At 35.9% G+C, this 63,536-nt stretch overlaps 7 protein-coding genes and 1 long non-coding RNA gene across 9 annotated transcripts; 4 read left to right on the top strand and 4 right to left on the bottom strand.

The window, feature by feature from the left end:
• Positions 1 to 14,810: 14,810 nt before the first annotated feature.
• LOC114520836 lies at positions 14,811 to 22,473 on the bottom strand. The gene is made up of 5 exons (XM_028541173.1): positions 22,399 to 22,473; positions 18,057 to 18,455; positions 16,980 to 17,229; positions 16,163 to 16,828; positions 14,811 to 15,067 (listed from the first exon to the last, which is right to left on the bottom strand). Exons 2-5 carry the CDS (start codon positions 18,423 to 18,425, stop codon positions 14,811 to 14,813), a joined length of 1,542 nt encoding a protein of 513 aa, XP_028396974.1. The 5' UTR covers positions 18,426 to 18,455; positions 22,399 to 22,473.
• Positions 18,779 to 21,256, bottom strand: LOC114520842 (PRELI domain-containing protein 2-like). The gene is made up of 6 exons (XM_028541179.1): positions 21,091 to 21,256; positions 20,763 to 20,820; positions 20,234 to 20,307; positions 19,798 to 19,952; positions 19,344 to 19,449; positions 18,779 to 19,063 (listed from the first exon to the last, which is right to left on the bottom strand). The coding sequence occupies exons 1-6, from the start codon at positions 21,163 to 21,165 to the stop codon at positions 19,010 to 19,012; spliced, it is 522 nt and encodes a 173-aa protein (XP_028396980.1). The 5' UTR covers positions 21,166 to 21,256; the 3' UTR covers positions 18,779 to 19,009.
• On the top strand, positions 21,724 to 26,991 carry LOC114520838 (peptidyl-prolyl cis-trans isomerase FKBP62-like). 2 transcript variants are annotated; one of them, XM_028541175.1, is made up of 9 exons: positions 21,724 to 21,866; positions 23,349 to 23,423; positions 23,767 to 23,939; positions 24,101 to 24,184; positions 24,642 to 24,744; positions 24,936 to 25,024; positions 25,578 to 25,628; positions 26,162 to 26,212; positions 26,316 to 26,991. In XM_028541175.1, the coding sequence occupies exons 1-9, from the start codon at positions 21,779 to 21,781 to the stop codon at positions 26,433 to 26,435; spliced, it is 834 nt and encodes a 277-aa protein (XP_028396976.1). In that variant the 5' UTR covers positions 21,724 to 21,778; the 3' UTR covers positions 26,436 to 26,991. The 2 variants fall into 2 exon arrangements, with proteins under 2 accessions (XP_028396976.1, XP_028396977.1); XM_028541176.1 differs by having other exon boundaries at positions 21,784 to 21,866; positions 23,360 to 23,423.
• Positions 26,992 to 27,392: 401 nt separating this feature from the next.
• On the top strand, positions 27,393 to 30,110 carry LOC114520837. The gene is made up of 5 exons (XM_028541174.1): positions 27,393 to 27,595; positions 28,158 to 28,579; positions 28,912 to 29,101; positions 29,254 to 29,461; positions 29,888 to 30,110. The coding sequence occupies exons 1-5, from the start codon at positions 27,514 to 27,516 to the stop codon at positions 29,943 to 29,945; spliced, it is 960 nt and encodes a 319-aa protein (XP_028396975.1). The 5' UTR covers positions 27,393 to 27,513; the 3' UTR covers positions 29,946 to 30,110.
• A 1,023-nt stretch (positions 30,111 to 31,133) lies between these two features.
• On the top strand, positions 31,134 to 33,887 carry LOC114520840 (dickkopf-related protein 3-like). Its single transcript, XM_028541177.1, has 5 exons — positions 31,134 to 31,376; positions 32,181 to 32,298; positions 32,685 to 32,874; positions 33,106 to 33,264; positions 33,420 to 33,887. Exons 1-5 carry the CDS (start codon positions 31,245 to 31,247, stop codon positions 33,463 to 33,465), a joined length of 645 nt encoding a protein of 214 aa, XP_028396978.1. The 5' UTR covers positions 31,134 to 31,244; the 3' UTR covers positions 33,466 to 33,887.
• A 225-nt stretch (positions 33,888 to 34,112) lies between these two features.
• On the bottom strand, positions 34,113 to 37,417 carry LOC114520841 (dickkopf-related protein 3-like). Its single transcript, XM_028541178.1, has 4 exons — positions 37,149 to 37,417; positions 35,254 to 35,452; positions 34,669 to 34,882; positions 34,113 to 34,534 (listed from the first exon to the last, which is right to left on the bottom strand). The coding sequence occupies exons 1-4, from the start codon at positions 37,284 to 37,286 to the stop codon at positions 34,483 to 34,485; spliced, it is 603 nt and encodes a 200-aa protein (XP_028396979.1). The 5' UTR covers positions 37,287 to 37,417; the 3' UTR covers positions 34,113 to 34,482.
• A 2,432-nt stretch (positions 37,418 to 39,849) lies between these two features.
• Positions 39,850 to 63,081, bottom strand: LOC114521003. The gene is made up of 3 exons (XR_003686748.1): positions 62,963 to 63,081; positions 60,050 to 60,141; positions 39,850 to 40,463 (listed from the first exon to the last, which is right to left on the bottom strand). It is a non-coding gene; the product is annotated as an uncharacterized LOC114521003 (long non-coding RNA).
• Positions 46,316 to 49,343, top strand: LOC114521002 (uncharacterized protein DDB_G0272530-like). The gene is made up of 4 exons (XM_028541385.1): positions 46,316 to 46,539; positions 47,432 to 47,633; positions 48,159 to 48,378; positions 49,022 to 49,343. Exons 1-4 carry the CDS (start codon positions 46,429 to 46,431, stop codon positions 49,065 to 49,067), a joined length of 579 nt encoding a protein of 192 aa, XP_028397186.1. The 5' UTR covers positions 46,316 to 46,428; the 3' UTR covers positions 49,068 to 49,343.
• Positions 63,082 to 63,536: the final 455 nt, after the last annotated feature.

Here is a 63,536-nt window from a genome sequence, read left to right as displayed (position 1 = left end):
CAGCCATCAGGCTGAAATTTTGATTTGGTGAAAGTATGATTTTATGATGTTCAATGTATTTTTTCATGAAAGAATGCAATTGTACTTAGTTTGGCATCATTTCGATGTATTTTAACCCAATTTTTATATTCGCAAAAGTGACGAAAATGAGGATTTTTCCTTTGGTCCCCCGCAGCCGATTAGGCTGAAATTTTGATTTTGGTGAAAGTATGATTTATGTGTTCAAGTGTATTGTTTTCATGAAAGAATGCAATTGTACTTAGTTTGGCATCATTTCGATGTATTTTAACCCAATTTTTATATTCCGCAAAAGTGACGAAAATGAGGATTTTTCCTTTGGTCCCCCGCAGCCGATTAGGCTGAAATTTTGATTTTGGTGAAAGTATGATTTTATGTGTTCAAGTGTATTGTTTTCATGAAAGAATGCAATTGTACTTAGTTTGGCATCATTTCGATGTATTTTCAACCCAATTTTTATATTCCGCAAAAGTGACGAAAATGAGGATTTTTCCTTTGGTCCCCCGCAGCCGATTAGGCTGAAATTTTGATTTTGGTGAAAGTATGATTTTATGTGTTCAAGTGTATTGTTTTCATGAAAGAATGCAATTGTACTTAGTTTGGCATCATTTCGATGTATTTTCAACCCAATTTTTATATTCCGCAAAAGTGACGAAAATGAGGATTTTTCCTTTGGTCCCCCGCAGCCGATTAGGCTGAAATTTTGATTTTGGTGAAAGTATGATTTTATGTGTTCAAGTGTATTGTTTTCATGAAAGAATGCAATTGTACTTAGTTTGGCATCATTTCGATGTATTTTCAACCCAATTTTTATATTCCGCAAAAGTGACGAAAATGAGGATTTTTCCTTTGGTCCCCCGCAGCCGATTAGGCTGAAATTTTGATTTTGGTGAAAGTATGATTTTATGTGTTCAAGTGTATTGTTTTCATGAAAGAATGCAATTGTACTTAGTTTGGCATCATTTCGATGTATTTTAACCCAATTTTTATATTCGCAAAAGTGACGAAAATGAGGATTTTTCCTTTGGTCCCCCGCAGCCGATTAGGCTGAAATTTTGATTTTGGTGAAAGTATGATTTTATGTGTTCAAGTGTATTGTTTTCATGAAAGAATGCAATTGTACTTAGTTTGGCATCATTTCGATGTATTTTGAACCCAATTTTTATATTCCGCAAAAGTGACGAAAATGAGGATTTTTCCTTTGGTCCCCCGCAGCCGATAGGCTGAAATTTTGATTTTGATGAAAGTACGATTTTATGTGTTCAAATGTAATGTTTTCATGAAAGAATGCAATTCTACTTCGTTTGGCATCATTTCGATGTATTTTCAACCCAATTTTTATATTCCGCAAAAGTGACGAAAATGAGGATTTTTCCTTTGGTCCCCCGCAGCCGATTAGGCTGAAATTTTGATTTTGGTGAAAGTATGATTTTATGTGTTCAAGTGTATTGTTTTCATGAAAGAATGCAATTGTACTTAGTTTGGCATCATTTCGATGTATTTTAACCCAATTTTATATTCCGCAAAAGTGACGAAAATGAGGATTTTTCCTTTGGTCCCCCGCAGCCGATTAGGCTGAAATTTTGATTTTGGTGAAAGTATGATTTTATGTGTTCAAGTGTATTGTTTTCATGAAAGAATGCAATTGTACTTAGTTTGGCATCATTTCGATGTATTTTCAACCCAATTTTTATATTCCGCAAAAGTGACGAAAATGAGGATTTTTCCTTTGGTCCCCCGCAGCCGATTAGGCTGAAATTTTGATTTTGGTGAAAGTATGATTTTATGTGTTCAAGTGTATTGTTTTCATGAAAGAATGCAATTGTACTTAGTTTGGCATCATTTCGATGTATTTTCAACCCAATTTTTATATTCCGCAAAAGTGACGAAAATGAGGATTTTTCCTTTGGTCCCCCGCAGCCGATTAGGCTGAAATCTTGATTTTGGTGAAAGTATGATTTTTGTGTTCAAGTGTATTGTTTTCATGAAAGAATGCAATTGTACTTAGTTTGGCATCATTTCGATGTATTTTAACCCAATTTTTATATTCCGCAAAAGTGACGAAAATGAGGATTTTTCCTTTGGTCCCCCGCAGCCGATTAGGCTGAAATTTTGATTTTGGTGAAAGTATGATTTTATGTGTTCAAGTGTATTGTTTTCATGAAAGAATGCAATTGTACTTAGTTTGGCATCATTTCGATGTATTTTCAACCCAATTTTTTATTCCGCAAAAGTGACGAAAATGAGGATTTTTCCTTTGGTCCCCCGCAGCCGATTAGGCTGAAATTTTGATTTTGGTGAAAGTATGATTTTATGTGTTCAAGTGTATTGTTTTCATGAAAGAATGCAATTGTACTTAGTTTGGCATCATTTCGATGTATTTTCAACCCAATTTTTATATTCCGCAAAAGTGACGAAAATGAGGATTTTTCCTTTGGTCCCCCGCAGCCGATTAGGCTGAAATTTTGATTTTGGTGAAAGTATGATTTTTGTGTTCAAGTGTATTGTTTTCATGAAAGAATGCAATTGTACTTAGTTTGGCATCATTTCGATGTATTTTCAACCCAATTTTTATATTCCGCAAAAGTGACGAAAATGAGGATTTTTCCTTTGGTCCCCCGCAGCCGATTAGGCTGAAATTTTGATTTTGGTGAAAGTAGATTTTATGTGTTCAAGTGTATTGTTTTCATGAAAGAATGCAATTGTACTTAGTTTGGCATCATTTCGATGTATTTTCAACCCAATTTTTATATTCCAAAAGTGACGAAAATGAGGATTTTTCCTTTGGTCCCCCGCAGCCGATTAGGCTGAAATTTTGATTTTGGTGAAAGTATGATTTTATGTGTTCAAGTGTATTGTTTTCATGAAAGAATGCAATTGTACTTAGTTTGGCATCATTTCGATGTATTTTGAACCCAATTTTTATATTCCGCAAAAGTGACGAAAATGAGGATTTTTCCTTTGGTCCCCCGCAGCCGATTAGGCTGAAATTTTGATTTTGGTGAAAGTATGATTTTATGTGTTCAAGTGTATTGTTTTCATGAAAGAATGCAATTGTACTTAGTTTGGCATCATTTCGATGTATTTTCAACCCAATTTTTATATTCCAAAAGTGACGAAAATGAGGATTTTTCCTTTGGTCCCCCGCAGCCGATTAGGCTGAAATTTTGATTTGGTGAAAGTATGATTTTATGTGTTCAAGTGTATTGTTTTCATGAAAGAATGCAATTGTACTTAGTTTGGCATCATTTCGATGTATTTTCAACCCAATTTTTATATTCCGCAAAAGTGACGAAAATGAGGATTTTTCCTTTGGTCCCCCGCAGCCGATTAGGCTGAAATTTTGATTTGGTGAAAGTATGATTTTATGTGTTCAAGTGTATTGTTTTCATGAAAGAATGCAATTGTACTTAGTTTGGCATCATTTCGATGTATTTTCAACCCAATTTTATATTCCGCAAAAGTGACGAAAATGAGGATTTTTCCTTTGGTCCCCCGCAGCCGATTAGGCTGAAATTTTGATTTTGGTGAAAGTATGATTTTATGTGTTCAAGTGTATTGTTTTCATGAAAGAATGCAATTGTACTTAGTTTGGCATCATTTCGATGTATTTTCAACCCAATTTTTATATTCCGCAAAAGTGACGAAAATGAGGATTTTTCCTTTGGTCCCCCGCAGCCGATTAGGCTGAAATTTTGATTTGGTGAAAGTATGATTTTATGTGTTCAAGTGTATTGTTTTCATGAAAGAATGCAATTGTACTTAGTTTGGCATCATTTCGATGTATTTTCAACCCAATTTTTATATTCCGCAAAAGTGACGAAAATGAGGATTTTTCCTTTGGTCCCCCAGCCGATTAGGCTGAAATTTTGATTTTGGTGAAAGTATGATTTTATGTGTTCAAGTGTATTGTTTTCATGAAAGAATGCAATTGTACTTAGTTTGGCATCATTTCGATGTATTTTCAACCCAATTTTTATATTCCGCAAAAGTGACGAAAATGAGGATTTTTCCTTTGGTCCCCCGCAGCCGATTAGGCTGAAATTTTGATTTTGGTGAAAGTATGATTTTATGTGTTCAAGTGTATTGTTTTCATGAAAGAATGCAATTGTACTTAGTTTGGCATCATTTCGATGTATTTTCAACCCAATTTTTATATTCCGCAAAAGTGACGAAAATGAGGATTTTTCCTTTGGTCCCCCGCAGCCGATTAGGCTGAAATTTTGATTTTGGTGAAAGTATGATTTTATGTGTTCAAGTGTATTGTTTTCATGAAAGAATGCAATTGTACTTAGTTTGGCATCATTTCGATGTATTTTCAACCCAATTTTTATATTCCGCAAAAGTGACGAAAATGAGGATTTTTCCTTTGGTCCCCCGCAGCCGATTAGGCTGAAATTTTGATTTTGGTGAAAGTATGATTTTATGTGTTCAAGTGTATTGTTTTCATGAAAGAATGCAATTGTACTTAGTTTGGCATCATTTCGATGTATTTTAACCCAATTTTTATATTCCGCAAAAGGTGACGAAAATGAGGATTTTTCCTTTGGTCCCCCGCAGCCGATTAGGCTGAAATTTTGATTTTGGTGAAAGTATGATTTTATGTGTTCAAGTGTATTGTTTTCATGAAAGAATGCAATTGTACTTAGTTTGGCATCATTTCGATGTATTTTAACCCAATTTTTATATTCGCAAAAGTGACGAAAATGAGGATTTTTCCTTTGGTCCCCGCAGCCGATTAGGCTGAAATTTTGATTGTGATGAAGTATGATTTTATGTGTTCAAGTGTATTGTTTTCATGAAAGAATGCAATTGTACTTAGTTTGGCATCATTTCGATGTATTTTCAACCCAATTTTTATATTCCGCAAAAGTGACGAAAATGAGGATTTTTCCTTTGGTCCCCGCAGCCGATTAGGCTGAAATTTTGATTTTGGTGAAAGTATGATTTTATGTGTTCAATGTATTGTTTTCATAAAGAATGCAATTGTACTTAGTTTGGCATCATTTCGATGTATTTTCAACCCAATTTTTATATTCCGCAAAAGTGACGAAAATGAGGATTTTTCCTTTGGTCCCCGCAGCCGATTAGGCTGAAATTTGATTTGGTGAAAGTATGATTTTATGTGTTCAAGTGTATTGTTTTCATGAAAGAATGCAATTGTACTTAGTTTGGCATCATTTCGATGTATTTTCAACCCAATTTTTATATTCAAAAAGTGACAAAATGAGGATTTTTCCTTTGGTCCCCCGCAGCCGATTAGGCTGAAATTTTGATTTGATGAAAGTATGATTTTATGTGTTCAATGTATGTTTTCATGAAAGAATGCAATTGTACTTAGTTTGGCATCATTTCGATGTATTTTCAACCCAATTTTTATATTCCGCAAAAGTGACGAAAATGAGGATTTTTCCTTTGGTCCCCGCAGCCGATCAGGCTGAAATTTTGATTTTGGTGAAAGTATGATTTTATGTGTTCAAATGTATTGTTTTCATGAAAGAATGCAATTGTACTTAGTTTGGCATCATTTCGATGTATTTTAACCCAATTTTTATATTCCGCAAAAGTGACGAAAATGAGGATTTTTCCTTTGGTCCCCCGCAGCCGATTAGGCTGAAATTTTGACTTTGGTGAAATTATGATTTTATGTGTTCAAGTGTATTGTTTTCATGAAAGAATGCAATTGTACTTAGTTTGGCATCATTTCGATGTATTTTCAACCCAATTTTTATATTCCAAAAGTGACGAAAATGAGGATTTTTCCTTTGGTCCCCGCAGCCGATTAGGCTGAAATTTTGATTGTGTGAAAGTACGATTTTATGTGTTCAAGTGTATTGTTTTCATGAAAGAATGCAATTGTACTTAGTTTGGCATCATTTCGATGTATTTTCAACCCAATTTTTATATTCCGCAAAAGTGACGAAAATGAGGATTTTTCCTTTGGTCCCCGCAGCCGATTAGGCTGAAATTTTGATTTTGGTGAAAGTATGATTTTATGTGTTCAAGTGTATGTTTTCATGAAAGAATGCAATTGTACGTTTGGCATCATTTCGATGTATTTTGAACCCAATTTTTATATTCCGCAAAAGTGACGAAAATGAGGATTTTTCCTTTGGTCCCCGCAGCCGATTAGGCTGAAATTTTGATTTTGGTGAAAGTATGATTTTATGTGTTCAAGTGTATTGTTTTCATGAAAGAATGCAATTGTACTTAGTTTGGCATCATTTCGATGTATTTTCAACCCAATTTTTATATTCCAAAAGTGACGAAAATGAGGATTTTTCCTTTGGTCCCCGCAGCCGATTAGGCTGAAATTTTGATTTTGGTGAAAGTATGATTTTATGTGTTCAAGTGTATTGTTTTCATGAAAGAATGCAATTGTACTTAGTTTGGCATCATTTCGATGTATTTTCAACCCAATTTTTATATTCCGCAAAAGTGACGAAAATGAGGATTTTTCCTTTGGTCCCCCGCAGCCGATTAGGCTGAATTTTGATTTTGGTGAAAGTATGATTTTATGTGTTCAAGTGTATTGTTTTCATGAAAGAATGCAATTGTACTTAGTTTGGCATCATTTCGATGTATTTTGAACCCAATTTTTATATTCCAAAAGTAAGACAAAAATGAGGATTTTTCCTTTGGTCCCCCGCAGCCGATTAGGCTGAAATTTTGATTTTGATGAGAGTACGATTTTATGTGTTCAAATGTATTGTTTTCATGAAAGAATGCAATTGTACTTAGTTTGGCATCATTTCGATGTATTTTCAACCCAATTTTTATATTCCGCAAAAGTGACGAAAATGAGGATTTTTCCTTTGGTCCCCCGCAGCCGATTAGGCTGAAATTTTGATTTTGGTGAAAGTATGATTTTATGTGTTCAAGTGTATTGTTTTCATGAAAGAATGCAATTGTACTTAGTTTGGCATCATTTCGATGTATTTTAACCCAATTTTTATATTCCAAAAAAGTGACGAAAATGAGGATTTTTCCTTTGGTCCCCCGCAGCCGATTAGGCTGAAATTTTGATTTTGGTGAAAGTATGATTTTATGTGTTCAAGTGTATTGTTTTCATGAAAGAATGCAATTGTACTTAGTTTGGCATCATTTCGATGTATTTTCAACCCAATTTTTATATTCGCAAAAGTGACGAAAATGAGGATTTTTCCTTTGGTCCCCGCAGCCGATTAGGCTGAAATTTTGATTTTGGTGAAAGTATGATTTTATGTGTTCAAGTGTATTGTTTTCATGAAAGAATGCAATTGTACTTAGTTTGGCATCATTTCGATGTATTTTGAACCCAATTTTTATATTCCGCAAAAGTGACGAAAATGAGGATTTTTCCTTTGGTCCCCCGCAGCCGATTAGGCTGAAATTTTGATTTTGGTGAAAGTATGATTTTATGTGTTCAAGTGTATTGTTTTCATGAAAGAATGCAATTGTACTTAGTTTGGCATCATTTCGATGTATTTTCAACCCAATTTTTATATTCCAAAAGTGACGAAAATGAGGATTTTTCCTTTGGTCCCCCGCAGCCGATTAGGCTGAAATTTTGATTTTGTGAAAGTACGATTATGTGTTCAAGTGTATTGTTTTCATGAAAGAATGCAATTGTACTTAGTTTGGCATCATTTCGATGTATTTTCAACCCAATTTTTATATTCCGCAAAAGTGACGAAAATGAGGATTTTTCCTTTGGTCCCCCGCAGCCGATTAGGCTGAAATTTTGATTTTTGAAAGTACGATTTTATGTGTTCAATGTATTGTTTTCATGAAAAATGCAATTGTACTTAGTTTGGCATCATTTCGATGTATTTTCAACAATTTTTATATTCCGCAAAAGTGACGAAAATGAGGATTTTTCCTTTGGTCCCCCGCAGCCGATTAGGCTGAAATTTTGATTTTGGTGAAATATGTTTTATGTGTTCAAGTGTATTGTTTTCATGAAAGAATGCAATTGTACTTAGTTTGGCATCATTTCGATGTATTTTGAACCCAATTTTTATATTCCAAAAGTGACGAAAATGAGGATTTTTCCTTTGGTCCCCCGCAGCCGATTAGGCTGAAATTTTGATTTTGATAAAATGATTTTATGTGTTCAAGTGTATTGTTTTCATGAAAGAATGCAATTGTACTTAGTTTGGCATCATTTCGATGTATTTTGAACCCAATTTTTATATTCCAAAAAAAGACGAAAATGAGGATTTTTCCTTTGGTCCCCCGCAGCCGATTAGGCTGAAATTTTGATTTTGTGAAAGTACGTAATATGTGTTCAAGTGTATTGTTTTCATGAAAGAATGCAATTGTACTTAGTTTGGCATCATTTCGATGTATTTTCAACCCAATTTTTATATTCCGCAAAAGTGACGAAAATGAGGATTTTTCCTTTGGTCCCCAGCAGCCGATCAGGCTGAAATTTTGATTTTGTGAAAGTACGATTTTATGTGTTCAAGTGTATTGTTTTCATGAAAGAATGCAATTGTACTTAGTTTGGCATCATTTCGATGTATTTTCAACCCAATTTTTATACCAAAAGTGACGAAAATGAGGATTTTTCCTTTGGTCCCCCGCAGCCGATTAGGCTGAAATTTTGATTTTGATGAAAGTACGATTTTATGTGTTCAAGTGTATTGTTTTCATGAAAGAATGCAATTGTACTTAGTTTGGCATCATTTCGATGTATTTTGAACCCAATTTTTATATTCCGCAAAAGTGACGAAAATGAGGATTTTTCCTTTGGTCCCCCGCAGCCGATTAGGCTGAAATTTTGATTTTGGTGAAAGTATGATTTTATGTGTTCAAGTGTATTGTTTTCATGAAAGAATGCAATTGTACTTAGTTTGGCATCATTTCGATGTATTTTCAACCCAATTTTTATATTCCGCAAAAGTGACGAAAATGAGGATTTTTCCTTTGGTCCCCCGCAGCCGATTAGGCTGAATACTTGATTTTGGTGAAAGTATGATTTTATGTGTTCAAGTGTATTGTTTTCATGAAAGAATGCAATTGTACTTAGTTTGGCATCATTTCGATGTATTTTCAACCCAATTTTTATATTCCAAAAAAGTGACAAAAATGAGGATTTTTCCTTTGGTCCCCCGCAGCCGATTAGGCTGAAATTTTGATTTTGATGAAAGTACGATAATATGTGTTCAAGTGTATTGTTTTCATGAAAGAATGCAATTGTACTTAGTTTGGCATCATTTCGATGTATTTTCAACTCAATTTTTATATTCCGCAAAAGTGACGAAAATGAGGATTTTTCCTTTGGTCCCCCGCAGCCGATTAGGCTGAAATTTTGATTTTGGTGAAAGTATGATTTTATGTGTTCAAGTGTATTGTTTTCATGAAAGAATGCAATTGTACTTAGTTTGGCATCATTTCGATGTACTTTCAACCCAATTTTTATATTCCGCAAAAGTGACGAAAATAAGGATTTTTCCTTTGGTCCCCCGCAGCCGATTAAGCTGAAATTTTGATATTAATGAAAGTACGATTTTATGTGTTCAAATGTAATGTTTTCATGAAGTCATGCAATTGTACTTATTTTGGCATCATTTCGATGTATTTTCAAATCAATTTTTATATTCCGCAAAAGTGACGAAAATGAGGATTTTTCCTTTGGTCCCGCGCAGCAGATTAGGCTGAAATTTTGATTTTGGTGAAAGTATGTTTTTATGTGTTCAAGTGTATTGTTTTCATGAAAGAATGCAATTGTACTTAGTTTGGCATCATTTCGATGTATTTTGAACCCAATTTTTATATTCCAAAAAAGTGACGAAAATGAGGATTTTTCCTTTGGTCCCCCGCAACCGATTAGGCTGAAATTTTGATTTTGATGAAAGTACGATTTTATGTGTTCAAGTGTATTGTTTTCATGAAAGAATGCAATTGTACTTAGTTTGGCATCATTTCGATGTATTTTGAACCCAATTTTTATATTCCAAAAAAGTGACGAAAATGAGGATTTTTCCTTTGGTCCCCCGCAGCCGATTAGGCTGAAATTTTGATTTTGATGAAAGTACGATAATATGTGTTCAAGTGTATTGTTTTCATGAAAGAATGCAATTGTACTTAGTTTGCCATCATTTCGACGTATTTTCAACTCAATTTTTATATTCCGCGAAAGTGACGAAAATGAGGATTTTTCCTTTGGTCCCCCGCAGCCGATTAGGCTGAAATTTTGATTTTGGTGAAAGTATGATTTTATGTGTTCAAGTGTATTGTTTTCATGAAAGAATGCAATTGTACTTAGTTTGGCATCATTTCGATGTACTTTCAACCCAATTTTTATATTCCAAAAAAGTGACGAAAATGAGGATTTTTCCTTTGGTCCCCGGCAGCCGATTAGGCTGAAATTTTGATTTTGATAAAAGTACGATTTTATGTGTTCAAGTGTATTGTTTTCATAAAAGAATGCAATTGTACATAGTTTGGCATCATTTCGATGTATTTTGAACCCATATTTTATATTCCGCAAAAGTGACGAAAATGAGGATTTTTCCTTTGGTCCCCCGCAGCCGATTAGGCTGAAATTTTGATTTTGGTGAAAGTATGATTTTATGTGTTCAAGTGTATTGTTTTCATGAAAGAATGCAATTGTACTTAGTTTGGCATCATTTCGATGTATTTTCAACCCAATTTTTATATTCCGCAAAAGTGACGAAAATGAGGATTTTTCCTTTGGTCCCCCGTAGCCGATTTGGTAGAAATTTTAAAATTCATGAAAGTATGATTTTATGTGTTCAAATGTAATGTTTTCATGAAATAATGCAATTGTACTTAGTTTGGCATCATTTCGACTTATTTTCAACCCAATATTTATATTTCGCAAAAGTGACGAAAATGAGGATTTTTCCTTTGGTCCCCCGTAGCCGATTAGGCTGAAATTTTGATTTTGATGAAAGTACGATTTTATGTGTTCAAGTGTATTGTTTTCATGAAAGAATGCAATTCTACTTAGTTTGGCATCATTTCGATGTATTTTAAACCCAATTTTTATATTCCGCAAAAGTGACGAAAATGAGGATTTTTCCTTTGGTCCCCCGCAGCCGATTAGGCTGAAATTTTGATTTTGGTGAAAGTATGATTTTATGTGTTCAAGTGTATTGTTTTCATGAAAGAATGCAATTGTATTTAGTTTGGCATCATTTTGATGTATTTTGAACCCAATTTTTATATTCCGCAAAAGTGACGAAAATGAGGATTTTTCCTTTGGTCCCCCGCAGCCGATTAGGCTGAAATTTTGATTTTGGTGAAAGTATGATTTTATGTGTTCAAGTGTATTGTTTTCATGAAAGAATGCAATTGTACTTAGTTTGGCATCATTTCGATGTATTTTGAACCCAATTTTTATATTCCGCAAAAGTGACGAAAATGAGGATTTTTCCTTTGGTCCCCCGCAGCCGATTGGGCTGAAATTTTGATTTTGGTGAAAGTATGATTTTATGTGTTCAAGTGTATTGTTTTCATGAAAGAATGCAAATGTACTTAGTTTGGCATCATTTCGATGTATTTTCAACCCAATTTTTATATTCCGCAAAAGTGACGAAAATGAGGATTTTTCCTTTGGTCCCCCGCAGCCGATTAGGCTGAAATTTTGATTTTGATGAAAGTACGATTTTATGTGTTCAAGTGTATTGTTTTCATGAAAGAATGCAATTGTACTTAGTTTGGCATCATTTCGATGTATTTTCAACCCAATTTTTATATTCCGCAAAAGTGACGAAAATGAGGATTTTTCCTTTGGTCCCCCCGCAGCCGATTAGGCTGAAATTTTGATATTAATGAAAGTATGATATTATGTGTTCAAGTGTATTGTTTTCATGAAAGAATGCAATTGTACTTAGTTTGGCATCATTTCGATGTATTTTCAACCCAATTTTTAAATTCCGCAAAAGTGACGAAAATGAGGATTTTTCCTTTGGTCTTCCGTAGCCGATTTGGTAGAAATTTTGAAATTCATGAAAGTATGATTTTATGTGTTCAAATGTAATGTTTTCATGAAATAATGCAATTGTACTTAGTTTGGCATCATTTCGATGTATTTTCAACCCAATTTTTATATTCCGCAAAAGTGACGAAAATGAGGATTTTTCCTTTGGTCCCCCGCAGCCGATTAGGCTGAAATTTTGATTTTGATGAAAGTACGATTTTATGTGTTCAAGTGTATTGTTTTCATGAAAGAATGCAATTGTACTTAGTTTGGCATCATTTCGATGTATTTTCAACCCAATTTTTATATTCCGCAAAAGTGACGAAAATGAGGATTTTTCCTTTGGTCCCCCCCGCAGCCGATTAGGCTGAAATTTTGATATTAATGAAAGTATGATTTTATGTGTTCAAGTGTATTGTTTTCATGAAAAAATGCAATTGTACTTAGTTTGGCATCATTTCGATGTATTTTCAACCCAATTTTTATATTCCGCAAAAGTGACAAAAATGAGGATTTTTCCTTTGGTACCCCGTAGCCGATTTGGTAGAAATTTTGAAATTCATGAAAGTATGATTTTATGTGTTCAAATGTAATGTTTTCATGAAATAATGCAATTGTACTTAGTTTGGCATCATTTCGACGTATTTTCAACCCAATATTTATATTTCGCAAAAGTGACGAAAATGAGGATTTTTCCTTTGGTCCCCCGTAGCCGATTAGGCTGAAATTATGAAATTAATGAAAGTACGATTTTATGTGTTCAAATGTAATGTTTTCATGAAAGAATGCAATGGTACTTAGTTTGGCATCATTTCGATGTATTTTCAACCCAAATTTTATATTCCGCAAAAGTGACGAAAATGAGGATTTTTCCTTTGGTCCCCCGCAGCCGATTAGGCTGAAATTTTGATTTTGGTGAAAGTATGATTTTATGTGTTCAAGTGTATTGTTTTCATGAAAGAATGCAATTGTATTTAGTTTGGCATCATTTCGATGTATTTTGAACCCAATTTTTATATTCCGCAAAAGTGACGAAAATGAGGATTTTTCCTTTGGTCCCCCGCAGCCGATTAGGCTGAAATTTTGATTTTGGTGAAAGTATGATTTTATGTGTTCAAGTGTATTGTTTTCATGAAAGAATGCAATTGTACTTAGTTTGGCATCATTTCGATGTATTTTGAACCCATGCCAATTTTTATATTCCAAAAAAGTGACGAAAATGAGGATTTTTCCTTTGGTCCCCCGCAGCCGATTAGGCTGAAATTTTGATTTTGGTGAAAGTATGATTTTATGTGTTCAAGTGTATTGTTTTCATGAAAGAATGCAATTGTACTTAGTTTGGCATCATTTCGATGTATTTTCAACCCAATTTTTATATTCCGCAAAAGTGACGAAAATGAGGATTTTTTCTTTGGTCCCCCGCAGCCGATTAGGCTGAAATTTTGATTTTGATGAAAGTACGATTTTATGTGTTCAAGTGTATTGTTTTCATGAAAGAATGCAATTGTACTTAGTTTGGCATCATTTCGATGTATTTTGAACCCAATTTTTATATTCCGCAAAAGTGACGAAAATGAGGATTTTTCCTTTGGTCCCCCCCGCAGCCGATTAGGCTGAAATTTTGATATTAATGAAAGTATGATTTTATGTGTTCAAGTGTATTGTTTTCATGAAAGAATGCAATTGTACTTAGTTTGGCATCATTTCGATGTATTTTCAACCCAATTTTTATATTCCGCAAAAGTGACGAAAATGAGGATTTTTCCTTTGGTCCCCCGTAGCCGATTAGACTGAAATTTTGATTTTGGTGAAAGTATGATTTTATGTGTTCAAGTGTATTGTTTTCATGAAAGAATGCAATTGTACTTATTTTGGCATCATTTCGATGTATTTTGAACCCAATTTTTATATTCCGCAAAAGTGACGAAAATGAGGATTTTTCCTTTGGTCCCCCGCAGCCGATTAGGCTGAAATTTTGATTTTGGTGAAAGTATGATTTTTTGTGTTCAAGTGTAATGTTTTCATGAAAGAATGCAATTGTACTTAGTTTGGCATAATTTCGACGTATTTTCAACACAATTTTTATATTCCGCAAAAGTGACGAAAATGAGGATTTTTCCTTTGGTCCCCCGCAGCCGATTTGGCAGAAAATTTGAAATTCATGAAAGTATGATTTTATGTGTTCAAATGTATTGTTTTCATGAAAGAATGCAATTGTACTTAGTTTGGCATCATTTCGGTATATTCTGAACCCAATTTTTATATTCCGCAAACGGGACCAAAATGAGGATTTTTCCTTTGGTCCCCCGTAGCCGATTAGGCTGAAATTATGAAATTAATGAAAGTACGATTTTATGTGTTCAAATGTAATATTTTCATGAAAGAATGCAATTCTACTTAGTTTGCCATCATTTCGATATATTTTCAACCCAATTTTTATATTCCGCAAAAGTGACGAAAGTGAGGATTTTTCATTTGGTCCCCCGTAGCTGATTAGGCTGAAATTATGAAATTAATGAAAGTACGATTTTATATGTTCAAATGTAATGTTTTCATGAAAGAATGCAATGGTACTTAGTTTGGCATCATTTCGATGTATTTTCAACCCAATTTTTATATTCCGCAAAAGTGACGAAATGAGGATTTTTCCTTTATCCCCCGTAACCGATTAGGCTGAAATTTTGATTTTGATGACAGTATCATTTTATGTGTTCAAATGTAAAGTTTTCATGAAAGAAAATGAGGATTTTTCCTTTGGTATGATTTTATGTGCTCGAAAATTAGAGTTTGTAGTTTTTTCATGAAAACTACAATTAACTAGGCGTAACTAATAATGGAAATTGATCGTAGCCATACCTTTTTAATGCAGTTCCTCAGCAATCGTAGAAGCCTTTCTTTCTGGTTCACATAACCAGGTGTGGTACAGATTTAGTTTATGATCATCAGGTAGAACATCTTTGCACTCTCCGAGACAGAACATTCGAAACGAGTCATTCCCATACTTGCCGATACCATGAAGTTCATTAGGATACTGCCACGCCTTGCAGAGATACTCCGTTGAGAAACGTTTTAAGATTCGTGCACGTTTACGGAACAAGCCCAAGGATTGGATCATATCTTTGAATAAAAATAGGAGATTAGCAGAATGTAACGGCAGTTTGCATAACCTATCAATAGGGATTGGCAATGTGAAGATTATTTTATTTTTAGCACTTGTTCTTTCAAAGCAGTTGGAAACCGATAAACGTTTTGATTGTAAATTCTCACTGCAGTTTTGGCCTCGGAACAGGTTAAATTTTGAAGTTAATAAAAGACAGGAAAGTTTGTAATTTCGAAAACCTGAATAAATATATTAAATTATTGATAAGCCTTTGCTAATAAATAATCGTTGCTTCATAACGACAAACGAAATGTTTTGACGAGCGAATCCAGTACCGTGAGAATGCAGCCTTAGATGATTCGTTTCTAGCAAGCCTGCATGCATGAATGAATAGGCTTTATCGTCCCCCAACTTTAAAAACGATGAAGTTTAATTACCCACCTTCGTAGCAGGGGAGTCTTAAAATGCCCGTTGTGGGGGTCACAACCCGCTCCGTGATAAATTGTGATTCTGTATAAAATTGTTAAAATTTCAACGCACTCCTATTTATTTGCCTATTTGGGCACGCCAAATTATTATATAGCACTTCATTCATCGGTGACCGCCGACAATGGCCATTGCCGATGAGATCTAAGCTTTATAGGTGTCATTCTCGCTAACCGCACAATATTTTGCTCCAGGCGGAGTAAACGCCTGAGTGGGCGTCTTGTTGTCAATATACAGTGCATAAATCGTAACACTACAATCTCGGAATAAAGTAGTAGACTTTTTCTATTGTGTCATGCACGTTCTCCCTCCCCCCGTGTACAAAGTTGATATTTACGCGATATATCTCGGTAAGTGACTTCATTTCACTCAACATTGCTCCTGGGGGAGTGGGAATTTTAGAATTATTAAAAGAAACTGCACGATTTTAGCACTTTGTAATAGATATTTGTGAAATTAACAAATAGTCTCCATATATTTGTCCAGGATATGATTAAAAGAAACTGCACGAATTTAGCACTTTGTAATAGATATTTGTGAAATTAACAAATAGTCTCCATATATTTGTCCAGGATATGATTGTAGACCGGACTAGGCTATGCAATATAATGAAGTAATTCGCTTACCTTCAATTTCGGTTGGATCAGCTTTTGTTGTGGCAGCAGCATTTGGGAATTGATCGAAAAATTTCCACAAAATCGGAATAGCGTTGCATCCTTTAGTTTTATTAAGGAAGATGGTTGCTACCAAAAGTTTCCATGGATCATGACAAAGCTTTTCTTGTATCAAGTTGAATGGAGATTTAGGGGCAGTGTACCTTAAGCTGTGAAACCTTTGCAAGCCTGGAGGTAAATGCTGAAATTCGTCGGTGATTTGTGCGGGTTGTATTTGTTGATTCATCGCAATGCTGTTAGGCTGGTTGGCCATTCTTTCTTTCCGTTGTATCTCCATCTTTTCTAACGAGTAATCATCCGGCACAGTTGATGTCTTGGAACTATTCGAGAAACCACCTTCAATGGGAAACTTCACTAAGCCGGGGTTTTCTGTGAGGCTTGTGCGCACTTTTGTTTCATAAAGATAACCCAACGCTGGTCTTGAGGAAGGTCGGTTTGCCAATCCCAAAGACGGTCTGTCGAAATCGCTTATTAGCCCTTGATCTGGGAAGCGAACAATCGTGCTTGTTTCAGTCTGAAGAAACCCCCTTTCTTTTTTGTCAAAAATATTCATCCTCAGTGGTTCAGAAGGATAACAGTTCGGAAATTCTGATTCAGGAGATGAACATTTTGGAGTTCCTGGAATTGCACAGAAAATAACGTTTGGTAGCATTTGATTTGGTAAGCCAGTTAGGCTCGGGGTACTACATAGTGGTTTAATGGGCATTCTTTCATCGCCATATTCATTTATCTGTAAAATTTTCCGGAATAAACAACTTGGTGAACCTACCTGACGAGGAGCTTTCAAAGTCTTTCAAAATCTTCCCTTTCGGTGGTAAGTTTACTATACCGCCTTGCCACGGCTCAAAGGATACTCTTTCACCATGATCAGCAGCTGAGGACAAACAGTTCTTTTTGAAGTAGGGACTTGTTTGTCTCTTGTCCTGTTGTACAGTGTTTTTGTCAATTTGTGTCTGTGATTGACGTATTCTCTCCGGTTTTTCCACCGCTAGCTCAGGCTCCATTTCGGAATACTGGAACTAAAATTCGACCAGAATGATATGACAAAGGCCTATTGATGACTATGGAAGTGTATGGATGGCTAATTAGGATATGGGGGGGGGGGGTCAATGAATGGCTTTGCAGGTCTATGTACAGTAGGTCCATCATAAGTTTCATTGATACAAAAAAAAATGTTGCAGCCATTTAGCTTCAACGTTATATTGGGAGGTGAACAAAAAACTGTACTAAAAACACATTGAACTCGCTGTATATGTTTCAAGCGGATCTTGAGTTCAGCTGAAATTATGGTAAAGAATGGGGGAGCATAGAATGTCACACTGACCCAGGCCCTTTGGTCCCCAGTTACCCATTTGCCTCTAATTTTGAAATTCGTCAAAGTTTGATTTTAGGTGTTTTTCATGAAAGAATGTAATTCTACTTAGTTTTGAACCATTCGTTTTTGAACCTCTCAACCTGATGACCTTTTTCGAAAGCCCATAAGTCGGAACGTCGAGAGGTTTTTTAGTATACAGAGTGTATAAAAAAAAAGGTAATCCAACACGCTATTGTACGTGAACTACTCAGTCTATGAACGAAATTTTTTCACATTCGGAAAGATCAGGCTTTTAACTATCAGATGACATGCTTTTAATACCAAAGGGACAAAGAATGAGCACATACGAGGCTGATAAAAATGTTAGTAACGTAAATGTTAGTAACAAAATGTACGTAACGTAACTTGAACGAACTTAATTGAACGAAAAGAATATTGAATACAGAATACCCAGTTGGTTAACCAGTATAGACTATAGTAGTCAGCCCACTACAAGGTTCATATTACATACCTACTGACCTACATACATACCTTTTTCTTGACACTAATGTTGCCTCCAACACCCATCGAAACATCGCTATTCTCCGATTGAAGTTTTTCCTGGCTGAAATAGCAAGACTTTGTAGCAGACGAACAAACTTGACTCTCTTTCTTTTTCTCTTTCACGTTCGTCAATGTTCTCTCACAGAAATTTTTGCCAGTTCTAAAACAAAACAGGTCCAGGGAAACATCCAAACCGTTCTCTTCCAAATAGCTTGATATCTCCCTGCGTGACCGAAGTCGCTTTCCATTAGGTTCTACGAAGTACACATCAAATTTTCCTGAAGTTTTTCCCGTCTTTCTTTGACATATCATTCGTTTCCATCCAGGTATGGGACAGTTGTTAGTGATTTTTTTCATCGTTGATCCTAACTGGACGTTTTATTGTATCTATTGTAAGAAAAGAAAAGAATGAAGGTAAGAAAAGTTTTTTCGCTGTTTGGTCTGTCCGGACTGCCTGAAAAGATAAACGTGAACAGGCACTGTGCATGATAATTATAGCATTCTGCAAATGCTTCTGGCACTTGAACTACATACATGCGAAAGCATACTCACGAAAGTAAAATCCGGGCTTGTATGGGGATTATTTGAAATAAAACTGGAAGATTTTCAGAGAAGGCTGAAAACTAGTGTCTACGGATAGACTGATTTTTAGGCCACTCTTTTAGAAAGACAGTTCATAATGACTTAATTAATACACATATACATGGCAATACGAGATAAAATTGATGTTTAATTAAATAATCTATTGAGCTTTATAGAGTGATTTTACAACTGAATGTTCAATGGTTCAATGGATATCATGGTTATTTTTAATTAATGACAATAAATTATAATTTAAATTTTTGACTGTTCAATAGATCAGCGCTATTTACAGCTTCTTCTTGCACAACAAGAGAATTTCACAATAAAGAGAATCTAAATTTTGCTTGTTTCATCTTCTGTCATGATTCTTCATTTTCCAATTTCTTCAGAAGTTCTTCCATTATGCCAAAACCCTAAATCGGAAACAGTTTTGAAGAAGGACTGTTTTCTGCTTGTTTGGTTACTGTTTAACTTCTTGCCTGGATACTGCTTTTGTACGTTAATGCGCAATTTTTTGCATGTTTGTTTGTTTTCATGTTGCACCTTGTTGCACCTTATTTCAACATTTGCTGTTAGTTCAATGGTTGGAAATGTGTTGCATTGGTCCTTCATGTTGCTTGATGTTGTTTGTTTAAACCATATTTCTGGTAAAATTGACATAGTATGCATATAGGTGCACATTAACATTCTTACCTTGTTCGCACCATAGGAAAACACAGTTGCCGCACATTTCTCAGCAAAAGAATTGAACCATCCAATGCCATTAACTGTGATAGTTCCCTCTTGCTCAAATGTAGTCCTGAAAGTTTAGGAATTAAGGTGAAATTATGGCTCCCCGTTTTCTGAAGACATTCGAGACATATTTATAAGTGTAATATTATGTGATGAATAAGAAAACAAGGTGCAATTGGCTGTTCATTATATGTTTTTAAAATTTCAGTACTCCTTCCTGCCTTAAACATGTTTGCCTGTCAGCAGCATTCACATGAACTCAGTTTAATCACAGTTTATAAGAATGCATAAAGGTTTATAAATTTACCTTTATGCCAAACCTTATCTACCATACAAGACTTAGCCCAGCTTTTTTTAAATTGGCCTTTGCAGATTTGATAGATTTGGTTGCAATATTGCATAAGATCATTATTACCATCGATCATCTTCATCAGATACTTTGTAAACACTTCGCTCTTCTAAAGTGGCTAGTTCTGTAAAGGAAACATTCCTTGTATACATGGTCATCTTCTTTTCATTCCTGTTAAACCATATTTCTTCCTCAAAATAGATGGCTGGCTCACAGAAGAACTAAAAATAAGATAAATACTCTTGAATGCATTTGCTAGCTCAAAAGCAAAAGGATGTATCAATGTACTTACATATAAATATATGGTACTTATGCATGCATGTAGCCTGCTCGCAGACTGAATTTTAATTTACCAGAAGTTTGGATTTGCAGGATGGTACTTATAGGATCATATAAAAACTTTAAAAATCTATTTTATTTAAAATACTGGTCTTGATATCAGTCTGTTAAACCATTTTTATAACCTATCAAATTGATATATTCTGCAGATGACAAAACATACCATTTGCAAAGACCATGGAATAATATTAGCACATTTCCCTTTCCTTTTTATATAATCTACATTGTGCTCTATATCTGCAAATTGAAATACAAGTTTATTGAGAACAATAAATTTTGATTTCAACATTTGTCTCAGGTTAATCACTGTGTTACAATATGTACAGTGGGCTACATCAATCACATTGCAAATTAATGCAAGCTAACCAAGATGTCAAATTTGCAAAGATATACAAATATTCATCACCACATTACACAATTTTTAACCTGCATGGATTGGTTAATTTTAAATGTTTGCTGACAACCATGCAGTCATTAATTGTCACTCTTTAGATCATTTTAATATGTCTAGTTTGCACAATGCATCAAGTACAGCACAGCCTAAGTGCTACATTTAATTTCAACTTTTCAGAATGCTTTTTTAATTTTAATAATTAATATCACAGTTGTAATACATGTGGAAAAAGCTGGCATTCCACTTGTCATATTTCACTTCACATGTCTTTTATCATGTCATAGAATTAGAATGTTACCTTTATTCTCTTCGACCACCCATACTTCCTCTACATTCTTGTCATAGCCAGATGTATACTGAAATTCATTAACAATAAATGAGTAAAAACATTCATAGACAATCAAGTGATCTTCATTATAGACGATCAAGATAATTGGGATTTAAATAACTCCACTGCAGAAGCCTATATGTTTATGGAGCCTATGCACAATGGATTAAACAATATTTTAAATACGAATTATACGATCAAAAGATCACAGCAGAAACTTAGATCTGACAGTAAATACAAATAGAATGGAAAAAAGCGAATTTACGATATTAATAATTAAGATGTGTTAAATTTTTACCTTTTTAAAATAAACTTGGGTCACCAAATCAAATGAATACTTGAAAATATAATTAAAGCTCAAGACTTTTACCATTTCAAAACAAAAACATATTAAACACAAAAAGGATTATAGAGCGGAACAAAGTTCGATTAATTAAATACGTTCTAAATGCCCGAAAATCGGATGCTCGGTACAATTATATCGCATCGTTCAAAATGACAGAGATGGCGGCTGTTGCACGAGTTCCTCTATAAAAACGCGAGATGTCATCATGTCAGCAGTTAGGAATGAATTATGAAATATTTACACGTTTACTACGTATATATTTTATATTAAAGATCTAAAAAGTAAGATAAAAGGTCTAAAAAGATAAAGGAATCTAAAAAACTTCGGTATTAACCTGAGAAAATCGTATGAAATTGCCATGTGCTCCTGCAACTTTCAGTTCATTTAAATTAATCTTTCTGATTTCTTCGTTACAACTTAGGACCTTCGTCTCTACGAATTGAGTATCTTGTATTTACTATTTATAAGACGATGTTTGTTAGACGCATTTGCTGAAATAAATATATCGATTACTGTATCTCATTTTGAGGGATGGAAAGAAAACGCTGCTGGTCACACTAACAGCTGGCACATAAACACATAAAATTGATTTTCCTAATTTACAAAATCTTCACAATTTTCTTTAAAGTTCGCTTTGCAAATGACTGGAAGAGCGAAATATTTTACCAAAAAGCTTGTGAGAAAAGGGGATGGCTTGGAGTGTCCAAACGAAGGCTCCGTCTGTTTGAGTGAGTTATGACTAAACGACTTTGGTCCTGACTATATTTTACTGCAATATATAAACGTTTTGGTAATTTAACTAATTTTCTAAATTATGTTGTAAAAATTATCCATAAGTTCTGTCCGCTCATTGGCTGATTCTAGCAATAGGGGATTTCCTCTTGGGATAGGGTGAACCACTGGGGTGAACCCACACGAGGCATGTGCAAATTCGTGCGTGTATTTTGCCGAGTTGCTAACTCGCTAACTGTCAAGTGAACGACCTAAAAAGCATACAAATTTTGACATGGTCATACCTGGGGCTTTTGGAAGGCTTGAACTCTTTTACCAGGGACAGGGTCTTTAATGTGATGTCTCTCCCAAACTTGATTGCTTGGCACTATCTTGTTGATGCATGCAATAGAACTCAGGCGCAATACTAGTCTAGTCAAGACAGCTTCGGGTTATTAGAATGCCCAGCTCAACGAACAATTTCTGCTTAACATTGGGCAATTGTATTAGACGCTCAGTCTATAATCGTAATTGTGGTTTTTAACGTACCGCCAGACACGAATGTTATCATCCATGATCCATCAAATAGTACTCCCTCATCCTGCCGATTGTTTTGTTTCTTTGTTGAACTAAATCGCTCCGAACATAGCGGTATCCCTACAGCGTTATCCCTGCAGCGTTATCATATAAAGTCAAAATAACTTCGATAATCAACTACCGTAAATGCAGCTTTCTGCATTTACTGCTTTCTACTGTAGATCGATTCGAAAAATAAACGGGACACCCTGGAGGCCTGTTACGAGTACACGGAAACGTCCAGTCCAAATTCATATATTCGTCTTCATGCCCCACTGATTTCTTTTGTACGCTATTGTTTCTATATGTAAAAATTAATATGTACACCCCCAAATAAAGCCGTCTAGTTACGGCCCTGACCCCCCCAAAAGGGAAAAATTTATGATCACTTTTTTTATGATCTATAATGATTTTAATGATCTATAATCGAGTTTGCTAAGTCTCATGCAACTAATTTCAGTTACATAAGATTAGGAGCACTAAATATAAGGCCAGAATTTCCTGTTATTCATCAAAGGGTCAATAATTTCGAGGTACGCTGCTGTATAAAGTAAATGGTATATGTATATATGTATATATATATATATATATATATATATATATATATATATATATATATATATATATATATATATATATATACCCATTTGCAAAAACGTTGGCCGCAGATAGATAGATAGATAGATACTCGAAGTCTAATTAGAATTGCATATGATTACATTTGCATGGGATTTCAATCATATTACACAACATATTTCGATTTCGAGTATCTATCTATCTATCTATCTGCGGCCAACGTTTTTGCAAATGGATGTATATATATATATATATATATATATATATATATATATATATATATATATATTATAATAATATTATATATATATATATTAATATATATATATATATATATATATGTTTAGTAAATCTTCAGGCGTTCCAAGGAGAAGAGAATCCTTTATTTGAAAAGAAAGATGAAACATGGATTATTGGACAAGGTAACCGAAATGTGGCCTTTCTTAATAACTAATAATATCACATTTTCCCGGCTTGGACAAGGGCGAGATGGAGGGGTCCAGACTCCTGCATAGGGCGCCACAGGCACGTGTCCCCCCAGAGTGAGCACAGAGAAAAGACCTTAGGTACGAGGTTGAGGCACGTGTCAGCTACACCCTATTAATTACCTTTACTTTAGCACTTGAGTGTTATGCTTGTGTATTAAAATCCCTGTGCAATCTTTTGAGTTTACGTGGGGGATTCTCATTGTTGGTCTAATAGCATTCAAGAATTTGTATTGACTTGCTTCACAGCAGATAACGCGTTTACTCTGATATATTTTAGACTCGGGTTACGTGTCAGAAATCATCAATGAATGTTTGGAAGAGATGCGTACGGGTGAAATATGCAAAGTATCAATCCATCCCTGTCAAGAACTCCAAGATCATTTAAAGAAACTCGACACATCAGAAAAACTTGCCATTGATCATCAAATAGAGCTAGTTTCTTTCACGAAGGTATATTTAAAGACACAAAGATTCGTTTTATCGTGTTTGGACGAGTTCCAATCGCGTCCTATTGCAGTGGACCATTATCGTTTTACTGCGGGCCACTTGGTTGCGTTATACCAACGCAAAAAAACAGTCTTATATTTCTTAATCTGTGTTAACCTGTACAGGCAAAAAACAGCTGGGAGTCGACATTTGATGAAAGATGTGACTATGCACAAAAACAAAAGGCGAAGGGGACAAGATATTACAAAGTATGCTTGAACTGAAGAGTGTTAAATTGTTGACAGGTTGACCACAGATGTTTTGATAAGCTAGAGGCTCATCTATGTATACATCTGGGCCGGATGTGAAAAAGTCTTCACTACTATATTTTGAGTAGTTAAGTCGTAGCCACTTCTAATATATACACAATTCTCATTACTCAATTCTGCAACTAACTTGAGATTGGGCATAAAGTATTCATGTTAGAAGCACCATAAAATGCGTTTCCAAGAGCCCTAAGATTGGCCATTTAGATTCATTTCACCAAATAATGTAGCCATTCCTGTTTACTTGTATGATACGAGATTAATTGAGATAATGAAATGACCACCTGATTCATGGAAACGGGCCTATTCATTAAGATTTAAAACAACTGGCGTAACATTATGAGAATTATGGGATGGTAGTGCATAAGTCTCGCATGTGATAATGAATTTCTTTATTCAGGCAGATTTATGGCTATTTGCAGCCAGGCATTACAGCAAAGCATTAAGAAGCCTAATAATATCAAGAACTCAGTTGCCCAGTGATAAAAGCATTGAAGACTTTTGTAAGTGCACCGTTTTTTTTTTTGGAAGAGGTTGATGTTATTAAATTGATCTAACCCCATGTTGATGTTATTAAAGTGATTAGAAAATCTTCGTCCTAAACACAGTCATCAACATTTTTGAAGTCCACTAATTTCCTTTGCCATAAGGTAAATTTAGGCTTGTTTTAATTCATGCTGTCGTATATATACAGCTTTATTACAGGTGCAGTGTTACTTGAATCTCGCGGCTTGTCAGTTGAAACTAGAGAGGTACCAACATGTCATCGAAAATTGTACTAAGGTAAAATTTACAACTGGTCATCACTTCCCCCAGTTGAACGCCCTTCAAACATTCAGTCTCGTACCAAGTCCTTCACATATTACTTAAACGCGAGGCTGACATGTAGTTCAGAAGTTACCAGGGGCCGGAAAGGCGTTTAGTTTAAACGGTGGATAAGTTTAAAGAAAACAAAACGATCGATTTATTGAACAACTGAGTTGAAATATTTCGATGTAAATAGTTTAATTTTCAACGAAAGAACATTTTTAATGCATAAAATGTAGTTTCAGTCATTCACAAGATGTATGAGAGCATTTTTAAACTTTAGCGCTTGTCACCGTTTAAGCTAATCGTTTTGCACGATTATTTCACTGTTCAAAATATAAAAAAATTATCGATCTGAAGAGAAATTCGAGCATAAAAGCTCATCGATAACTGTGATTGCTGGCAGAGGTATCCAGTCTCCAACTCTAATGTTAGCGGCGTCCAGATTTGACTGGTCCAATCTGAACCCTGTCTCGATCTGATCACTGACTGACAGTACGTTATATTGTACATTCTGACTACCATATAGGTACTTCTAAATGATTCTGCTAATATCAAGGCACTTTACCGACGAGCTAAGGTATACCCTGAAGTAAAATTGTTTGGACACAAGTCGAACAGATGTTATACATGAAATTTTGTTGGCTCAGCAGCCACGAAAATTTTCGTGTGTGATATCTGACTCATCAGCAGTCCCTTAATTATAACTGGACACATGTTAGTGATATTTATAGATCAGTGGCTAGGAAAAATTCTCGCACAACGCAGAGTTGCAAAAAGAGTTCAACCTTCCTCCGGTAGGATTTCAAGTTTTGAAAACCTTCCTTAAAATGACGTTACTGAGTCAAGTGGAAACCAGCATAAAGAAATATTTGGTGTTTTGGTACATGCATGTCATCAATTATAGTGTTCAACTTTGAACCTTCCTCACAAACCTCATTCAAAGCAAACCTTCTTCCGGGTGGTACCCGCATACCCGCCGTTTTTTTTTCCAACTCTGGCATCACGCGTTTGCGAAAAAGGTTAACTGATATCATGTCGGCTAATTTGATATCCACTGACCAAGCCTGAATTCCCTAATTGTTCTTATTCAGTGTTCTTATCTCATACCAGGCATATACTGCTCTCAATGATTTTGATGACGCAAGCGCTGATCTAAACACGGTGAGAAACTTGTTTTAAGGACGGTCCCTCAATGTATCCTAAAAACGTATAGCTTAAAAATTAAACTATTTAATTTTTTAACTGATAAATTCTATGCATATAGGCACTGGATCTTGAACCAAAAAACAAAGAAGTCACACTATTACAGAATCAACTGAATCAAAAACGGCAACAACATGATCAGGTCACAGCTAGAGCGATGGGGAAAATGTTCCAGAATTAATTGCAGCTACTGGGTCTGCGTGGGGTGTCCTTCTTAAAAGCACGAAAGAAACCGATTGTCTCGAAGCAGAGCTGCGTGAAAGTGCAGGAACATAATACGTAAATCTCACCAGCAGCTTTAACCATAAAAAATGTGTCGAGTCAGCAGCAAAATGTGGCCCATATATATAGGCTTCATTTGAAACTATACTGATCGTGTCTTGGGCAATATTCTGTTAGAAAACTAAACTTGTTTATACATGTTTATGCATGTTTATGCATCATAACGGAAAATAACAAGTCTATTTTAAATTTAAAAGCAAAGTAAAAATAATCCTTTTCACGAGATATATCTCGTAGTACTATACCATAATAAATATGAGTATCATAAATCACCAATTAAAACATGTTTGAGTTGATTGACATATTATAAAAATAATGCTTAGTCCCACTCATAGTTCTTGACTGAGGCATGTAAAATCTACAGTTAGTCAATCAGCAGGCCAATAAAACTTACGGTTAAAAAAACAGTTGATATTTTAAGATTTATAGAAACCCCAAGATACTTTTGTATAGAAAGGCAGTAGCTACTTTATTAAAATGTAGTTGATTAGCCGTTTAATTTATACATTCGCCCCAGCATAAATTCAAATAAATACTGGTTTTCTCAGCAGTAAATCACCGCGTAAGTAAAAAAAATAAAGAATGACATCCGAGTTCTGGACTTCATGCAACATTTCAGTTTATATCACATGTTTCGACAAATGCATGGCTAAACGTGTATAGTGAGTTAACGGCTTCGACCTAACCATCACAAGCAACAGCTCTTCTTTTTGTTATATTCCGTAAAAATAAATACACACGCACAACGGGTTACATGCAGACAACCGCATCAAGATTATCCATGACCTCGTGCACGGGTTTACTAGATTCGCAGGTTGTTAAATTGTTTTGATACAATTTAACTAAAACCCTTCTCACAAAGACGGGTGGCCTATATGCAACAATCTTGTCAATATATTTTTTGTCAGAGCTTGAATTGGACTGTGGAAAAAGGTGCTTAAAAATTAGTGTTTTAAAACTTTGAAGAAGAAGTTACGATGCAGTGGTGTTGTGTATTTGCGCTGTGCGTCGCGATTGTTTTGCAAAGTTCCGTTTTGGGATTAGCAAAGAAGAAAGAAGGTAAATTATTTTGATTGCCAATAAATACTCACAATCGCTGTCTACGGAGACAGATCTACGTATAAACTCGCTGCTGTAATTCTCAAGAGTTCCTTTTTGTTAATTTGCGAAGAACTTATAATTATATGATCGAGCATTTGAGAGAAAAAATGGTGTTATATAGAGAGCGATAACATTATGTTGAAATTATTATTATAAGACTAGTATATTTATAACAATATATGTTCACGGATCTTTCTCTTCAGCGGAGGCTTTTTAATTCACGGCATTGAGCGATCGTAGAAATGATGCGATTATATTTGGTGATATTTCTAAATGAACATACAGTAAAATGAAGATCAAAATCTTCCAGAGCAGTCCGGCCATAAAACGACAACAAGAAAATTGTCGATTAACTTGCATGGTGTTTCAAAAATAATTGCTAGGCCAAGTTGTGCTTGAGCACTTTTAAATTGTTTCACCAATACAAACTATAGGACGATATGTTTGGATCTACATGACTACACAATTTTAGTCAATACACCATACATCATAATATAATTTTTCTCATCGTTCGCTCCAGAAAAATCTCACGCAACAAAATCAAACGTTCACGAAATAAAGAAGACTTCGTCACAAAATCTGCTCAAATCAGAGCTCAACGCCGCGCCACTTGGGATGGGCATTGGATTGAAAGCAAACGTCCCCGAAGCAAGCGACAAGAGCAAAAAAGACGACAAAGATATCAAAACAGAATCGGAAACGACAACAGAGACAAACGGGCCTTTTAAGACTGTCACAACGGTCACGAAGCAGACAAAGATGGGAAAAAATAACAAGCCAGAAGTCATTGGACAAAGTGTAGAAAAAGTGATGACAAATATCTTTGATCCGAAGAAGCCTGGTAAATACAAAGTTGGAAAGGCTAAAGGAAAGCACGGATTCATGTTGGACATCTTCAATCCATTTGGACTCGGTGGACTGTTCGGAGACGAACCAGCTAAGGTGATAATGTGATACGTTTTCTATTAGTTCTTTATTTTAAAGCCTTTTTTCAGCTTCATAACGTCGGACCAACCGTATGAAATGTATTCATCGTCAAAAAATACTGCTCATCGCTGATGGCCATAGGTAGTGCAAACCCATGTAAGCGACGTACTGCTGACCGGATTTGTTTATAAACCTTGTTCAAAATTACTTCGTTTGCTTAAATATTAGTCTTCTCTCAACTTCCCCGACTACCATGCACCGTGACCAGCCATTTCTTCCTTGGGAGCAATCGGCATAAATTTCGATACAGGTAAACTATAAATATATACCGTTTCAATACCGCTTAGCAATGTTCCCCAAAGAAGCACTGTAAGAAACCAGGAATGTACTGCGATAGGATGGACAACCAATGCAGGAAAAAAGTAAAACTGGATGGACGATGCGATCAGGCGGGACAATGCGATACGGATGAAAAACAACATGTTACCTGCCTCTGGGGAAGATGTTCCCTAGTCAAGAAAACCTCGGGCAATGCAGGTTAGTAGCTTTGGACGGATTAACGAGAATATGATTTCTCACCGCACAGGATCAGAATTTGTGCATGCTTATAGGATGCAAGAAACAGACTAAGAGAAAGAAAATAAACAATTCCGTAATACAACTTTTATTTTATCGCCTTCCATCTCAAGGTGTGTTTTGCAAAGAAAATAAAGATTGTGGATCTGAAGATCTCCACTGCGGCTTACAACTAGATATCAGCGAGGTGTCGAAAGTCTGTATTTATAAACTCAACGAGGGTCAAACATGCGGTCGAAGTAGAATGTTTTCTTTCTTCCCCTTTGGAGGATTGACGCATGACCAACCTTGCAAAAAGGGATACACTTGCCAGGAGTTAAGGTAAGGTTTAGGATCATTGTTATGTTATAGTCAACCATGCAGTATTCTAACAGTACGTAAAAAACTAGGCGCTTTCCCCCTTATTCAAGGGTTGTTACACAATTTACTTAATCCTAGCAAATCAGATAAACTTGGCCAACTGTAATATAGCCTTGTTCCTTACGAAACAATATTGAAAACGTCAATTATATCGCGTGTTTGTCTTCCTCAATGCATTTTCATTCCTTTGAAAGATGAAAACAAAATTCATCGAGCAACTGTATAACTGGATATAACCCTCTCATTTTTGAAATTGCTCTCATCAAAGTGCAGCAACAATGTTTATTGCAATACATCATGTTCTAGTATAATAAGTGAAACCACTTCGCAATCAACAAATGATTTGCGGTTGAAATTATATTCATTATCTTTTCTATACACTTTCAGCTTTACAGGAAGAAAGATTTGCCGTCGCTCAGATGAGGAGGATGAGAACGAAGACTAATCTATGCATGTACCAAATAAAAAATAATTATGAGACAATGGCTAAATAGTTGCTTGTGATATGCATAGTTAAAAATGTATGCTCGCTTATGGTGTAAATGGGACAATTTTTCATGATGTAATTTTTTATGTACTGGATTCTTAGAATAAAAAGAATAAAAAATCATTTGGACAGTTTATAGAAGCGGCAAAACGTGCTAGTTAGAAGGCACACCGGGAAGTTTTAATTCGATCACTTAGAAATTCTTAATATTTTCTTTAACCGTCGGCAACGGTTGATTATATAGTCGATTTGGATTTCAAAAATGCACTTTAAGGAATTCAGGTAAAGTTTGTAAAATATGTTGCCGAATCCTAAAGCACAAAGAGCCATCGCTAAAACAAAAATCGTGTATGTAGCGATATTATCACCGTAACCGCATGTAAAGATTCATCGCCGCAGCAGCTTAAAACGTTTTTTAATATGAAACGGCGGCGTATTTTGAGACATACTACGTGCATGTTATATTCAGCCAACAATTTCATGGTCCACATAGGAACCATCAAACTGGACCTTTCTTTTCTGGCAGAGTAAAAGAAGATTTCAACAGCAGTTATGTAAAACTAACATAAGCTAAGCTTGTTTTTTGACATTGCGAAAATCGTGAGTCTCAACGAGTCATGCAGTTTTCATGTTGAAAGCAGCAGTGCTAATCTAGAAACGACCTTTTCTTTCTCACTGGATATTTTTATGCGTAAAAATGACGTCGCAGAGCATGAACTTAGGGGTTCCTATATTGATAAATGTTTTTCTAATGAATTTTTACCTCTGGATCTGCGTGATCCGGATTGGTTCATTTCTCATAAACAACAAGACGTTGCTTTTTGCTGTATTAGGTTGAGTATTGAGCATGTGTAATTATATTTTTACAGCGCGTACTTTATTAATTTTCACAGCATGTGGTTTTTAGTGAAGTTTATCATTATCATTTATCGTCAACACAATTCAAACAACAGAAAATGAGAAGATAAACCTCATTTATTAACCTTTATTATTATCTATATTGTATAAATGTATTTGGCGCGTTGAATAGCTTCAAATCATTGTCTAATCCAAGGCATATACGTGATTTAAGACAAACAATATTATTACCCACCTCATGCAAAGTCGGTCCAAGTCCCGCGCGATAACACAGCTCCTGAATAATTAACGAATTAAGGTGGCGTATTCTTCGATGTTAGCGAAGCGGAAAAAGGTTGGAAGATCGCAAAAGTGCCAAAACAAAGATTTTGGACAATTAATTCTTTTTTTTGAGGAGAGATGGGGCCTCGAAGGCCATTCTTGGCACTGTTTGCCCTAACTTTTCTCCTTGTACAAGCGACGAGCGAAGAAACTAAAAAGAAAGGACAGAAAATTAAATTAAAAAATGGTGGTAATGACATAGCAAAGAAGGTAAAGTAACGGTTGAATTATTATACAAGAGCGATGAAATTATATGACAGTAGGATTCCGCAATACACTGCCGTGGTTCGGGTCCAAACTACCTGAAGAATATTTTAGGTAATGTGTTAACAAAGCACATATATCTTCTAGAAGCTTTTGCGCTTTATCGCGTCTAGTTCCGATCAGAACTGCGTCAGTGTAATAATGAATAAACTACGCTTAAAATGTCATTTAGGTACTAAATGTTATACTATATACTGTTTGATAAGAACAAATTTATAATAATGTTGTTAAGATGAGATAGGTAAAGTTTTTCAGTTTCAGCTTGACATGATTTCAAACATCGATCAAATATTGAAATGATTGCCACGATTATGATTATGATTGACTTAAGCAGGTTGTTCGGTAAAATTTTAAAACAATTCGTACGAGAACAGTTGATATTCATCGCACTAAACAAAAAGCTATGCTTGATAGCTGAAATAACAGTCCATATATATCTTCAATTAGATTAATTTCAAAATTTGAACATCTTCGGAATAGGCTAGCTGTTTTGAAAGATTTTATTGAATAACAATTATAATCCTAATGACATTCACTTAAGTTAGTGATCCTTGGCATAATCTTGCACGAGAAAGCAAAATTATATCAAGCAATTATATATTCGTTGCTAATATAGAGTATAGATTATATTTATCAAATCATTTTTTTCCTTAGTCCGTCGTAGTGTTTTTTAACAGAATAAAATTTTAGCCTTGTTTCAAGAGAATTCCTGTCCTCAGTTATAAAAGATTATTTCTATTGATTCTTTAGTTTAGTATAGCCACACCATCTATTGACGGTGGCGCAGTACAAGAGACGGGAAGGACGAGGATGTTGGCGCCAGGATTTTACTCACAAGAATGCAACGCTCACAAGAAATGCGAAGCAGGTTGGACAACAAACTTAACAAACTTCAGTTATACTTCAAAGTTCAATCATATCAGTTCAGATCGACTACTCTCGGCTAAACAGGTCGACTAAGTCGTTTCAAGCCTATACACAATGATGAATGACTCGAGCATAAATAAGGCCGGCCAGACAACATTTTTAAAATTTTATTCGAACGTCATCTTCAAACAAAATAAAATATTCCGGCTTCAACAGTCAAATTTTAATTCTTAAAATCCCGTTAGCATGATTCAGTATAAACGCTGGAGAAACATAGACTCAATTAACATTCAAAATACACGCTCACAGCTATAACCCACTTCACATCCCTCTTCCCCTCTAGTATAAGTGACTTGTACAACTCATATTATTTCTTTAATCGTTAAGGTAAATATTGTCACATGTTCCTATGCGTGCACTGTTTGAAAGAGAACGTGGCGTGTACGCAGAACGGTCAGTGCTGTAAAGGACAGTGTGTATACGGACGATGTAAGAAAGAAGGTGCCAATGGAAAACCGGGAACGTTTTGTGATAGACACGAGGATTGCACGGATCCTGCAGGGACGTGTTGTGTAAGGTAGGGTTATCTTGAGTATCATGTTGCCATCCAGAGGCGTACAGCATCACAAAGCCTAGAGTTGGGAACACTGGCGTGAAGTTTGTGCCATAGTATTTAGCTTAGAGTAGAATGGTTGGAGGTGTACGCTATATAAAGCTTACTTATATATAGGTCAGGAAGAGGAGTTGGTGTAAAGTTTAGCGGTAGAATTAGGCACAACGAGAATCTAAAAGCTATTTCGTCTTCTAGAGAACCAGCCATAAACCCTCACATTTCAATATGTAAGCCTCCACTAAAGAAAAACATGGTATGTGGGCCCATCAACTTCTTCAGAACAGTCTATGTCGGTGCGGAAGTGCAGACGGCGTGCGGACCTTGCGAGAAGAACCTCATCTGCAAACAAGTCGGGTAAGTAGAACAGAGATCGATGTACTCATGGGAAAAACCAATCTTATAACATAACAGTATCCTATACACTTTAACTTTCACACTGACAGACATCACTCAGGGACTTATACATTGTCTGGTATAGGACGCATTCTTATTCTTTTTTCTATTTATAGAATCTTTGGAGTTCATGAAATATGCGTCGATCCGAAGACAGATTAATGGGAAGACATTTGAAAGTCTAGAGACCAAATATTAGCATATTATGCACGCGCGCGTATGAATGCATAATAAATGCAATAATCTTGATCACATACGATCATATGCGAAATGACATCTTCATAAGTGAAGAAGTGTACTGTATATAAAAATATTCAAACGTTTTAAGAAAAATCTGACAAGATAAGGCAAGGTTATGTCAAGATAAACAGTTTAACCATATTTCTAGATTAGTAATATAAAAAGGCTTTTCTTATCATGGTGGATAATTCTGCATTTGTTGAAAGACTATATGATCTGATCAACTTCGTTTTTTACCTTTGCATTCAGGGAACGATTTTTACGACCTATATGTAATTCCTTACTGCACGTAGTTTTAACTGCGAGAAGATGAGGACTTTGCATGCATGTATATCAATTAATTCATCGGTGAGGATATTGTTGTAACTAAACTTGTTCGGTCTGTTGTTTTTATGTAATAAAACGAAGTACGACACGGCGTCTTGGTAAACGTTCCATCGATACTGAATTAAGTTATCAACGACAATCGATCCGGTTGAAAATCAAGTGGCAATAATTGCACATCTATATAATTTTATCAGCAAATCTAAAACCACACATATTAGACCAATATATTCCTACATATATTTGTGTTTTCCATTGAAAAATCTGTATATTTACAAGGGAATTCGTAGTAATATAAACAACATTTATTCTTCACATATACTTATAATCCATGCACAAGTATACATAAACAAATATTTATTATTTTATACGTGCATATGTATGTAATTCTAAATCCCATGAGAATCTTTGAAAGATACAAATTTCATTTTATCGCATTTTATATGATGGTATCTTTCAAAATGTTTAATTCAAGTAAAGTGTTCGTTAACACCAGGTTTTAGTATGGAAATGGGATTCCTCCGTGCAACAGAAGAGGAAGTGATGAAACCATCGCCGTTTTTCAAGATTATTGCGCATTCTTTATTCCCACTTATTACTTTTCCTTCGAAATCTCTATTTTCCAGCTGGTTTGGCAGGCAAACATATCTGATGCACACCAAAGATACTAAAAACAACAATTCATAATAATGTACATCATCAAGAGATCAATTTTCGCCATCAATACAAATACCAGGAATTTTTTGGCTGAACACAACAGCTCCAGCCACATATCGATTAGTATAAGACATCGGTACTTACCCGACTTGCTTGCAGGTCAAATCCGATTTACATGGCCCACATGCAGCCTGCACGGTTCCTCCAATGTATACCGCTCTGTATTGATTATAGGGTCCGCATGTTTGATGTTCATCCAGTGCTGGTTTACATACAGAGATCGCAGGGTTAATGGCAGGTTCCCGCACACAGCACGTCTCTGGTTCTTTACAGTCACTCTGTCGATCACAAAATGTTCCTGGAGAGGAATGGGAAATTGTCTTTTAGGCAATGTAACTTTTTAACTCGAGCTGATAGCTTTACCTTTTAGGGATAGTAAGAGCGTTAATCGAATAATTTAGTTCATCTAGATAGCTTTATCAGTGCTAAAATGTTTTCCATCAACAAGTGATGATATCTATAAAAGGTAACTTAAAACTAAATCAACTGCATGTATCTATTTCAAATACCAACATGAAGTTGGACATGCAACTCATTAAATCGATTACGAGTTAACTTATATAGTCACGAAGTATGATGGGGCAGGCATAACGCTCCGCCTCTCCCCCTTCAACTTGCTACTAACCAGAGGGAAGAAAACATGCAGCATAAGTCAGGGCCTGAAATTACCTGCGGCGCCTTTCGATGCACCAGCCTTGCATCTTCCGTAAACACAGAACAATCCTTGGTCGACACAGCACTGACCATTTTGGGTGCACGCAACGTTTTCTTTGAGACAATCCACACATAAAAACATATGACAATATTTTCCCTTCTCACACTTCTTCTGTGAGTTACACTCCTGTGTGTAGTAGCCTGGTGCTATCATCTGTGGACGACGAGAAAATGTGTCGATAAAAGAAATGAATAACCCGACATAATCCTGGGACCGGTTGTATGAAAGCCGGATAGCGCTATCCAACGTGTAGTTATTTTTTTAATCGCTTCAAAATCGTCCGTTGTTTGCTATAATTTTCATTAAAACTTAGTATTCCTAAATTGAGGATCCTCTTTAACAGTTGTTGATTCCAAAGCTGACATTTTAATGCTCTTCAAGAATTTTTAGAACGGTTGAAAAAATCACCACCGTGCAGTGGATAGCGCTATTCACAACCTTCGTACAATCGTCCCCTGGACAATACAATACTACTTCGTGTGTCCACTTCAACTTTATTGTATATGGCATGAAATGTAGAATGTATTTCAAAGATTTCAAGGCGTCAGTTGAGTAGCTGCCAAAGGTTAATTAGGGAAATCTCGCACATCGTAATCCCTCCCACAGGACCAAAGGGCAATAGTGGTTATTGTTTGGTCATTTACTAATGGCCATGTCAGGAATTTGAAGAGCGTAATGACGTTAGATATAAAGAGTTTCTTAATTTGAAAACCCCATTAAGGTTCTTACGCCCTTTTTTTTCTGCAAACATGCCCAGAGGCAACAAACAATGGACGAGAATGAAAATATGAGGCGGAGCGAAAACAATTTCCCGTGCGAACATTTACTGCGCAGTTGTGAAATTAGGGACACTCTTCGGCTCCTTGCTTAAAAGAGGAAAGTGAAAAATGGAAAGTAATGTTAAACTACAATATTTTTATCACACATGCATGGTGACAAGTCGAATAATCACGTCTATATACGGGTCCAGCTTTTAAAATGAAAATTGAGGGAAAAGTCGATTGGCATACCCAATTAATAGCCCTCTCTCTTTATATATATATAATGATAAGATGAGCTGCATGAAAGCTTACGATCGGGGTTAAGAGGGCTGAGAAACATTGACTTAACTGAAAAATATTAACCTGTTTATATGCAAATTTTGGGATCAGAATATTATATAACGAACATCGCAGGTCAGGGTCTGTACCTACACTGGGCTGCACTGGAAGATCGAACTTTGTCCTCTAAGGATCGATCAGCGCCTGTCTCGAGGTTATACAACGTTCAGTCGCTGCATGGCCAAATCACTAGACAGACTAACGCCCGCAGGAGGTGTTTCTTAGCTCAAAATATAGAAATTCATGCTTGTATTTAGAAATTATACATAGGCAGTGGCGTGCCAACCTGACGATTTAGTCCTGCTATGAAAGTCCTCCAAATTAATACCATTATTCATTTCTTTGGAAATCCATTGCTTTCACAGTAAATGAAGACCAAAATATTACCAAAGCAGGACTAACTTGCCAGGGTGGCTACGCGAATGTGCATAGCTAGATATAGATTATACAAGTCAACTTTGTTTGTATTGTTAAAGAATAAGAACACTTATAGAAGTATAAGAACACTTATGAAGAATAAGCACATGAAGATTATCTTCAATAACTAGATAAACTACGCAAGCGAAGACTTATCGTAATGAGTTATCTTTCAACGTTAATAAAGGCACAATATACTTCTTAAAAATTAATTCTTACGTATAAAACCATGTATAAAACTTCCAAAAGTCAAAGGGAAGAATCATTATGATTGATGCAAATTCATGTATGTATTTAATCAACAACACTCAATAAAAAATAGAATAAAATACCTTTTTAACTCGCGACGTATCTTCATTTGTGGCCGTTTCATCTTCATCGACCATTCGTTTCGATAATTTTTTGCTTGTTATGGACACGAACAACACCAAAAGGGCAAAATAAAGTACCCTAAGCATCTTGGTCGCCATTTACTATGCTTTTCTACGTAAACATAATACCAAAAGTAGAAAAAGAAGCCGAAAAGTTGAAAGAAATGTTAAGTTTAAAGTCAGGATTTACTGAGTTCGTTCGCAGGTATTGATTGTTTATAAAACACTCTGAATTATTAATGAGCTCCTGATGTCACAAAAATTGCACTTGATGGAAGAGAATCTGATAGTCTGGGATAATTTTTCCAATCAAAGTTATACATTATTTCTAAAATGTGGAAAAAACTATCAGGATAAGATATAGATAAGGAAGTTTATGTTGATTATGATCGTTTTCATCGAGGGAGGAATCGTAGTTGGCAAATGAACACGTACAGGATTGTTTAGCTCGAATCAGCAGGTTTGAGCTGGTAGTTTGCCCCAAGTCAGTGAATACGTCTTGCGCTCAGTGTAACGTGAAAAATGCAGCATTTTAGTTGACATATTTGTGTCCGATACAAGTAGCTTCCACTATAGTATACAAGGATCTCGTTTGAAAACAGGACTGGTGCCTCTCTTCGTGATCTGCTGACCTGCAAATTGTGTGTTTAAAAAGAAGTAGCGTAACAAAGTCGATAAACACTCGAAAAGTTTAAGATCCCCACAAAATAATGCTAAAATTGAATTATCTCTTGTGTGTAGCGTAGTCCATGCATTCCGTACATAATGGCCTTCCATTTTTACATATAACACATATTCTGGTTTGAGTGGAAGTATTCAAAAAGCCGATATCTATAAATCAATTCATTCAATTCACTTTGGGTATTTAAACAAGCCACCAAACTTGAAAAAAATTGTTGCTTGAAAAATTGGCCGTGTGCATAAAATATCAAGATCTTGTTTTTTGCTTTCGTGATATGATTTTCTGTATAGGATCCTAAATGCTGCGTCAAACTTTGTCAGAAAATATATTACAGAGAAGATCTATGCCAGGCAAGGCCCCAGCTATCAGTATATCTTATTTGCCGACTTGTGGAAATACTCATGTAAATAAATATATTTTATATTCTTTATCTTTATGTATTCAATAATAAAATTTGATTTCCTATAATGCCAAGACAAAATACAGATTGGTATATAGTATATATACAGCTGATTCAAAAGATCGACTTTTATCATATTGACGTGTAGTTATTATAGCATATGGAGCAAGCAGGTATTTTTTTGTCCTTAATATTATTACACACTGATGTCTGAGTTAGCAATAATCCATCATCCCTTTCGTGCTCAGAGTTCAAAGATCAATGTTTTCAAAGGAGAACCCTAATTGAATTTGCCGTGCACATGCATGCGACAGCCATCTTGCCATTCATTTACGTTATTACTTATTAATGTTTGTTGTCCGTGACCCGTGTCGTATATTGCATGGCTGCAATCTCGTGTATCGTACTGTAAGGAGAAAACACGGTCGCTGCGATACCCATATATATTACTTCTTATGTTACCTTTTCAGGCTCTCAGCCCAATTTAACTGCCATTGATAACGCGAGGCACTCAATGAATTTCCCCATTTCATAAACCAGTTTTCATAGGCTTGATTATTACCAGATCCACGCTTTAAGCTTTTAGATTGTCCTACAGCTTAATATTATTGCATGGTTGTTCTTCACATGGGATCCACGTCTTGTTGGCAAAACTGTTATTATACATTTATTTTGTATTATTCCATATAGACAGCCCCAACGGATTTTGATAACTACCACATTGAGACCATGCAGGAGGGTGTACAATAACTAGATTTAAACATAAGGTCACATTGTGTACAACAGTCGTGGTTGCAAAGAAATGATAAAAATTTGCATATCATTATTCAGCAGATATGCCATTGAGTCGAAGCGGTGCGAAAGGTATGTGTTAATTGTCTTAATCCTCCATTGTTATGAAAACAATCAAAACAGACACTTAAAGCCTCTGAAGAATGACAATGCAGTAAGGCCTGGTATACCTCGCATTTTCGCAGCGTCGAATGCGATTTAAACAATGGATACTAAGATAATAATGAGGTTACTGAAAATATCATCTCATTATGTATTGTTCTAATGGAATTCGACACGACAAAATGCGACGTACAGGGTGTGTAAAAAAACCTTGACACTTGATATTCATAACTGTTCGCTTCTATTCAATAACAAAAGATCGTGGGCCTCTGGGAATTATTAAGGGTTGTATACAGTCTGTATAAACAAACGGGACCTATATATAATTATGACGATTAATTGTGAACGTTATATGTTTGATTATATTTAACACGCTGGCTTAACAGCCTTAACTTCTCAATGCACATAGCAAAAAATACTCCTATAACATCACCAACAGTAAAAAAAGACACCCATGCCCATTTTTGTTACAGCTCGCGGCAGATTTCCAGCCACGATCGAACAGAAACGAAATAGGAAAGCGGAGCTTTTAACTATTTTTTATGCTTAAGCTATTATGCCTAGAACGATCGCTCTTTTTTTATACGGATCTTGAGTACATAATTACTTTAATGTTTAGCATTATACGTGCTATTTCAAATCTCTATGCAGAAATTTTTTTCTTCGAGTATGTTGATCCAGCGCTATACACGACCATGAGACATGCAGGGCTATTTGCGCTATGTGTGGATGTTAGAATTGTGTGATCTGGGAACGAAATAAATTTTGCCCGTGACCATCAACGTGCAGCTGACGGTCTACCGTTTTGAAATTTGAAATCCGTTTCAGCGCATGAAATTGCATGTGCGCGATATTTGACCCCAAGATTAACAACTTTCAAAAGTGACTATCAAAGTATATAATATATATAGCCGGTAGACCGACATGGTTTTACGATCACCGCAATTTAACAATGCATGTGATTGCATTCACAGGGTTAAATACATGCAGTAGTTTAAATCGAACGGGGTATATTCGTGGTATTATATTCGTGAACTATATATATGCATGATTACAACAGGATTTAAATAAAAATAGGATAAGTAAGCGATTATGAAGACCATTTTTCAAGTATTGATCTTTCACATGAGAGGCCATTTTGCTTGTCTTTGGATAAACATTATAATGGAACTATATATGCATATGATTACAACAGGATTTAAAATAAGATAAGTCAACGATTATCTATAGACCATTTTTGAAGGATTGGTCTTCCATATGAGGCAATTTTGCTTGTCTTTGAATGAACATTATAATGGACCTATATAAACATGTGGATAACATAAAAAATGACACGATTTCAATAACGAATTCTAAAACAATACCAATTGAAAAAAAAATACAAAACATGATCCGAAAATTGACATCTTAAAACCTAAAGATATGGATCAAGACGAAATCAAGACGAATGATATCTTAGATAGAAATCACCATTAAGTACACTCGAAAACCAAATACCGCGTAATCTCGTTCTCCTCTCGTTTTGATCTTGGGTTAAAGATGCTAATAATCTGTATACTGTATGAATTCCTAGGCGCCTTGCAGTTATTTTTGTGATGCATCGTGTTTTTACCATCTTGGGCGAGATTAAAAAAGGTGTCATTCACAATATTTAAATCGCCTTATGTGCAATCCGCCAATATTTATTATGGCTCTCTAATTATTCAACATTTTTTGGACGAAGGCGAAGTGATTATCAATTTATATTCACCGAGACGAAGTCATGCAGGTAAACATTCATCATAATCAACGAGCCGGAGGCGAACAATCTCTCCATTGTATGATTTCACTGCAGGATTAAATTACGAAAATACCCAACTCAACAGTCTCAATAATATCCAAGGGTTCAAATAAAAAAGAGCGGAATTTATACTGTTGTTAGACCTAATATTTCTCCGTAGATAATAGATACAGAACTGGAACTAGTGGTGTAAACAGCTTAATGTTTTGATACTAGTAGATACTAATACTTGCATATGCAACCAGCTTTTTTTCACACGACCGAGCACTAAGTTATCAACTGCGCATGCTCGACAAGTATATATGGAGCTCACTGCCTGTCACGAGAGTTGGATTCTCCTGCGCCTCAAAGAACCTGAATGAGCACGCCGAAAAAAAATTTGATCTTTTTTTTTCTACTTTGTGGGAAGTAAGAAGGCTGCAAATTTGAATCGTAAATTTTGTGCATGATATTAACTGTTTTTCATGTAATTATACTTTTAGCTATTGTAAAATTATCGAGGGAAAACATGGCGACCATTTCTAGTTCATTGTTGGCAAAGTTTCCTTCGATCTCACAACCACAAAAACAACATTCTTGAGGTCCACCTCATAGGGTGAAACAGACGACAGATAATGCCTTAAAAAAGATTACATACTTTTGAATGAAAAACCGACTAACGATGAAAAAAAGGACAAAACGAGACATTGGCATTAATCTCGGCTAATCTGGCGGCTTGATTTGGTTTCAATATTTACGCGTTCACAGCCCACAAAGCACGCACACAAAGGCTCATAAAGTCTACTTCGTTCATGGATCTACACGTGAATGTGCCTGTGCAAAGGTTCGACAAAGGTTCGACGTGGTTTCAATGCAAAATTGTCCATTTACGATTTTGACACCATCAGATATATATGGCTATCACTATTTATAATCAGCTGTTATTTGGCATGGGTTTTTTTTCGTTTGGCATATTGAATATAGTTGTCTGCGCCTATCTCCAGACTCCAGGTGTATATTCCTAAGGACATCTGACTAATATACAAACGGTTTTTATGACATAATTTGTACAAAACGCGAGGGAATAACATGGCCATAGGTAAAGCACTCGGTTGCATGCATGGCCTCAAAAGCTTGGATGAACTTGAGCATCCTATAGTTCTACTTTAATTCAATGAACATTCAACCACGTCTAAGATTCTCCACAAAGTTCTCCCAGAAAACGTTAAGCGCCCCCCCCCCCTCTCTTCTCTCTCTATACCCTTTCGCATACATACAGTATCACGGTTCACGTGGTATGAATCATCGATATGTGCGACTATAAATACCACTTGTGAGTTCTACTATACGTTATCACCGGACGAAGTGCTACTTCGGTTAAATGATTTTATATATAAATGGGATTAAGTTTTTATTGTTCTGGTAATTTTACAATTGCGCTGATACGATGACTGCAGGGGTTGCACACGAAAAGTATCAGGGGGTCGCAGTATCTATTCTATTTTCGTTGACATTTGAATCCATTCATTAGCTACTAATTGAATATCAAACAAATGCAGTTCTCCTTACAAGCTGTTATTCAACAAATTGTCAAATATTTTATCAGAATGATTAAAATACTTGCAAACGAGTGCACCTTGACATCGATGTGTCAGGAACAGTGTAATAGGACACCGGCGTGGGAGTTTAACTTCGACCGAATATAGCCACTTGACAAAATGTTTGGCTCACATTTCAGAATTCCGCTTTCGCTGGCTAAAACCATGTTGATTGCACGTCTTTGGGATTAACTCGGAGCGTATAATTTCCGAATTCCAAAATAAATTGATCACTTCTTCGCAAACCGATTATCCCTCGGGTGAGAATGGCAGGAGAGAAGCAGGCTGATCTCAAGCAGGAAAACAGCGTGTTGAAGCGTACACAAGTTCAGCTTGCAAGCGATTTAAAAGAAGAGAAAATTCTGGTTCGAAATTTGCTAGGGACTATCAAGAACTATGAGCGGCTGCTTCGTTTGGAACAATTGGACGGGCCGCCGCCTGTGCCCGAGAGAGACGATGAGTTGATTGATAAGCAGAAGAAGAGACGCGATTCTTGGAGCATATTGTGTAGTTCAATCGCTCTGTTGGACGACGAGTGCACGGAATTGTCTAGGACAGTAGCACGTATGCTGGAGAAATGTAAGAAGTTCGAGAAGCTTTCTGAGAACAACGCAAAGAAAATATGCAATTTGAACATGAGGATCGAACGGTTGGATGCCATTATTTGTGGACAAAAAGTGGACTGTTGATTGGTTCAATGGTATAGCAACGCATGTACTGATGCAAGCTTCAAAATATTGTATTCGTGCCGAACAGATGCAGGACAGGTGTGCAAAATACGACACTGAAATATAGCTCATTGTATAACCAGAATACTATAAAACTTCTCGAGATATTTGTGCACCGGCATGCTGCCTTTAACTAGGACATGAACTTTGTATAATTTCTATATGAGTATGGTCTGAACAAGTGCTTATAGGACTGCGTGAAATGTCTGAATCTAAGCATAGATCTAAGCCTATAAGCATCGCTATTCAAAACGTAGTTCGTGCAGGGTGTCAATTGCCCGCATTTAACGCACACGAGAACTGAAAAAAGATAAACAGGAGATGTACTTCACGTGCACTTCATATTAAGAGTAATTTCCACAGCGACGCTAAATTCTGCAAGTTCCCAAAACCGCAGAATTACAGACTTTCAATTATTTACATTCATGTGATATCTTTTTATAACTAACTAAACTAAGTATCATTTAACCTTAATAATAGGCTATCACGGCAATATCTATCGCCGGCCTATACTTGATAACAGAGATGACAGAACCAGTATTTCTATAGATTTGTATCAGTTACGCTTGCACAAACTTTACGTTATTATAACACATAAAAGGAATTCCTGCAAATTGTTTTCTCATAAACTCTCGGCAAAGACCCAAATCCTAAACAAACCATTGTGTCCCCGGCTTAATCAAAAAGTCAATATTAGAAGATGAATCAATGGAAGAATTTCTATAAAATTTACCTTTGCGCGTCAAAGTAGTTGGTAAATCAATTAAACTGTCTCATTCGCAGTTAAACTGCCTGTCATGCTGTCCGCGATATTTTCATTCATGTCAAATTCAGAGTAGGTACGATAAAAGGATGGAATAACTTAGTCTTAGATAATTCTCATTCAAGCCACTTAAAAAACTGAGTATACTTCACAAAATAACGTGCTTGAACATGTTTTAATTCTAATGGGTGCAAAAAGCGCAACTTGTGCGAAAGCATTATTTTACTCGGTTGGCACACAATGATTGTGTACAGAAGATGTTGCATAAACATTTGCAGTCCTATCGCCATGGCAACGGCCACGCGAGCACGCAATAACAGCTACGAGCTGCCGTCTGTGTCGAGGAGCACATTGAGAGATAAATTGTTTAAATGTTAACAGGTTTTTCTAAAAACGTTTCGAGTATTCAATTAATGTGTACGAATAATGAACACATAAAGTTTTGCATGACAGATAGTTCCATTATGAGACCATTATACGATCGGGGATAATTCTTCCGCTCCCGCTATTAATCCTGCCCTAATTCTCTAAGACCCTTACGAAAGCTGTTTTCTGTTGAGGCTCATTCATTCCTGAACATGCATGAGGATGATATCGCTGGTCAAGCAGAACTGAAAACTGACATTTCGACAATGGTAGTGCACAGGCAGCGCGTAGTTTTGCTGGAAAGGACAGGTGGTATTGACTATTGACCATTCGTGCAAAGTTTTCAGCCCCTTTCAAAAAAAACTTTACATGACTACTTAGTGCAGTTTGATGACATCAATATCGTCACAAAGCTCCTTTTAATGGATACTTCAAAAATATGCATGGACGTTAAAAGTTCGGTCAAGCTGTCTCCTCCAAACTGTAATCTTTTGGCGTAAACAAGGTAACAAATTCAACTAAATTGGGAGAAACGGGGGGAAAATGATTATTCGTGCATGCCAGGGGCAAAAAGGGAAAGCCTATAGTGCTGTTAGTCCACTGCCCAAAAACTCAAACAAATGTGCTTTTGTCAACTTGTATTCTGATATGGTTCTTAGCAAAACAGAAAGCAAACACTAAAAGGAATGTTCTGTCAACACCCAAACTTGTGCCAGTGCCAAACTTGCGATGATAACTCGGTCACTATGTCCAATTTTAAGCCGAATGAAAGGACCATTGCTATCTCTATTTTCGTTGCCATTTTGCGCGCAACAAAATCAATAGAATGAGAATGACACTGTTCCTCAAATCGGCTTCAAATATAGCGGTCGTGATTGTGATCCGTCAGTAAGGGTTATCGTTTCAATCTTTAGGAAGTTCATGGTGCTACACCAAAAATTTATGTATATAGCTACAAAAACCCTTCTACTACCAAAAAATTCTACCACGTATCCTTTTCGTAAAAGTTAGTGAACGTAAAAAATTCATCGTAAAATTCTAATACTTCTCACGCTGGTCAAAATTAGTAAAATTTCTGCCACTCGTGCAGGCTCATATTGTCAGCGGGTGCCTTGTGTAAAATTAAGATCAGTGGGTAAACAAAAGTGGGTTAAATGCAAAGTGTTGAATAATTCGTCAGTGAACCGCTGAAAAACTGAGCCGGCAGCATTCTCGGGGCTTTAGCTCCGCGCATGAGCATCAGTTACACAAATATCGCAAGAAAATGACAATTCATTCCCGAGATGTTTAAAATCACCGAGCGGAATAAGTAGCTCGGGGTTTGATTCTCTCAAATGAGAAATGATCTTGGTCTGCCCACCGAGATTTATATTTTAAATTAGTGAAATAAATTAAAAAACGTCATTGTTATATTACGCTCCATTTTGTGCTCTTCCAAACTTGTTTGCCTGTTCAATAATTGTTTACTGAAATATCATCGCTTCTGGTACCAGTGAAGAGATCAATTGGCGGTTGCTTTAGTTAAATATCGCTTATAATTCGTTTATATTAATATTTTTCAAATAGAAACGATTTTTTATATGTATAACGTATTTTATCCGGAAACAATTTGAATACTTATCCAAACAATTTTTTCCCCCTTATCGCAGGGCTAAACTGTTCATCTGCCTTCATCGGATATGAACTTAAAATTGCTCAGTTGGAACCGTTGATGCAATGAAGCGTTCAATCAATAACTTTAAAAATTCAGCAAACATTCTCAATTTTACACCTGAAAGTTACTTGAAAATAGTGAAATGAGTAATTCCATATCTATAGAACACACTAAATTTAAGTGGGAGGTGAGTGTTCATCTCCCCACGTTTATTGAGCAATTGAAACGCGTATAGCATCCACTTGGTGAAAATTTTATGCACCGGTAGTTATGTAATGATGTAATTATTTTAGTAGTTATCGTTCGGTTTCATCGAGGCAAATAAGGATTTGGGTTTTTAAGTTTAATACAAGATTCCTAGCTGAAAGATTTGGTTGTTTTTATACAAGAAACGACGATGAATCGTTTCTTTGTTGCTCTCGGCTGTGTTCTACTGGCCAGCGTTGTAACCTCAAATATTCTTCATAAGAAAGACGATAAATCAGGCACGGAGAATGCTTCCAAAAAGGTACGAAATGTTAAATATTACGATCTATAGATAAGAAAACGTTTCGTTGTTTGTCTCATTGTTTAAATTCTATCTTTTATTCCATCGACCGTTGATCTAAAAAAAGGCAATAAATCATAACTCGTTGTTCTTGTGGCAAACGATTATAACCTCAGCAGGTGCAATTAGTGGCGCAAAATACACAAAAGAGATCGGGCCAATTTTCATCTATCAACAATAAACACATATAGATGACACACATTATTCACGAAATCGTAAACTTTGATGTATCCAACGTAGGCAACAAAATCATCTTGGCACAGCTATATCAATGATCGTTTTTGAACTGCGTTTGCGGTCCATGTCCTCACTGGTTTTCCAAAATTGTCCAAAGGCCTAGTGTCATCAATTTTTAACGTGATATCATAATATTATATTGGTTTGCATTTGATTCTATTTCTGCTTACGGAAGACCTATATCACCGCATAAGACCTTAAAACCAGTAGTTTTCGTGTCAGGGAGCGTACTGGATTATCTGCAAATCCTTTCCTAGATAGAAAAATGTGGTTTTTTAAACATTCAAATTCTAATATATTTCACGAAAAGAGCAAACATCAGGTCTCTTCCTAATACAAATGGTTTCCAAGTCTCTATATTCCTCCTTTTGCTTACGGTATAAAAAAAGGCAGTTGTCTCAAATAACTATTTCAACGAAAAAATCAATGTAGCACTGACTGCAGTTAGGCTGTCACTAAAATAGCCCATCCACGATAAATCATTACATATTCCCTACATCTTGTTTTCTAATTCTTTCTATCATAATTTGCTATTCGCCTATTTATGCCTAAACCTGAGATTTTTATTCTCTAACCAAATTTGAACTCAATCCATTCTAAAATCTTTCTCTTTCAGCAAATGTTAGCTCCGGGATACTACCACATGGAATGTCAAACAAAAGAAGATTGTACCAAGAAAAACCCCAAATCTTTCTGCCACATGTTCATGTGCGTTGATTGTTTGAAAGAGAATGTCGCGTGTACGCAGAATGGACAATGTTGTGATGGAACAGAATGTATTTATGGTCGGTGTAAGAAAGGAGCGAAGAAAGATCCAGGTAAGAAAGCAGGGCTCTTTGAATTCATTCAAATAACGGCTTCATCGTGCACTTGCATACGAGCACTTTCCCTGAAGCTCCGGCAGACGGCATGTCTTGTCAACCTAAACTAGACCAAAGTTTATATTCACACCGGATTTCTCTCACCGGATAACACTGCATTAGCGTAGAATTCAAGTACGAGTTGCAGATACAGTATTAAATAAGATGACTCATAAGCTAGACTTGCACTGGATGACATGTGTAATAGTCAACGGATGAATTCAAAGTCAAATAGCTAAGTGTCTACGGAAATCCTTTTTATGCTCATTCAAATTGACTGCAGGAGAAAGCTTAAAAAAAACGTTGAGGATTACCTCTCCTGCATTTTCCACAAGATATCTGTATAGAAGACTACTTTGATCCCCCCATCCCTCCATTTTCTTATTGTCGTGATGTATTAAATAGAGGTGCACTAAATGTTGAACGCATAGTCAGCGTAGAATTGAAGAAGACCAGGTAACGAACTTTATTTTTTTCATCTAGGCACATTCTGCGACAAAAAAGAAGATTGCAAAGCCCCAGATCACTGCTGTGTACGAGAACCTGCTATCAATCCAGCCGTATCAATCTGCAAACCTCAGTTAGATGAAAACCATGTCTGCGGTCCAGTTAACCAATACAGGACAGTGTATATTGGTGCGCATGTGCAAACTGCATGTGGTCCATGTAAGGAAAGCAAGAAATTGGAATGCAGACAAGTAGGGTAAGGAAGCTTTATGTCTTCTGTTTTGCTTGTTGGAAACCGCTGGTTTCGGAAAATGGAAAGCAGAAATGGCAGATGCGGTTACGCAATGCTGTGCCTACTTCCGACAGAAACCAGCAAACCACTTGATTGAAGACTAAACAAGTGTAATACAAAACACCCTAATACGAAGTGTAACATAAAACAGCCTAGGATACATAATCTAGAGGAATGGATAAAAATGAGACGAGACTGACGATTTTGTGAGATTTCAATTGTAAGGTAAAATCATTCTGAATCAGAGTCCTATACGCGGTCCTATTTCATTATTCAACTTATTTGATCACATGACGTTATTAATTCCCAATGCTTTTGTCAAAACGCCGCATGATTCAGCTGTGTGGCAGTGATCTCTGTAACTGTAAGGAACTGGAACGATAACTCAATGACCGCTGACTTTAAAATCAAATCGACGTACGGTGCCAGTCCCTCTCTATTGTTTCGCGGTTGTACAGTTTGCAAGCAGTGTATTAGCAATTTTGTGTTCTTCTGCATTTTATTTGATCCAACTCAAGATGGTAATCTCCCCAAAACTCTTTAGACTTTAGTACTATAGTATTTTTAACACTTAACTCTAACAACTTTTAACTATCCTTTTTTGCAGAATCTTCGGTAATTATCACGTGTGTTTGAAACCCCCAGCCAAATAAACTCTCGCTGAGACACAAGTAACTGTCCCAACAAAAACGTTTACAAGCGTTCGGGAGACAATCGGTGATTAAGCTGCTAGTCAGTACCTATAAACTAAATAGCAGCATAACTAAGGGAAGAATGTACTTTAAAGAAACTAATATCAAAGTAATACGTGTATTACTCCTATTGTACTGTAAATAGAGGTTTTAAAATACTAACTACGCATATGAATAATTTGTCATGAATTTCAAGTTATGCATTAAAAGTTGCAATGTTGTGATGTTAATACTATCATGGACATAAATTATGTATATTTACTCGATCATGTTTTGTGCAAATTGAGGTTTTAGAATTACCTCTGATGAGGAACAAATCAATGCAGGGAATATTTCAATTTGAATGACGTTCATGGCCGCCACTCATGCTAAAACGTGCAAACATGAAAAAGAGGCTGTTGCCAACAGTTAATAAACGCTGAGGTGCATGTTTTCTATGTGATCACTACCACAGAATACCTATCAGAAGTAGAACTCCTGTACTTTTTTCGTAAGTGTGATTCGTCATGATTCGTCACTTAGCAAGTGCATTTTTTTAAGGTAGTCACCCCCCTGCCAATACTAAAAATGCGCTGATTTTATACATTGGCAGGGGGGTGACTACCTCAAAAAAATGCACTAACTAAGTGACGAATCATGACGGAATCACACTTAAGAAAAAATAGTATAGAGTTATTCTTCTGATAGGTATACTGTGTCACTACGCTCTATTGTTTTGGCTTAAAAGGTGGTCAATATGTCTGACAAATTGGCCTAGTTACGCTGATTAATACTGAAGTTATAATTCATTATAAACGATTGAGGAAAGTGCATTTTAAGTTTGCAGTCAAATGCCAATGAGCTTTACAGCAGGTGTTTTGAAATGTGAAGAGCCTTGTTGATAGGATCTCAAAGAAAATCTTTAAATACAAAGTTTTAGTTCGTGAAGTTGACTTGAGTCTGTCACACAAGGCTATAGGTGCATGGTTTGCAACTCAGAGTATGTCTTTCCATCATCTCAATCTACCCCAGGTCGTCCTGAGAAAGAAATGAGAAATATTGACGTGTCCTTCGCATAAGCAATGTGCATCTTGTGTTAAGGTTGTTTATAGACGATGAGCGCTTGAATTAAATGGTTTGAACGTATAACGTTCAAGTACGTTACACTAATTCCTTTTGGACGAGTCGAGAGCTTTGTTGCCGGGTAAAATGTGGCCAGCTGTACCTAACGTTTAAGTCGATATAATTTATTATGCAGTGTTAGGGGCACCACCTATTATACTCCACTTTAAAACAAACCATTGCAATCGAGCTGCGCCGTTCGGAAATACCAAAAAATATAATTATTTATCCACTTCGCAAGCTAGCATGCATGTCGCCGCATATGGGCATTTGAATCAAATCTCATTGAAAAACTGCTATTCAAATAGAGACACCACTGTTTTAGCTTCACTGTTCCTACTGTTCCAGACATTATACACAGATCATTTTTACTAGTATGAATGCTAAGATTTCCGGAAGAGACTCTGCTGTGAATTACTCATTAGAATAAAAATATACATTCATAAACTGATTAAAATGACAAAATATGAAATGTTACATGCCCACAGATAGGAATTAAGATATTTGTTTATTTTGTGCAACAAAAAATAGTATACGACCGTATGGTTTTATAGAAAACTCCTCGTGCAATCATGATCACCTGACTTCGTCTTCTTTTAGTAAATTAAGCAGGTCTGATTGCATAGAATTTGTACTAGTCAGACCAAATGTACAAGACCAAATTATTGAATTGGGAGTCTGATTCCTTGGTTAGCTTATACACACATTCTAATTCTCGTCTCCCTTCAAAGTATCATACGTTAAATGTTTGATGTTTCGTGTTAATTTAGTGCATGGTCACTATTGAACGTGGCATTTTAGCATAATAGTTAGCATACTTTTCCCCGACTAAAAATATCACGAAACTAAAATAGCCTAGAAGATAAAAATATCCCGTAACCGCCCACGGATAAAGTGATGGGTGCCCGTGGCGATCAAGCTGTGAAATTTATTGCCAAAACAATTTTTGTACATAAATAACCTTGTATATATCAGCGAGACCGCTGCGTACTCTAGCTGGGAATTTACTTTTCCAACAACGATTTTATATACAGCTGTACGGCATCCAGTTTTTAATGTATCTCTTTCTTACAATTTTGATGTGTGAAGTGTGGCGCACGCTGCTCAATCTGGCAGGTTTTGAGGAAACGTTTCATTGCCGTAACCGCGATGTACAAAATTTGCATGCGATACACGAATATACCGACGTCTGCACATCTACTGAGCATAGCAGGAGTGTTTCAAAAATTAAACCGGATCAAAGAATTTTCACACATTTCATATGCAATATATGAGACACAGGGTTTCCAGACAACCCTGGAGGAAAGATCAGTACACGGAAATGGAATTTTCGTTTACAGTATAGTTCGTCTACTGTAGGGTGGTATATACGAGGATTTAACTCTAACTAGGAAGCTTACCCTCGCTCATTCTAATGCATTAAGTGTTCAAAACCATCTGCATAATGGTTTGTAGTCATCCAATTGAGAGTTTATGTAGTATTTTCCTAAATATTACAAACGATTTCTCACAATCTCCTTCATGCAGCGAGTGTATACATGCATGTAATTGAATAATTGGACGACATTTACTAGAGACCGGTTTGTATAGAATAAAACTGACCCTAAATATGAACACTGGTTGAGAAAAGGACTCAGATTGTGCAACTTTCACATTCAACGAGTGCAAGTCAGTTGGAATAATAAGGCGATAACACGCACCTTAAATTGAACTGAAGACAAGCAGATGTGGTAGCATTCATCCTGAGTAAATAAATCTCGATATTGTGTAGGTGTTACTACGGGAGGTATAACCAGAAATAAAACGATCTTGCTAAATTTATTTATATCAGATGACTCTCTCAATTTTTAAATATTTGTCAAAGGGATTCAAAAATACCCCTCTTTTGTCTTTTTAATTCAGGGTAACGGCAGGGGGTAACCCAAACTAAACCATCTTCAATTAAACCAGACGACTTGGAAAGTTCTGCAAGGGTATCCAGTTGTCTCGCCCAACTACACAGTTGTGTAGCCCCCGTGTCATTATGACTTTAAGGCGTGATCTAGAAAGTCTGCTGGTACACGCTTAATTAATACACTGTTTCCACACACGCAGCACATAAACCTGTTATCAGGATATTTTCAAGAGCTAAGGAAATATAAGATACGAACAGTTCGGGGGGTGAACGTCAGCGATTGTAAACATCGACACCAATCTCCACAGCTCTTTATCTGATCAGCTCGACCATTGGGCAATAAGAAACAGTTAATTAGTCCTTCATTATTATGTGTTGCCAAACTTGGTGCGTTAAATTGTACCTCAATTGTATGACTAAGACAATGATATAAAGACGCCGAAAAATTACACAACGCTAGAATGCTCTATATTCGGAGCGAAACTGCGAGCATGCATTTAGCCTAAATTCGTAAAATGCAGACTATTTCGTATATTTTTCTCTTTGTGTGTGCAATTTCTATAACACACCAATTACTCTATTTGAATATCCTACGTAGATAGGTAGGTACAGCAAGTCCATTTGTGACAACGCCCCATTCTTCTGATGAGTAAAATCGTAGTAAAAAAGTATGGATATGGATATGGGCTGACGGGTATTAGCATAACGGCATAACAAGTATAATTGCATTTTTGCACGTAGTTTTTATTATTGACTGAGACGTGACTATATAGAGAAGTGCTGACAAATACGCATATTCTAATATTTAGCACACTGCGAAATAAATTAGGCTTTGTTTTAAAGGCAATATTATAAGCATAGTTTTGTTCTAAAATTAGAACTCAGTTATGTGCTAAACACCTTAATATTTTACCAACAAGCGATTTCCGCAGTCTCTGTGTGAGGTAAATGGGCAATTATAGCAAGTGATATTTTCTATGAGAACGGCCATGCAATCTGACTTTAAACATGAATGTTTGGTAGATGTGATCTGGCCTTTGCCCTCATCTGAACGTTCATCTTTGAATTAACACATTGTGCAAGACGTTTTGCTGGTCCAGCACTTTAAATTTCAATCAAAATGCAGCATGGTATGGTAGCTTGCTTCCTAAATACCTTTTTCCATGGTGGGTGGAGCTCGTCTGAAAATTTATGATTAATGAACTATTGACGTCCTCGCCTCACAACCTTCCACAGTCAGTCTACACTCCTATAGTTGTGAAATTTAAATATCACGAGAATATTACCAGAAAACGTCCATATTCTCCAATATATGAATATGACAAGTTTCGCCAGCGCAATTGAGTTTTTTGGGGGTTTTGACTTCGCCCCTTTTTACTTTAGCACATCGAGTTATGACTCAAAAACTACCAGAATTCTGGATGAAGTATGTTTTCCTGACTGCAAGCAATGCATATGGTAAACAGTATTGATGTTTTGATCATGGGCAATCCGGAAAAAAATCCCGTTGATTCTCCTGAGGATACCTACATATAAATGACCGTTGACCTATACGACCATGCATTGATTCTATAATACCCATATATCAGCAAACTCGAATTTTCCTGCCAAATTCTCCGACCTGTTGCATGCACGTGGTTGTAGATGTTTTATGCAGTCTTTATACAGGATTGTTTTGAAAAGTTTGACTCATCTTGACTTCGGGTTTAAAATATTTCACTAAGTTTTAAAATATAACAATGCATGCATTGTATTAGCCGTTCGAAAATAGAGATTCGGGCGTCCTAAAATAGATGTAGGAAAAATCCCAGCAGCAGCAATATAAGAATGTATGGGAAGAGGCTTTAAAAGGCAAGAACGTGCAACCGGTGCTATTTACAGTACTTTAATTACCACAAAAGTTTAACCGACACAAAGAGCCTTCACTGTACTTCCCAGAGTCATGGCGAGCATTTCATTGCCGGCACAAAACTTCCGCTGTTCAGACGACATCAATCAAAATCAAACATGAACAAAGCATTCGTGGCCTAGAGGATCTTGTAGGAGAGTATAAATAAACCCGAACAATTTGAACATCGCATATTCGCCACAAACTCTCGTTTGCGAAGGACCGAAGAGTTAATAGTTCGCTGCGAAAGAAAGAAACGGAACAATAATTTGAGCAGTTCCAACGAGGATATACAAATAAAAAACTGAAAATGGCTCGATGTTTTACTTTATTCTTGGTGTTTTTAACTGTCCTAACAATCCTTGTCAGTCTTGAGAACGAAGCAGAGGCGCTGACAATAGTAATATATCGCAGAAGAAGAAAATCAAATAACAACAAAAAAGGGTCCGTGAAGAGAGACCTGAAAAGAGCCAATCGCAAATTGAAACAGGCATTGCAAGCTGAAAAGAGGGCTTTTAAGGTATTGTGGGTGTCATTTTGATTTCACTTATTGGCTTCGCTATGTATGTTTGCATGGTGGCTAGTTGGGAAATTGGTGGCTTGTGCGTGCATGTGGCTTCCGTGGATATGAATGGCTAAGTTATGGTTAAAAGCAGTAAATGGTTAAAAGTGAATGCATGAGTACTTGATTGGGGTGGAATAGTATTGGACGAGCCACACACTATACGCTTTGAGAGGCTTCGTTTTTAACATCTGTTATATCTTTTTTAGAAAATTAGTCAACAAAAGTCAGACTCATAAGTATCTCTACATTCAAAGAAAAGTGTGCATCTCAGTCATGAACGGACGTTTTCACGGACCGAACGAAAGTGCAGCTGAGAGGATTCAAACAAACGCCAATACAGAATTAGCAAAAAGAAGAGCCAATGAATGAAACTGAAAAACACTAGCTACATATCGTACTTTAAAAACAAGATACAGAAACCACGAAATTTCTGGTAAACTACCGAATTACTATATTTCTGGTGGCATAGAAATGTGTGATGATGCTTTGACCTACTGTAATAGCTATACATGCACTCTCTGAACTTTCGTCAAACTATTAAATAGTACGGTCTACTCTCTGTAGGAACTTTGAACAATAATAGCTGAGTATACCCTTCAGCTATCCAACAAAAGTTGTAGAAATCTAATGAAGTGAAGGAATGAAATCAATAGTATGAAAAAATGTGGTGTTTTTTCGTGGACAGGTCGATCAGCCAAGATATACATAAGATTGTTTTTGACATCTGAATTTCGTGTAAAGCAATTTACGCGCTTACTATGTGGTGAACACCAATTTGGAAATTACTTAAATTACTAGCTTTCGAAATCGCTAATCTATACATCTCTCGGACACGACACATTAACTGAAATCTTAGCGCCTTAAACACTGAAATCTGAAACAATATATATAGCTATTACATTAGTATACGTCCATGCAGCATGCCTTATTTTTGTGCAATTTGCATCCTACAATATACAAAGCTACTGTTACTGAAAATAGACCATGCATCTGAATATGATCATTCTCAATGCATGCATGGTTCATCTTGGAGTTGCACTAAAACAAATATATTTTATAACACCATATTTTATATCACCACATATCATCAAAATTCATGTAAGTTATTAAACGAGTTACAATTAAAGTGACATTATATTTGTAAATATTGAAAAGTATATATATCAGCGAGCATTGCATGTGTTACCATTTTGAAACAGTTTCTATTCTTGTAAATATATGCAGATCAGTGAATGCAAAAAAGTATTTATACGAAAAATATTCGAGAAATTTTCAATAAACCGCTTTCTATTAACACCTAAAAAATGGTGGTTGCTGTAGCAATTCTTTATACAAGCATGATTAGGTTATCACTCAAAACGTTACTTGGACCTATATCCATGCATTAGACCTATCAGTAACTTGGCATAAATGACGCTCCTCAACCTCGCCACTGCTGGCAGTCCAAAATTGTTGAGTCAAAATTTCCAGATGAAATATCTGGGCTGAGAGCCAACTACTGAATTATATAAGATTTTGGTAGCTCAACCATGCAATAACTCAGTAATTTCACCCACAACCTGTGTCCACTAGTGGCACATCTGGTGGTGATATGGTAAATCTCAATTAAAGTTAAGGCATTATAGCATAGGCACAGATATACTTATATGGACGACACGTATCGCACTCCAACTATTTTTATAACTCGATAATTACCCATCAAATTTTGATCGAAAACCAAGACGAAAAGAGCAAGTCCAGATAGACTCATGCGACAGGCATATATTTCTCAGCCGGAGTGAAATAGGAGTTGACATGCACAACAGCAAAAGCTATAGGAGTTCTCGAGGAAACACAGCTATTGCTCCAAGATATACTTGGATTTTGTTTCAGAATCACATGTGTATATAAATGGCATTCTTCCAGAGGCAGAGTATCTTTAAGTCGATGCTATATAGTATGTTTATAACTAATCAGTATTATAACTACTCCCACAAGTAAATCTTTGCGTAGGCGTATACGTATAGTTAATATAAACACAGCTTCGGAATCGCACAGGGATAGTTTCATTCCTTCCGAAAGATCAGTTGAATTCGCAATAATCTCGCAGTTTGCATTGCCTTAACATTTCTAATATTATAACCTCCGATCTCCTAAATATAGCCATCTAAAATACTACGGTAATGAACAATGAAAAGATTTCAGTATATCTATAAGTATACTGTATAACTCTGTATGGAATTCTTATAGTTTGTTTATATAAATACAGATTTAAAACAATGTGCAAAGAATAGCAGCTACAAGGCTTTCAATATGCGAGTTCGAGTTGACTATCTTTGGTGCAAAAGTTAATGAAAATAAAGTCGAAGATTATGCACGGATCGACTGCAATTTAACTGTAAAAACGCGTAGCTAAAACAGTTAAGAATCAATTATCAGCAATCAATGAAAACATGCGTCTCGCGTCTAGAACCTCATCAGCCATCACCCAAAGTTAAGGGATTTAATTACGTTGTCGACATTCGATCAATTTATATTTTGACATGCATGGATTTCAAGCAGCTACTGAAAATAAGACGGCCAAACGTGTCTTCTCAAGCTGTCTGAAACCTTTCAAACTGAAATTATTATTTAAGATCGTCTGTACATATAAAGTCTTCCTCGTTCAGGAGCAAGGCATTGTGGGCTATAAGGAAACCATTGAGATACTCCCTCTTACTAAGCACAGTACAAATTTGGTGCAAGTATGAAATAAAATAACTGTAAGCACGGAATCATGATGCTATTTTCGTCATTCCATCCATTCGTTACAAACTTCTCAGAGGTTCTAGATGCTCGACGATTTCAAATTCGCTGTGACAGAGATGGGTACATACTACATTATCTGCACGCATAGATGTCAAAAGCACTTGAACTTTTACTTTAACCTAATTTGCGACATACATTTACTTTTTAATATTGACCATATAGGCTACGCTTACTCTCTTTCGATCTAAAGGACTTCTGAAACGAATGCAAATAACCGTATTTTCGATTGTTAAGCGCGCAAGAATTGCGGAGAAATAGGAACATAGGAACCAACTGCTTGCACTTGTGACGTCAACTGTAATAAGTGCTTTTTTCTGGGATTTTGAAGCTCTTTTTTATCGGAGTCCTGCGTGCTGAAGTCCTAAACAACACAACAGTGTCCTAATTTGTAAACAAAGAAATAACGCAGTATTGGAAATAGACCATTCATAATTGTCCGTGAGTTTTAAATAGATCATTGATTTGATCTTTGCATGTACATATACTCGTAAAAGAACACATTCCTATTTTCTATTTATACATTGTAAAGACGTAACGACGTCAGATCAAATCAAATAACATGCCACGTGCTTGATGTCTGAACTAATTGAAAAAATGAATAACACTTAACATGCATGTAACGCACGAAGACTCTTGCCAAGATATTGTAATTATACCGCTGTCGTAGCACGAAAGACATTTCATGCGACACATTTTGGGTAGTTTGGACTTTCCTATTTTTGTGCTAAGATTGGGTCTGCGTAATATTCGAGGTGTTAATTTCAGTCCACATGGATATGCAAAATATGTACGATAACAAACTTAGCATGCTGCAATTTCTATACGGCCATATATAGTGTAAAGTTTGTTTCAAATAATTCTGCAAAACACCCACTTGGTTTCAAGGATTGCTGTGAGTCTGTTGATGTATTCCTAAAGACTAAGATCAGCTAGATTTCACACTACGGTTATATTTTGCAAACTTATGACGCTATCAACTGCTCAAAGTCAAATCAAACGAGTCCATAGTGTACATAATAGAAATACAGAATGATTTGAAAAGTCAAGCCAGTTCTATTGGGATAATGATAAAAATTCATGTAATTTCATATGAAGAGTGCATGTGCAGTGTGCTAATCATCCCTGGTACTATGACGCAGCTAAGACAGGCAATGAGGTCAATTTTTGAAGACGCTGCTCAAAACGATAAAAAAATTGTGAGAAATTTAAAATTCCGCAATTACAGAGAAGAAAATTGTACAAATGTACAACTACGAAAACAGTGAGTGCGACACGGTTATCATTTTATCAACGTTAAAAGCGATAAAATCTCTGGATAAAATGGCTTGCGATGTATTCTTTAGCCATACATCAATCATAATTAATCATTTCGGATTATGTATAGGCCGATGCCGATGGCGATGGCGATGGGTAATGCATAATATCGTTTAAAATGCAACTAAGGCAACAACAGACGTCTCGTTTTCCTTCAAAAGTACTCCTCGGTCTGTTTTATTGTGTTTACGCGAAAAAATTGACGTGATTTTTTGATTCGGAGCCTTCGTGAAAACTAGACCATGCATGTCACCAGCTTTTCAACGAGTTCACTGACTTGTTTACCGTGTATGGCTTTCAAGACGAACTGGACAGGGGAATACGCAATACGAAATCTTGCCTTTCCTATCAAATTTGGATGGAAATCATGAAATTGCCACGAACTATACCGACAAAAGGTTCTTGCAGTTTAACAATTAAAAATATGTACTTCTAAACCAGCGGGAAAACTTATGTTATACTTTGAACTTGCAAATAAATCGCGCTCGTTGAAACGGTATAACTCCTATATATATGTACAGTCTCAGATTCGAATATTACAATGACTATATATATATATAATATATAACTTATTTGATTGGCTAATTCCTTCTTAGCTTTGGTCTCTAAGATTTTTTTCATATGTAAACCTTAGGTAGATCTGAAAAAAATGAGTAATTCTGACACAAGTCTGCATGCATCCATTGTCAACAAGCTAGCTTCTTAGCTCGTCGTATTGTGATTGCAAGCGTTTATATAAACAATGCTGTACGTTGACCTGCCGTATGTAGTGCTATTTCGGAGTTTCAAAGGGCCGAGATTGAAAGCATTGAAAAGTCGTACAAAAATTGCATGAATGGAAACAAAACACACGATAAAGACACTTCATCAAAACAAACAAAGCACCTTCTCTGCATAATGTAAAGTTAAAAGGTCTGTCGCTCCAAAACGACACCGCGCCTTTATTTTTTAGGTCACTAGGCATAAGACAAGACTATATAATAATAAATAATAATGAATATTTTTTATATACACGAAATAATATTTCTTTTAGTGCCACTGGGTTTTGCATGCAGATTTACATATACATTGTTTGATAATCAGGATTAGGAAGAGCGGTTTTAAATGTAGCTACGTTGAAGTAGTATAAAAACTCTTTAATGCTGCATCGTTACTATTCTTAACAAGCATATTTGACATATGTGCCAAAAATAGCTTGAAAATGTTACCCCACTATATGCGTCAATTAACTTGCACGAATAGTTCGTGATCTCCAGTCACGAAAATTTTTATGCTGTCCGCGGCGCGAAATAAGGAAACGCCATTCGCTTATTCAGCTAGCATTTCTTCTTAGCTACAATATATTAGAAGTTCGTAGATATTGACGGATGGTCACAAATAAAACATTTACTTACATATTTCAATACGTACACCAATTGATGTGAGCTGATCCACTTTACTTCTAAGGAACAGTAGTGAAGGCACATTTCATTGAAAGGATGGGTACCTGAAAGAGAATAAAATCGGCTTAGGGACATAGCCTGTATACAGATTCATAATTCGAAAGTTAGAAAAAGTGAAAAGCGTGGACAGTATTCGAGGCAAAGTATGCAATTTATTAAAGCAAGCATATATAGTATTTATGATAGAAAGACAATCCAGTAAAGAAAGGAGTTAGACGCAAGGAACGCAAGGGCTTTTACAGATTATTTAGGACCTCAATCTACTTAATTAAAACATTGTTTGTTTAAGCAGTGTCTGAGAACGCGGGTAATTTCCAAACGTAGAGCCATAATGATAATTGTGAATGTATGTCGAAGGTTTACTAAGGGTGGACGATTTTAGAAATGTTTTTTGACATCTGCTCGTATTTTATTGACTGGTTACGAAACTATGCTGAGAAAAATGTGATCACTTAGCGTTGGATGGCTCAAACTGAGCATCGTGCGAAAGGCTTCAGATGCATTTCAAGAGAGTATCATACTACATAGATTAGTATGCGTAAAACTGTCATCTATGCAGTTGAGAGGTTTGGAAAGGAAAGGAACTTTTCATAAGCATAGCCACGCCATCACGCAACGGATTATGATGATCGGGAATAGTTGAGAATATCTGCATGCAGGGATGCAAATCAGATATGTTCATGGGAAAGCCATGGAGTTTTTATACACTTTGTGAATGAGACAATCAATGTTTTGGAAATGGTAATTGAAATTATATAAAATAACAAAAAAGCAGGATAAAATCTAGATCCATAGAATTGATTCAAACTTCTTCATTGTCATCGAGTAAATTTCTTTTCAAATTGACAAAGATGGATGACCGAATTGCGTGCCTGCACTTTTTTGCATGAACAGTTTTTGCATGTGTCATAGTGTATATATATAGATCAGTGGTTATATCTAATCAATCATATCAAAATATACAAGACTTTCAAAAATTCACTTTCTAAATATAATGAACAAAACTATTTCTGTCCGTAATTAATTTCCACTTGAAACAACTCATTTCTACTCTTTATAAGCATGATTGGATTATCACTAAAAATAGCTGGAAAAAGTTACAGATCTTTACAGTGGTGAACAATATTGTCATCAGCGACGTTCTCGTCAGCGACGTTCTCATCACGTGCAGTATCGCTTGTTGGCCGCCTTGACTGATTGTAAAAGCAAACGTCCACTTACAATATAATCGGGTTGTGAACAAGAAAGAAGAATTGAGAATTATTTATCTCTTTAAAAATGGACAATTCTTTCCACAATGCACACCAAAAGAAAGCTCTCTCTTGTCAAATGCGAAAAACAAAATTAAACCCCGAGTAAAAATTAGGGTCATATAATTATATATTTGGAGACAAACTCCAAATCAAGAAAGGACCGATGCGATTGAGGCGGGTAATTATATCTATGATTAAATAAGCAGTATTCATTGCAACACGGAAGTCCGGAACATCTCCATTCCTTCATCGAAAATGTTTTCACTTTTTCTAATCTCAGAAATGGCGAACAGGTGTATTTCAAATGACATATTTCAAATGCGTGCACCATGCATTTGGTATACCAGAGCTGTAAACCATCAGCACACTGATCAAATATTTGTAGACACATGTCATTTTAATGAGGCTAAATCATGCTGTAGACTTCCCATGACATGCGCTATTGAAATACTTATAGACGTGTACTTTCCCCTAATCTATTTGGAATCTCAGCTAGACTGATCTGATTGTTGATGAGCTTTAGTTTATGTACATAATATATATATAGAAATAAATTCTGATTTTCCGATAAGTTCTTTGTTTTAGTTATAAGGGTCTGCATGCAATATCTCCCCGTGCAAAGTACTTGTGGTGAACATAAATTTGACACTTAAAATTTATTACGTCATCACAAAGCTGATATCATGACCTTCAATTTCCCCTATCGCGTTTTTAAAGTACGTGGCAACGTAGAATCTTAAATTTAAAAGACTGAAAGACACATTTAAGACACCCGAAAGAACAGCTGTAGAGTTCTGTTTTCCGAATGTTCTATAGTGAGTTTTTGATAACAAAAATTATAATACGTTCGGAAACGTTAGTTTATTTGCTATCGACTCAATATGTCGAAGCAAACACTGCCTTATCTATATTGTCCACTTGTCCTAAATACACTATAATGCATATAAGAGACATCAACAGGAAGACATGGATGGTTTTGTCAGAACTTCTTGAAATATATGAAATCTCTTAACGTATGTCGAACGCGCGAGAAGCAACTAAGAATCATTTCTCTGAGAGCTATAGAGATCATATTGGGTTGGGCCTTTTCATTTAAACATTTGGGTAATTCAGACTTTCGTGCCCCTGTATATAAGATTAGGTCTGTGAGGTATTCGTGATGTTAATTTTAGTTTAACCAAATGAATATATGCAAGGTATGTAGAGGGGTAAGTTAAGCGTGTGTTGAAAAAATATATTTTCGTCCAGCCATATATAGTGTAGAATTCGTTCGTAATATTTATGCCAAAAATTTTTCGGGATCACGGATCCGATTTCGGTCCAAAGTTTATCAACACCTAATACAATGCTGAACTCGTTCTAATAGCGTGCATTTTTATCATTTTCATTTAACAGCTAGTCCTAACTGAAAAGCACATGCCGTGGATTGATTTATTCTAGCTCTATCTCTTTGTGGCCAGACGTGATCCAGCTTGACTTTTGTCTATTAATCGCGTCATAAATATCGAAAAATATTGAGAGTATGACTCACAGGCCTACTTTCAATCATCGTAAAAAGACGGCTGACAGCAATTCACGGCGAAATGGTTAATGAACGCAAGAATGTAAGTACCTGTTGAATTTCGCGACAGTGTGGCCTTTTTGCCGCCATAACTGCTCAGGATACAAAGACAAGAGTATAGGAAAGTATTCAACGAAGAGCTTGGTTATAATAGACCACAAATTTTTTATTTTGACACAACGTTTTAAAGAAGAAACTAGCTGAAATGCTTGTCGGCCAGGCAATTTCCCAGGCTCGACGTCATTAATAACATAATAATTGATCATAATGCATAGATCAGTAACCTTTTGAAGCTATTTTTACACAATAAACCAATCATCAGGTTGTAAAAAATGTAAGTATGGGTGTGCAGTTTGCTGATCGTCCTAATACTTGCACGCAACTGAGAGTTGAACGGTGAGGTCATTTTAAAGGATACTAATTTGACTCGTGGTACACAGTGTATATTTTAATAATCTAGCCTTACAAGTATCAGGGAACTGCTAATATATTAGGCAGGAAATAAACATGCATGTTTACACTGCAAGTATAAATAGCTATTATGGATACGTAAAAGCGATGAAATGGGTGCCATTTAAATATAAGCATGCATTAATCATTATCAATCAATCGATGAAAACGATAC

The sequence above is a fragment of the Dendronephthya gigantea genome, unplaced genomic scaffold (assembly GCF_004324835.1).
Source record: "Dendronephthya gigantea isolate DGI-Jeju-01 unplaced genomic scaffold, DenGig_1.0 000018F, whole genome shotgun sequence".
NCBI lineage: Eukaryota > Metazoa > Cnidaria > Anthozoa > Malacalcyonacea > Nephtheidae > Dendronephthya > Dendronephthya gigantea.
This window is presented reverse-complemented; position numbering and strand designations above follow the sequence as displayed.

Excerpts from the sequence above, each read along its gene's own strand:
- LOC114520838 (XM_028541175.1), top strand. The coding sequence starts at position 21,779 with ATGACTGGAAGAGCGAAATATTTTACCAAAAAGCTTGTGAGAAAAGGG. Across the intron at positions 21,867-23,348 it reads CGAAGGCTCCGTCTGTTTGA|TAAATCTTCAGGCGTTCCAA; the intron begins GTGAGTTATGAC and ends ATATATGTTTAG. Across the intron at positions 24,745-24,935 it reads TAAAAGCATTGAAGACTTTT|CTTTATTACAGGTGCAGTGT; the intron begins GTAAGTGCACCG and ends GTATATATACAG.
- LOC114520836 (XM_028541173.1), bottom strand. The coding sequence starts at position 18,425 with ATGAAAAAAATCACTAACAACTGTCCCATACCTGGATGGAAACGAATG. Across the intron at positions 16,829-16,979 it reads CTTTGAAAGCTCCTCGTCAG|GAACTCCAAAATGTTCATCT; the intron begins GTAGGTTCACCA and ends GTGCAATTCCAG. Across the intron at positions 15,068-16,162 it reads TGATCCAACCGAAATTGAAG|ATATGATCCAATCCTTGGGC; the intron begins GTAAGCGAATTA and ends TTTTATTCAAAG.
- LOC114520837 (XM_028541174.1), top strand. The coding sequence starts at position 27,514 with ATGCAGTGGTGTTGTGTATTTGCGCTGTGCGTCGCGATTGTTTTGCAA. Across the intron at positions 28,580-28,911 it reads TCGGAGACGAACCAGCTAAG|CAATGTTCCCCAAAGAAGCA; the intron begins GTGATAATGTGA and ends AATACCGCTTAG. Across the intron at positions 29,462-29,887 it reads TACACTTGCCAGGAGTTAAG|CTTTACAGGAAGAAAGATTT; the intron begins GTAAGGTTTAGG and ends ATACACTTTCAG.
- LOC114520840 (XM_028541177.1), top strand. The coding sequence starts at position 31,245 with ATGGGGCCTCGAAGGCCATTCTTGGCACTGTTTGCCCTAACTTTTCTC. Across the intron at positions 31,377-32,180 it reads GTAATGACATAGCAAAGAAG|TTTAGTATAGCCACACCATC; the intron begins GTAAAGTAACGG and ends TTGATTCTTTAG. Across the intron at positions 33,265-33,419 it reads CTCATCTGCAAACAAGTCGG|AATCTTTGGAGTTCATGAAA; the intron begins GTAAGTAGAACA and ends TTCTATTTATAG.
- LOC114521002 (XM_028541385.1), top strand. The coding sequence starts at position 46,429 with ATGAATCGTTTCTTTGTTGCTCTCGGCTGTGTTCTACTGGCCAGCGTT. Across the intron at positions 46,540-47,431 it reads CGGAGAATGCTTCCAAAAAG|CAAATGTTAGCTCCGGGATA; the intron begins GTACGAAATGTT and ends TTTCTCTTTCAG. Across the intron at positions 48,379-49,021 it reads TTGGAATGCAGACAAGTAGG|AATCTTCGGTAATTATCACG; the intron begins GTAAGGAAGCTT and ends CCTTTTTTGCAG.
- LOC114520842 (XM_028541179.1), bottom strand. The coding sequence starts at position 21,165 with ATGGTAAAAGTCTTGAGCTTTAATTATATTTTCAAGTATTCATTTGAT. Across the intron at positions 20,308-20,762 it reads GGTGGTCGAAGAGAATAAAG|ATATAGAGCACAATGTAGAT; the intron begins GTAACATTCTAA and ends TTCAATTTGCAG. Across the intron at positions 19,450-19,797 it reads TCTGATGAAGATGATCGATG|GACTACATTTGAGCAAGAGG; the intron begins GTAATAATGATC and ends CTAAACTTTCAG.
- LOC114520841 (XM_028541178.1), bottom strand. The coding sequence starts at position 37,286 with ATGGCGACCAAGATGCTTAGGGTACTTTATTTTGCCCTTTTGGTGTTG. Across the intron at positions 35,453-37,148 it reads ATACGTCGCGAGTTAAAAAG|ATGATAGCACCAGGCTACTA; the intron begins GTATTTTATTCT and ends CGTCGTCCACAG. Across the intron at positions 34,883-35,253 it reads TGCATCGAAAGGCGCCGCAG|GAACATTTTGTGATCGACAG; the intron begins GTAATTTCAGGC and ends ATTCCTCTCCAG.